Source organism: Panicum virgatum, chromosome 8K (genome assembly GCF_016808335.1).
Source record: "Panicum virgatum strain AP13 chromosome 8K, P.virgatum_v5, whole genome shotgun sequence".
Taxonomy (NCBI): Eukaryota; Viridiplantae; Streptophyta; class Magnoliopsida; order Poales; family Poaceae; genus Panicum; species Panicum virgatum.
The window spans coordinates 54,432,395-54,504,483 of NC_053143.1; the positions used below are offsets into that span (position 1 = coordinate 54,432,395).

Below are 72,089 nucleotides of genomic sequence, written 5' to 3' on the forward strand. Positions count from 1 at the left end.
CTCGCGCGCGTATCTACACACATCCGCACGCACGACACACACATGCACACACACTTCGGCGCTGCACCCAATCCAGCCCTTGCCGCACGGGATCCCACGGCCGCTGATGCCCGAGCCCCACTTGTCAGCACAGGGGCAGCGCCGCTGACCAGCGGACCCGGACTGTAAGAGAGAGTAGGGATAGAGAGAGAGAGACCAGAGTTGGGCCGAGCCCCGCCCAACGCATCGAGCAGGCCTATGAGCCGCCAAGCCAAGCCGACCTCTTTAGCTGCACTGCCGTACCGGCCTGTTGGGCCTTTTAGCTGCACCAGCCTGTTTAGCCGAGCCGCACGTGATAGGTTGGGCCGAGCCGACCTCATCGTTTTTGGCCCAATAACCCTTAACCCTCTTTCTTTTTTCATTTAAAACCTGACCGACACATGGGCCCCACTTTTCAGTCTCTCTAGTGCGACTAACATGTGGACCCCATTGACCAGTGCACCCCACCTCTGACCGTTGACTATCGTTGACCAAGTCAACGCTAATGTCAGCATTGACCATGCTGACCCCGTGCTAACATCATGCTGATGTCAGCATGACACATGGCGCGCTTAGAGGCTACCATGTGTCACGATGTGAGCTTTTCTTTTTCAAAAAATCATTTATTAATTTCAAAAATTATTTAGTCTAAAAAAATTCATAATAAATTAACCGGACCTCCGAAAAATATGAAACCAGTTTCATAATTTTTCTAAATCATAATCTACACGTTAGAATAGATTTTGTTATGATTTGAATCTTATTTGAGAGGATTTTTGGATTTTTGCACTTTGGCCCCTGTATTTATTAGTAATTACGAATAGGGCCCGACGCCGAGGAGTAGATCGGAGGCCAGGACTACCAGGATACTCAGGATTTCTACGAAGAGACGCCCGGTTCACGCCCATCTATGATTAATTACCTATTAGGCATAGCTTGCTAGATATGCTATAGCTTTACTTTCCTGTTATAATGAGATAAACCTGTATAGTCTATTTATTTACTGTATTCCTTGTACACCCATATTATCTTGATTGAATCTATGAGATGCTTTGGCTACCATATGTATGTGTTTGTGTGGGATACTGTGATGATAGTCTTGGCATGAGTGGAGATCCACCATTTGAGGAGTTGGTGATTAGGGCTTTTAGCGGGGATGAGCAATTGGCTGGGGGTATGTGTTGGGCACACCCTACGGAGCACCTGTGGCAGGTGCGATACTAGAGGAGTTTGGAGAGGTGATACCTGTAATGGGTGCCTTTAGCGGACCGTTGCGGTGGATACACACGCGAAGATGCTCGCCTGGGCATGTAAGGGAATGAGGTAACTATGATTTGTCGAACTATGTCAAACATACACGCCACTTAGCCTTTATGCGGAAGGACTTGGTCCGAGCTAGCTACGGCGGTGCTAGATCTGTTGGGGGATGGGATAGCAAACTGTGCAGGGGGAGGTTCGGTGTTGGGGAAGGAGTACTGGCCTCACGATACCCCCGAGACGCAAGGGAGGCTTCACAACCCCAGGGCGACCTCTTGCGGGAGGACGTACCCCAAACCTGGGGGAACAGGATGGTTGCCGTAGAGGTTAGTTTCGTTCTCAGTAGATCGGTGCCTCGGGGTCAGTCGGTCGATGGACTGGCTAGTGTCGTGGCGAGTGGGTACAGGTGTACAACCCCTGCAGGGTGAAAACTATATGTATAGCCGCGTACTCGGTCATGTACAACCCTACTATTCTGTTACTTCATCTAGTTTAGTGTTACTCGATTTCTACCCCCCTCTAGTCTACTTTCCTACACGGATTGCAGCTGAGGTGCACGAAAGGGAGTTCTCGCACCGACTTGGGTGGGTTTTCAGAGGTGTGTGTGATCGGGAGTCCGGGATGCCGGAATGACCCCTGTCGAGGTGTTTGGATGAAGTATATGTATATATACTTGCTTGCTGCTTGCATAGGAAACCCAGACTTGTCCATTGGCTATTATTTTGTACCCTTGCATCCAATCAAAGTTTGCATACGGATGGTGACGTGAACCTATCCCGTCCTTGAGGTACTCTGACAGATGCAGGATCCGACTTGAAGATCAAGCTCTATGATGATGAATGAAGCTAAGGACGGTTCGTGCTATGCTCAAGGTTGCCTGTGGAGATGAAGTCCAAGATGAAGAATGACCTGAGATCTAGCTACCACTTCTAAGTTCTATTTGCTCTGATTTAGCCCAATCGGCATGTAATGGAAAGATTCGTACTACAAATCCTCTGGATATTTGTCAGTGTTCCATATCACCAGCAAGTAAATTAGTGCTGCGCATCACTGGCTCAGTTGGTATGCAAGTATACGACACAGGATGTATATTGGTTTGGGCAGAATGTCCCTACGTCCAGTTCGAGCTCTCGTGTTCTTGTACTCAGTTTGCAGTGGGGTTACAAACGGACGAGAGAGGGAATGGCTCCAAAGTCTCTGGGTTGCGTGCGTGTGTGTGTGTGTGCGTGTGTGCATGTGTGTGTTCGGATGTCTGATGAGTTTGGTTGAGTCAGATCGGATACCCTGTCCATGGTGCCCCTCTTCCCTTTTATAGTCCAAGGGAGAGAGGGGTTCGGATACAAAATGATCAAAAGGCAAAAGAAAGAAACCGCGGGGGTCGGACATCCCCCGACCCCCTTTTCCTTCATCCATTTGTCATGGCGGGGCCCGCGGTCCTTGCTAACGGCGACGGTGGTCATTCGTCCCCCATTCTCGGTCCTGTAGAGGTTGATGACGTCACTGTTTGCAGGGGATGGCCATCCAGTCTTGTCCTCCGTCCGGACGGTTATCACATTCGTGGCGCTGACTTCTGGGGGAGTGGTTGAGTGGTGCTCTCCCCCAGAGTGGTCTTGTCACATCATCACTCTTCCTGCCCCGTACCGAGACATGGGCGAGAGGTCACAATCGCGCACATGGGTTTCCCTTTGACCTAGATGCAGTCCCCAGTGCTATGGCGTTGGTGGTCTGCCACATGGCGATACGAGGCCTGTCTCACGAGGGTCGGGCGAGATGGAGTCCTCTCGTGTGGATCAGGCGAGGCGGGGCCTTATGTGGGTTGTGGGCCACTTCCGGCTCGCTGGGCCGTCCTTGGGTCATTTAAGCCTTGGACCGGTACTCGCTGGTTGACGATGCCTTCACAGCTAATCCCTGGTGGCTTAGTTCCGACGGGCGATTAGAGGTACCTGTTACTTTTATCCCCATCAGTAGCCTCCGACCGCCCTCATGGTTTTTAATGGAAGGCGCGCGGGGTCTCAGCTTGCGATTGTCATTCTTTGAGCAGGCGAGCTGCCTTGATCCCTTGTCATAGTTTCTAGTGGGTGCGCGCGAGCGCACCCACTGGGTGTAGCCCCCGCGCGTGCTGCCAGAAATGTGCCTGAGCCCGCTGTCCTGATGGGCCACAACACTGCGATGCTATTCGGGCAGGCCTCGGTGGGTGCGCACGAGCGCACCCAGTGGGTGTAGCCCCCGAGCCTCTGAGCGAATTAAATATTGGCTCAGAGGGTTCAGCGAGCGCTCCCCCTTTGATCCGATGGCCGCTAGAGCGCGCGTGTCATCTTTATTCGGTCCTGTCAAAATAGGTGGCGGTTGAGCGTTGCTCCTGGCGAGGCCGACGTGGGGTCAGGCCTGGTTCCGCCTCAATTCGCTCTCACGTGCCAGGATTTGCTTTGAGTTGTCACGTCGTGCAGCCTCGTTCGGGGATTTCTTCTGTTTCCCTCGTGATGCGTCGTGCCCCTTGGCGATGAGGCTGCGCAGGCTTTGTTTAAGTCTGTCCCTTCTACAGGGTCCGACCATCTGGTTTAGGCATGCTGCCGCGTGATCGGCTGTTTTGCGATATCGACCCCTGAGCGCTCATTGTGGTGGTCCGATCAGTAGACCATTTTGACTTCTAATTGCACCCCTCGTGGGCTTCTTGGCGAAAAGGAGGGGCAGAGCCATTGTGGCAGAACCACCTGAATTATCCCGGCTCAAGTGCGCAGGCTATCACCATAAAGGCAACACCAGCTCATACACACTTCAAACGGAACAATTCTTGGTCTGTCGGGTAACATCCCGATACAACCACCGGTTCTCGGATCGAACAAGCATACCCCGCACGAAGGCGACAGAGATATTACAACCACAATTTTACAACACAGGCATAATAATGATTACAAACCAGTTCAAACCATTATTACAAAACCAACTTTAGTAAAACAGTTATACAAGCCATAAATTAAGTTTAGAGTTTAGACAGTGGAAGATAAAACACGACGGCTACAACACGTCGCAAAAGGATACCAGGCTAGCCCAAGCATGGTATCACTCGTCATGGTCATTGCCGGCCGAAGACGTATCCCACTCTACGGACCAGCCAGGAGGCAACGAGCAAGGATAGGTCAAGCTAGCGATCTGATCCTCAAAACTCATACCTGAAAAAGGGTTTCAACAGCAAGGCTGAGTATTCTAATACTCAGCAAGACTTAACCGTCAACGGGTATATGTAGCCCACTTTAGCTAGACTATGCAAGGTTCAGTGAGGCTCTGGTTTTCCTTTTTGCTGAAAAGTAATAAAGAGTAGGTCCTTACTTTCAAGTTTTAGCTTTCAATATTCTAGTTGATTAACCATTCTATGTAAGCAACTACTATCCAATCATTGTAGAACTCTAAGCAAACATCAAGATTGATCATAATATTGTTGCTCTTATTACTCTATGTGGCAAAGAGATCAAGCAGTCCCAAACTGTGAGAAGCAGACGATTCGAATCGAATTTCTTAACCTGGCCAGGCGAACCTAACACACACGTTTGGAACACCGTCGGGTCGTTCCCAAACAACTGTTGACCTTTCTTTCCGGCTTGTGGATAGTGCTACTCTCCCCGACTACAGGGCTCCAAGGCCGAACCTTGTCCCTTGAAGTCGTAGTGTTGCGCAACATAAAAACAAAACCTATCCCTAAGAGAGAGTGGGAGGTATATCCACTCCCCGGTCCAATCGGCTACTAGGCTTGCCGCGTACCATATTTACGGCATGTGGCTAGTACTTTCAAAAACTTAACCACCGCTACCACACACCGCGACCTTAGCAAGTTCATCAACACAGACGGGGTCTCACATAAGGTCATGATATCGAACACAACCCCGTCTGTCGTCCTCATATTGATAACAGAAAGGTAAACAATCAATTCCTATAAAACTCGCGAGTGACAGGCAATCACTCGACTTTTACCAGTCCTATAAGCTTAGCAAGTAGTCGAACTCAAGTCTAGTGTTCAGTACAAAGGTTCCTAGGATCATGCATCTAGGGTTTCAATTCAAATCCTAAGAACGGTAAATACATAAACAAGTAATAACAGTAAATGATAATAATTTGAAATATAGGTTATGTCCGGGGCTTGCCTTCTCGGTAGTCACTAACTATTTCAGCCCTAGGCTCTTCCGAACTTTGGTCCGGGGCTTCAGTTAGTACGGCAGTGTTCGCTTGAGCTTCGAGATCACCTCCTTCGGAATCCGGGATCAGCTCGTACGTCCCGTCCGACAAAGTAGTCGTATCTATATGTAATGCAAGAACAACATTATAAACACACATAGGCAATCGTTTATAGAGTAGTTAATTAACATTTCTAACTACACAAGGCATCATGATCAACAGCACAAGAAAGTTATACTAACTTCATAAAGTGAGTGGTGGTTGATTCCTATAGCAATTAATTCAAGGTTTGCTAATAAATAAACAACTCAAAGCACAAACAGTAATAAATTTAGCAAAAATTATCCTAAACAGAATATGAACAGATTAAGCTCTCCTGTAAAATTCATGCCAAAACATGTAGCCTTCTAATCACAACAATTCAATCATTCAGATCACACCTAGAACAAGTTTGAATTACACAGGCTAAACCATAGCAAAACAGAAGCTCAAAATTTAACACAAGGTCGACACAGAAATGACTAGCTACTGTAAATTTTTCATGATTTTGTCTACATAGAATTAATTCTGAAAAATAAACAAAACAGACATAAGTCTAGCAAAATTCATTTTTAGCTCCTGTTCTAGTCATGAACTGATGCTCCAACTTCATGGACAAGCTAAGATACTCTAGAAGAACACTCAGGAATATTTTCATGATTTATCATTAGCACAAACTATTTATCATAATTAAAGTTTACTAAACAAACATTAAATCAAATGAAAAGCTACACATGAGAACTGAGCACGAAATTTTTATAGTAACACTATATTCACATGAGTAACTCACCATAAAAATTTCACTACAAGACATGGCTTCACACAATAGTTAAGAAAAAAAATAAAATCAACTAGTATTTATGCACTTAGCAACACAAATTAACTTGTACAGCAAAAACTTTCAACAAAAGCCTAACATATTACGATTCTACTGCATAGAGCTTTACACAAGGATTCTAGAACATCAAGATTTGCTATTTTACGAATTTCCTACGAATTTCTACTGAATTTCAAAGTTCGCAGCTAGAAATTACAAAGAAGTCCTTAGAGCACTATTTAACTGAGTCTAGAGCTTCGCAGACAGCCCCCTGGAGTTGTTCAAATTCTGAACTCGAGGTCCTTGCCAAGGTCAGAGAAGAGCGCGGGGTTTGACCGGCCGATTCCGGCGTCTAGGCTCACCGGCGGTGAGGGGTAGGTTGGGGAAAACAGAGTAGAGGCCGAGGCGATTCTCTGGATGCTCTTGGGTCACGAAATGAGGGCTGGAGGAGGTCGGTCCACGGCGAGCGGCGGCCGTTGGAGCTCGGAGCATGGCGGCGGGGTGGTTCCCATGGGGTTTGGGCGAGGCGAAGGGGCTGGGAAGCTACGCTAGGACGAGGCGGAGCGGATGGTGGGGTTGGCTTGGGTGGAGCGGGTCTGTGGTGGCGGGTCGACTGTGGGGTTGAGCTCGTCGGAGTTCAAGCGGGGCGGCGGCGGCGTTATGAGGTGTGGGAGCACGGAAAAGGCGAAAGGAGGAGAGGAATAGCTTGCGGGGATAGAAGTAGTGCTCGTGCGCGCGAGAGATGAGGCCCTGGGGTGCTGCAGCGGGCCCTCCATGGCGGCAGCGAGGTGGCGACCGCGAGGCGGTTCTGGGCGGCGTGGCAAAGGGAGGGGGCACCAGCACGAGGCCAAGGGCGGTGGAGAAGCTCCGGAGCGACGCGTGGATGCCAGCGCGAAGCAAAGGGGGCCGGGCTGGCTCTCCACGGCGGGCGGGCGGCGCTGCACAGCGGCGGCAGCAGCCGGCGCTGAAAAACAGAGCAGGCAGCCTAGCTGGAGGAAGGGGATAAGGACTATTTTGCAATTTCTGAAAATTCCAGGGACCAAACTGTAAAGCAGAGATAACTTTTAAAATAGGGCTCAAATGAAAAAGTGCCCAACATGAAAGTTGTTCAACTTTTCAAGATCTGCAACTTTGATGTTGTGCAAAAATTTATTTGATCAAAGATTCAAGAGATAATTTTGAAAACATAAGAGGGATTTTGAATTCTAGGAATTTTATCTTTTTCAATGCAATTTCACTTCAAATTTAGGCTGAATTGAAAAGATGCCTGCCATGTAATGATTACACCACATTTTGCAAAAACACCCTCCACAAAAGCTATAATTTCACAACCTATTCAAATATAACTGCAGAAAAGACCTTGCATAAAATCATAATTACACATATAACCTTTATAATTACAAAAAGATCCTTTTTCAAGCAATTCAAGCATATGATGCACACAACAGATACACAACTACTGTGCAGACACCTAGAGTGTCACAGCCATGCCACAATTTACCTCGCTGGCCGAATATGCAGGGCTCAATGAGCTGCTAGCGGGCGAGCCAAATCATAATTCGAGTGGGGTCCGGTTCCCATTCGCAGGGTTCTGATGGACCAGCTGGTGGCCAACTCTAGATTCCCGATGGCCGGTTCATATAGTTCTTGGGCCCATTCGACCAGACCCGAGGGCTCGCTGCCTATCCTCCACGGTAAACCATGAACTGGGTCATCGCCAAGACTCGAACGTGGATCGGGGTGTCCTTGGCGCTCGGGTGCCTTGGTAAAGCCACTGGCTGGCCCATCCTTCCCCACCCCTCGCTCTTGTTTTATTCAGGAGCGGCCGTTGAACCCTTCGGGGTCCGGCCTTCGAACTCTTGGGTTGTAACGGGTCGTTGAGGCGTACGTGACCCCATATCTTACCTCAGTGGTTCCGACCCCTTGAGTCGCACGGATGGGCGAGATGCCGCCCGGGTGGCGTTCCTTCAAGTGGAAGACTTGGGCGCGTGCGCTCGGCGCCCGAGGGGTTAGGGAGGCAAGGCGTAATAGGTGCGCGAGTCGAGACTGCTATCTTCCTTTCTTCTCTGTCCGACCCATAGGTTGGGACTCTTCCCTCTTTGTGCATGCCTCAGCTGCAAAAATGGAGGATAAAGAATATCCTTCTAGCGAAAGATTAATTAGATTATCTCGATAGGTGAATCGGGTTTGTGAAAGCTCAAGAAAACATGCATATTGTAAGTACTGCATTTAAGCATTCGTCTCGGCCAAGGAGACTTGGCCTGCTTTGAGTTCGTGAAAAAACGCTGTGGTCCAACCCATCTTGCTCGTCAAAATCATAGGGTTCGAGTTGCCGACGGAGGGCTCTGATCACGCTAGTGGGCAAGAGGTGCCATAGCCGCGGTGGCGTTGGTCACCTACAGTCGACTAGTGTTACTCAGAGTTGGCTTCGTGCAACTATGGGCCCTCCGGCCGTAGCACAGAGGAGGAGTTGAACCCAAAAAAGCTTTTGCCTTGAGCAGTCGCACTACGCGATCCAACCTTTCCAAACACCGGGGTCGTAGAGCTCGGATTACAAATGAAAAGGGGTCTGATCATGCTAGTGAGCAAAAGGTGCCGTAGCCGCGATGGCGTTGGTCTCTTGCAGTCGACTAGCTTTACTCAGAGTCATCCCTCTCCGTAATCGTCACTATACGGCCCTAACACAAGAAAGGGGGTTGGATGTAAAAGAGATTTTTCCAAGTTGCGCACTCTAAGCAGCCCTCGAATGGGGCTCGACCCCGAGCAGTTGCTGGACTGAGCCCCACTAAAGAGCGAATAGGGGAGCGATAAGGAAGTATTTTTGCATTTTTAACCAAAATCGTTCTTAGCCATTACAAGTGCGTTCGATACTTGGAACGACTAAGGGAAGAAGCAACTTAGCTGTTTGATGTTCCAAGCGTTGGTGACAATCTGGTCATCGGTGGTGTGAAGCTTGCATGTGCCGAGCCGGAGCACCTTCGTGGCGGTGTAGTGCCCTGCAAGGTCAGATGGAGCCGATGGGGGATCAGCTCCCAAACCTGAGGTGAACGGACCCTAAGGTGGGCTAGCCCCCGAGCCAGAGGCGAACAGATCCTGAGGTCGGCCAGCTCCCTTCACAAGCTCGCGTCAATCTATACATATGCTGACACTGACGGAAATGCCGTTGGAGAAGGCCTAAGGAATTCGTCCCGTCGGCGGTAATGTGCGATGATGACTCTCCAGAGATGTTGCTGGCAAAGGTGTTAGAGATGACTGGCTCCTGCATCCTTTTAACTGCGACGGGTCAGCCGTTAGAGGCAAGCACGAGCCCTCCTAGGACGGTCGGGGTCCTAGGAAGGTGTTGTGCTGGTGCCCCAGCCGCGCGTTGTCGAAGCCGCAATGCTGGGAGCCCGGGAGGGTACTGCCCTCCCGGGCGCATAGCTGCAGGCACCGCAGAGCCTCGACGACGGCGTTGAGGCTAGCGGAGCGAGCTGAGGGATGGATCTGCTCCAATCCCCCCTCGATGGTGACGATGAAATCCAGGCTCCCGAAGCTCACCAGCATGCACGGGGCCTAAACTCTGGCGTGGTTGGCCATCCGCAGCCTGATGAAGTTGTGTGACGCACAGAGTCCCCTACCTGGCGCGCCAACTATCGGTGTTCCGTATCACCGGCGAGTAAATTAGTGTTGCGCGTCACGGGCTCGGATGGTATGCAAGTATATGACACAGGATGTATGCTAGTTCGGGCAGAATGTCCCTACGTCCAGTTCGAGCTTTCATGTTCTTGCACTCAGTTTGCAGTAGGGGTTACAAATGGGCGAGAGAGAGAATGGGCTCCCAAGTCTCTAGGTTGCGCGCGCGCGTGTGTGTGTGTTCAGATGTCTGGTGAGTTCGGGTGAGTCAGATCAGATCCCCTGTCTGTGGCGCCCCTCTTCCCTTTTATATTCCAAGGGAGAGAGGGGGTCGGATACAAAATGATCAAAAGGTAAAAAGGAAGAAACCGCGGGGGTCGGACATCCCCTGACCCCTTTTTCCTTCATCTGTGTCATGGCGGGGCACGTGGTCCTTGTAGACGGCAACGGCAGTCATTCGTCCCCCATTCCCAGTCCTGTGGAGGTCGTGGCGGATGGGAATGGGCATGGCGTACTGTGGATGACGCCCCATTGATGACATCACTGTTTGCAAGGGGTGGACGTCTAGTCTTGTCCTCCGTCCGGACAGTCGTCACATTCCTGGCGCTGACTTCCGGGGGAGTGGTTGAGCGGTGCTCTCCCCCGGAGTGGTCTTGTCACGTTGTCACTCTTCCAGCCCCGTACCAAGACATCGGCGAGCGGTCACAATCGCGCACGTGGGTTTCCCTTTGACCCGGATGCAGTCCCCCATGCTATGGCGTTGGTGGTCCACCATGTGGCGGTACGGGGCCTGCCCGCGAGGGTCGGGTGAGGCGGGGCCTTAAGTGGGCCGTGGACCTCTTCCGGCTCGCTGGGCCGTCCCTTCACGGCTAATCCCTGGTGGCTTAGTTCTGACGGGCGATTAGGGGTACCTGTTACTTTTACTCCCATTAATATTGTAATAACTAAATCCATGTTTGCATCCTTTAAGTAAGTATGAACTGATTTACTGCCTAAAATGAATTCTGTATGTGATAACTACTGATCCAGGGACTATCACGATGATATAGGGATTCAGGTTCTCTTTTCGAAAACCCGGGTCGTTTCAATCTTCATCCCCTCGAAGTTGAGCTTTTGTGAGTTTTGATTCCAGCACAAAGTCGGCAGTAGCTCACTACTACAGAAAAACTTTAACCGCGACCTTTAAAAATGGCCTCAGAGGCGGGCACGATTTTTAACAGCCTCGGTTAATGCATGCTGAGGCAGTCATTTTTTATTAACCGATGCGGTTAAAAAAGCCACCTCGCAAAACCTATTAACAAAGGCGGTTTCCCTTAAAATGCCCGCCTCGATTAATAAAGATTAACCGAGGCGGTCATCCTAACGTAACCGCCTCGGTAAATCGGGCCCAGCCCGCTAGCCCAAAAAGTCCAATTACGAGCGCATATATATATAACACTTAGGATTTCTCACACCCCCGTCTCATTCCTCACTCCTCTCCCTATCTCGCCTCATTAGCCCCCCTACCATACTCCTCCCCGGCTCTCCCTCCCTCACTCCTCGGCGGCCGAGCCGCGGTGAGCAAGCGGCGGCCGCGGCGGCGCTCGGGGCCAGCGCGAGGAGTCCCAAGGAGCGGCGACGGTGCAAGCGGGCACAAGGTGCAGCGACGGCGGCGAGGCCTACAGCAGGGTGGAGCGGGCGGCGGCGGCGCGGCCTGCAGCGCCGGCGGCGGGGCCGGATCCAGCAGGACGTGACCGGATCTGGTGAGGCTCAGCGGCGGCAGGCAACCTCCTCCCCGCAGTACATCGCCTCGGGATGCGGCGGGACACGGCAGCGGTGATGGGACGCGGCGCCGATGGCGGGATCCAGCAGTGGGACGCGGCGGCGGCGACAGCACGCGGCACCAGCGGCGGGATCCGGCATTGAGACTTGGTGCCGGCGGCGGATGAGCTTGGTGGGCCCTCGATGGGATCGGCGGGCTTTTGCTTTTTTTAATAAATTTTTTTATTCGATTAACCGAGGTGGTTGCATTATAAAAAACCACCTCGGTTAAACCATTAATCGAGGTGGTTGCAAAAACCGCCTCGGTTATTGCTTTTGGACCGCCTTGGTTAAAATTTCTGTAGTAGTGGCTTCATCCTCTTTTGAAAGCACCTTGAGAGGACGTATCAATTGGTTGTGTTGTTCTCCGAGCTTGGGAATTTGGTTGTACCGACGGTTACTCTTTTTCTGATAAGACTTTGTGATGGAGCGGTTGTAGTCCGACAGGGGTTCTTTCTCCCTTGGTTGGCACATGATGCCAAGAAAGAACTTCTTCCTGGCTGGATCCACTGGTTGCTTCGGCTCAAGCTTCCTTGGCGCGAAGTGATCAGTAACCTCCTTTCTCAGATGCGCTTTCAATTCCTTGTTAGTCATTTCGTATGCTAACTTCATAGGTGGAGCCTTCTCTTTCTTCTTAGCTTGATTCTTCTTCACCTTAGGAGGTGGTGGTGATGGGATCCAAGCCTTTGCTTTCTTCTTCTCCTTAGGAGGCGATGGACTAATGCTGGGATCCCTTGGAGTGGCCAGTGATAGCGGATCGCTACTAGGATCCCTTTGTGGGGCAGGTGACGGCGGTTCCATACTGGGGTCCCTTTGTGCGGCCGGTGACCTCTGAGCAAATGCTACGGAATATGTGGTTCCTTACGAAAATCTTATGTAGCGCTTGTTCCAACAGATTCAAGTGTGGAGGGCCTGTCCTAGTTCCTCTTCTCCGTCGCCTCCAGGGATCTCGAGGTTGAGGTCTTCCCCTCCTTTCTCGACTCGGTCAACCATGACTCTAGCATATCCTTCAGGAATTGGCATACCATGAATTGTTTCGCCTTGGACAGGTACTTCAGCAATACCGTGCGCGACTAAATTGAGCTTTTTCCTATGCTGATAAAGAAGCTCGCAGCGGGTCCTCACGGTAATGTCGTCCATGAGGTAACGTTGTGGGTCGTCCACAACCATTTCGGTTCATTCTCCGGCTGGGTGCTTCGTGGAATCGACGCTGCTACGACGTTGAGAGCCGGGGCTGCTCTCCAAATGAGCAGCTGATCTGGCTTATAGTTGTTGTTGTTGGCTAGCTACCATTGTACATTCAATCGAAGCTACCCGTTCTTCGAGGACACACATCTTCTCTTCTTGTTCAGCCTTCCTTCTGGATCGGCCTCAGACACATCCTGTGTGTTCCAGTGTCCCAAGAACGTACGTTAGCTCGTCTTTCTCTCTGTCAGGCTTGAAACTACCTTCGGACACGGCCTTCAGTGCCACATCGAGCCTGTCGGCCGCTTCTCTTATGGCGTCACTAGTCACAAACGAGCCATCATCTTCCATGTTCAATGTGCCTCCATGAGCATAGAAGAAATACTTTGCTAACAATGTCCAGCTGAAAGTTACCGGTACCATTCATCTTGCAATGAGGTCTTTTTCCATCTTCTGACATTTCGGAATCACCAACGAATAACCTCCTTGCCCAAGATGATGGAAGTGCTTCTTTTTGCTCGCATTCTCTTTGTTCTGTCTTGTTTGCTCTCCGCTATCCTCCGACAACTTGTACTGCACAAATGCATCCAAAAAAGACGTTTCTTCTTGAAGATTTGCTCAAAGTCTGCCGTGAGGCTCCTTTTGACGTAGTCTTTGTTCAAATTTTTCTTGAATGTCCGTAAAGAAATAGACATCTTCTTCGTGACCCAAGTCTTGAAGACTTCTTTATCCTATGGAAAACTGAGCTTCCTCTGGAAATCCAGGTCCTAGGATTTAATTTAGACACTAGCTAGCCCACATGGGGTTCGGAATATAACAACGAGATAGCAAATTTGTGCACAGATTCCGAGTGAAAAGGTCTAAACATACTGTTATGTCTCAGCTTAATGATCATCTGATACTCACCAAAACTACCAAGTCTTATTTCTCTTGCCGTATTTTGCGTCTAAAGAAGTTATGGGGTGGAGAAGATTTTATTTGGCACTTCATGGGTGATCCGGGCTAATTCTCCGTAGTGTTGACCTAACAGTATTTGATATAGGAGCCATCGATGAGGCGGACTTTTTTATGTTAAGATCAATATTTGTAATAAAAATAATGGGTTCAATGGTCGCTGTTTGTAGTATATGGTAATGTCAGATGCCAGCCATATGCACAGTTGAGTAATATTCCGCGTGATAGGGATCAATGTACCAACGGAAAAAAAAAGGGTAAAATCAGAACCTCGAGAAACGTGTATGCTTGACCTGGGGGAAAGCAAGCCCACGTGCACACATGACCCCATCATTCGCTCCCTCACGTATATTCATCCAACAATTAATTCTCTCACATATCTTTGAGATTATCTCTCAGTTATCTTTTTTTTTGCGAAGGATCTTTCAGTTATCCATTAGTTTCATTCATGAATTATACTAAGAAAACCAGCTTACGTGACTTGGTTGCAGTGGCATCGTATCAGTTGGCTTAGATGGTAAAGAAACTTTTTTATCTAGGTTTATGGGTGGCGGTCTAGTCTACGGATTGACAGTGTTATTGATAGCGTCTTGGTTCATCGCTACTTTGTTGTTTTTTTTATAAGATGTGTGCATCCTAGCAGTAATGTAGAGGTTGGGAATGTTCAAGGAGTTTGTATCAACTCAATGTAAAAACCTTGAATTAAATTAATTTTTCCTTATAAAAAAAGGATTCTTTCACCAATCCGCAGTACATCGAAACGCTGATTCCAAATTGAGTGGCCCTGAGAAGCCATGTGTGTGCCCGGACCTGCACGCAATTGCTGTGATCTGAGATTGTCATCGCTTCACTCTGTTCTGGCAGCCTCTAGTGTGACCTCAGCAACATTCCGTATGGAAGTTGTATTACGCGATCGTCTCTTGCTTCTGTGGTTGGCAATGGGGAAATTCGTGTGATCTCGCTCAGCTGGGGGGGGGGGGGGGGGGGGGGGTGCGGCGGCGGGGGCGCTGTCTGAGCAGCCGGTGCGGTGGGGAATGAAGCATTCAAGTGCTTCCTGCGTTGTACGCTTTGGTTAACCTCGCTCGTCAACAAAGGTGTTGTGTTCACCGTTCTTGATCTTAATTGCATTGAATTATTACCTCAGTTGTAGATCTAATGACTGCATATTTATACCTCAAGAGATCGGGGGCTAGTTCCGCACCCAACATGCATACACCAACTCTGTACGACACTAGAGCTTTGGATACCTTTTTTGTTTTTTTTTTTGCCAAACTGTCGTGCGTGCATAAGTGGTTATTAGAGCAGGAGTGCACGAGGTCTGCGTTGTTTGTTTATATTTTCTTTTTGTTGCCCATTGGACTCTCTTCTGCATTTTAATATAATAGTCAACTCTGTTATTACATGCAGTTTGTTTCAAGAAAGTTATTAGATAGAACCATAGTCCGCTCCGCCCTCGTCGACATCGAAGAGCTCGAAGAGATTTATTTGCCAGCACAAAAGTAGCGCCGGAAACAGCACCACCCTCCAGACAGCAGCACACGCATCCACGCCAAAGCAGCGGAGGAGAGAACTCCTCGTCGCTGGCCAGACCGCCACCGCCGCCGAGGAGCAAAAGATCACATGCTGCGAGGTTCGTGGTCTATCTTCTTGTGATGGGGATGGATCTGTGCTCCCCTGGGGCTGCTTGTTCCTCGTCGGTGACTCCGTCGCCGCCGGCGGATCTCTTTCTAGGCTGCCGTCTCTGCCTGGGAGCGGCAGCGCTAGCTTCCCCTCTAGCTGCCTGGCTTTGCCGGGACTGGAGGGCTCTGCTTTGTTTTCTCCGACGGGTGGATTGCCGATTTTCGTTCAGTGCTTTAAATCCGTCTTGGTTGGAGCTCTGAGACGGTGGCTCTTGCGGCTTCTTCAAGAGTTGAGGTCTTCCGACGGAGGAGAGGAAGCTCCAGGCTTTGGGTCCGCTCGTGCTTCACGGTCGGGCGGAACGAACGCGAGGTGGAAGATGAACAGGGCTCCGAGGGACCTTCTTGTAATTTTTTTTATTGCCGGGGTCTTGTTTGTAAGAGGGGGAGGTACTGTGCTCCTTTTTAATATACGTCTTCTCTTTCGCAAAAAAAAAAGAGATAGAACCATATACTTGTTTCTTTCAAAAAAAATAAAAGATACAACTATACATTGTTAGTATCTCGAGGAACAATACTGAGGCACGTGACCAACCTGGACATTACTGCACTTGAGTGGTTAATATATGGAACTGCACATGGTTCTTTCAAAAAAGTAAGATGGAGATGTACATGCATGGTTGTTTTTTTTCTCAAGGAACACTGCCATAGGCACATGCCCCACCTCAACATTGTCATTGAAAAGTATGAAGGTTTTGTTGGATCCCAGATTTGCGAATTGCATGGGGCGAGAGGCAAGAAAATTTGTACATGCATGGGATTATAGCAGCATTCTAGAATTCAAGGTCTCCTTCCATGCTTTGATTGTACTACGCCAAAATCATCAGGTAGTGTATCTTTAGAGTTTAGTGAGGTTATCTGCAGCTTACAAATTTAAGCTAGCATAGGGATAAAAGACCGTTCAATTGCTATAAAATGCTACCGAAAATTCTCAGGACCTCATCAGCTGTCTCTTACACAGGCCCTGTTTGGTTCTCTGCACTAGTGAGTACTAGCAAACTTTGACCGCTAATTACGGTATTAAATAAAGTCAGTTTACAAAACTAACTCCAGAACCCTTGCGCTAGAAATCCTGAAGAATCTAATGAGGCCTTTGACCGTGTGATTAGAGGATGGTTTATGTAGCATCACTGTAGCCAATCATCAATTAATTACCATTATTAGATTCGTCTCGAAAAGTTATACCCATCCCTAAAAAGGTTTTGCAAATAGACTTCATTTAGCACTTCATGCATGCGAGATTTTTTTTTTCGGCTTATGTGCACTAGGAAAACCAAAAAGGCCACAGACTCCCGTCACTCTGGTCTAAGAAACAAACGCCAAAATAATGATACCCACATGACAACTTGGGAGTGAATAGAGAGAAAATGTCTTGAACATGATCAGTTAGTCTTTGCATGTTCTATAAGAGAGGAGCATCAACAAGGAAGGTCGTGCTTCTTCTGCTTCGCTGTAAGTAGTCTTCCTTTTCTCAATCTTCTCTTCTCTCTTCGGTTTCTTCCGCGAACCATTGGTTAATTTGTGTCTTTCTCTCATCCAGTAAGTCTTGATACATATATGCTACCTCTAGTAGTTTCTTTGTGATCTGTTTCTAGCTCTCCTTTTCCACTCTATCTTGAAGTATTGCTCATTTTTCGCAGAAAATAATTTAAGATGGCCAATTATTGGAGCACAGAACCAGCTGCATCATGGGCACCTTGTGACTTGGAGGTGGCTGATTGGACCGTGAGAGGAGAACCAGTTGCTGGAGTTTGGGCTCCTCCTGGCCTCCCTGTGGAGTATGTCTCCACCCACATGTTTGGTACCGGCCTCCAAGCATACGTGCCTGAATCTGGGGGAGGGCAGCAGCAGCTGGTTGAGCACTATGCAGCAGCCACACAGCATGATCCAATTGAAAAGGAAGCACGAGAATCGTTTGAGGTTGTTTTGCACAGTATGGAAATGGAGATCAACAACAATCCTATTCATGTGTTCGAGGACGTAGCAAGCGAGTTTGAGGCTGACATCGACATGATGAAAGTGAAGATTCATAGGTACCCTCCAAGCATCCGAGATCTCGGAGACTCGTATACCATGCCGAGGATTGTGGCCATCGGCCCTTACCACCATGGCCAAGAGCAGCTCAAGAAAGCGGAGCAGGCTAAGCATGTGGCTGCGTACCACTGTATCAGAGAATCCGGCTGCTCAGTGCGGGAAATGTATGATGCGGTCGTCACCGTCGCGGATGATGCCCGCCGCCTCTACGACAAGGATGTGATGGCCGGTATTGGCTATGACGACTTCCGACACATGATGTTCTTTGATGCTTGCTTCTTGGTGCAGTACATGGTCTGGTATGCGGATGACTCCGGGGAGATGGTAGATCCGTCATTGAACAGTTTCTTTTACTCTAACAGCAAAGGCATCAGTCACGACGTCTTGCTGCTTCAGAACCAGCTCCCATGGCGGGTAGTAGAAACCATCATGAAGTTCAAGCCGCTGGACTTAAAGGAGTTTGTTGCTCCTTGGAGAGACATTCTGCAAGACCGTGTTGCTGTCCAAGAAAAGTCTTTCGACTTGGATGATAGTTACGAACCACCACATCTCCTTGGCCTCCTCCGTCGCTACATTGTAGGAAGTACAGACATCACTGATCTGCCCACTGTAGGTAAGATCGAGTCGGTATCATATTCTGTTAGTGCCATCAAGCTTGCCGAAATCGGCATAACGCTCACTGCCAACAAAGCAACAGAGCTCATTAACATGGGCCTACACAAGAAAGGGATCTTCTTCGCCGAGCTCTCACTAGTGCCGCTGTCTCTGGACAGTGCGCGTGCAAACTGGCTCGTCAACATGGCCGCCCTAGAGCTATGCATGACCCCAAGTTTTCTAGATGCCAAAGATGAAGACTCCGTTGTCTGCTCATACCTCCTTCTGCTCTCCATGTTGGTGCATAGGGTGGAGGACGTGCACGAGCTGCGAACAAAGGGTATCCTGCAAGGAGGAACAGGGCTGACCGACAAGGAGGCACTCGAGTTCTTCAAGAGCCTTCATGGCCTGCCCCTTGGATCCTACTATGCGTTCATCATGGTAGAGATTGAGAGTTACAGGGTTAGCAGGCGGATCCGGACTAAGGTGCATTCATTTATTCACAAGAAGAAGAATACCATCTTTAGGATCTTATCCATCATTGTTGCAATTGTCGGTATCTTTGGTACACTTGTTGGTATCTTAGTAAAACTCAAGTCTCTTAAGGCCAGCCGTTGATAAATATACCCATGATGTGAGATGTTCTGTATCTGTGCTTTAAGGTTGCCTGGATGTATGATGTATCTGAATGCTGTTTTGCAGTAAAATGTTGGCTCCATCATCCTAATCTTCTCCTTCTCGAGCTAGTGCGTTGTATCAGTATCTATTGTCTACTTATCTGTCGGATGCCGTGGAATCTGCAGGCTGCATGCTAGCTGTCTGCCAAGATTAAAGAAAATTGGCAATTAATTATTAGTGTGGGTGGTACATTAGTTGTACCCTGACCCACGTTTACTGATTCAGATGGAACTCTGTGTCTTTGAGTGGTTGGTTGTGGCTGGTTACACCCCCAGTTTAGATGCACATGGGGGGTAAGAATCGGGATGATCCATGATTGTCTGCTCCTTGACCTCAAGAACTGGAGAGAACCTAGGAGGGGCACAAGCTGTCGTTGAGCAAGAAGGCCAACCTTCAGTTAATTACTTGTCTAAATTCAAATACTCCCTCCAGTGAACAAAACATGGTGGTTTGAACAAAGCTTCCGATTCAGTTCTTGGACAGAAGCTTATTGTCTTGGATGAGAGCTATACATGCCACCGCATCTCCTTGTTGGCCTTCTCCGGTTCTACATCTTAGCAAAAAGGAACACCAAGCAGCTGCACACTGGAATCAAACTCGACTCGATATCAGTTTCTGTAAGTGCCATCGAGCTTGCCGAGATTGGCATCACACTCACTGCAGCCAAGCAGGGCTGTCCCGGTAGAAACCGGGGCATCTAAAGTGGGCCCTACTTGATTAGCAAAATAAAATATAAAATTAACAAATGCAGTATAACATATTACATAGCAACGGAAAACATCAGGAGTCATATCTATTTAATCTTGATTGCATAATCTTATTTGAATAACATAATTCTTTTCATGTTTCTTGAAACAAAATTTTCAATGATAGACTCTTAATCAATCTTTTCCGGCATGTCACTCTCAAGTGCTATCATAGCTCCTTTATGCGATTGAGTTAAATCTTCTATTATATTCTTTGGTTTTTTCTACGCTTTTGACAACCCGAATTATATTTTCTAGATTGATTTGTAGAATACATGGTTTTGATCTTGAACAATAAACGCCTAGATCAACTGGTGCACACATATACAAAACATCAATCAATTATGATATCATCAATTATCAATCGATCATCATTGGTCAAGTAAATAAAAAGAATTACCTTGACTTGTAGCAGTAACTAGCGGAAATATTAAGGGTCACACGTGTGGCTAGCAGTCAAATCATCACACACAGCGGAACAATTTTTTTGTTCCGAAACATTTTTGTTTTTGTTGTTGGAACAACTGAAAATTGTTCTGGAACAAATTTTACCGGATTACACATGTGAACCTGTTTGTTGGGCCGATTTAGACCCAAAACAGAGAATCTGGAGGGGGCGCGCTTCTACAATATCTTGGATGGCAGTCACGCGCGTGGTACCTAACAGCGCGCAAATATTAGGAATCACACAAAGCTCAATATCTATTTTTTTGTTCCGGAATAATTTTTTTGTTGTTGTTGGAATCGTGCAACAAATAAAAATTGTTTCGGAACAGACTGAATTACATATGTGAACTTGTTTGTTGGACCCAAAACATAGAATCCGATGTGGGGAAGAGCTTGTGCGACTGATTGGCAGGTGGTAACCCGCGTTACCCCCGACGCCCCCCTAACAGCGCCCGTAAGTAGCACTTACTTATCTTGAAGACGAGGCGTCATCGCGCTGCGGTATCTTGAAGACGAGGCGTCATCGCGCTGCGGCCACGGGAGACAAACTGAGTTCTCGTAGCCCAACCTGCAACCAGGAAATAACAGCGGCTTTTTTATTTTTATATTTTTTAAAAACGTTTTTTTATAGAAATATATTTTTGGTTTCACAATTTACAGTTTTATACCCCTACCGCCCGGCAGGGGGCGGCACGGACCTATATATAAATAAATATAATTTTTTTTGCGCGGAGGCCCCTAGCGGGAGCCTGCCGCCCGGCAGCCGGGCGGCAGGTACCCGCCGCTCGGTGGCGGGGCGTTAGGGCAGCAGCCGCCCGGCAGGGGGGCGGCAGGCTCCCCCCCCAAATATAAAAGGCTGAGCCCTTTCTCTCGCACCCTCATTTCCTGTCCACGAGATCCAGAGAGCGAAGAGGGAGAGAGGAGGGGTGAGGGAGGTAATTCCACCGGTGAAGCCCTACCGGATTTTGAATCCGAACCGCAGGTAACTAATATTTCTCAACTATTATAGACTTGTTTCTAAAATAATTATGAATTAGAATAGATTTAGTTTTTGGATAGTGAAATATAGAATAGTAAACTTAGAATGACACTACCTTATTGCTATTGCAGCATAAGGCAATGGCTGCCTCCAATTCTGTTGGATTTTCATGGACCGAAGAAAAATCTAGTATAATTCTTGAGATCATGACACATCTTGTAATCAGTAAGAAGTTGGATCCATTAGCGGATGGTACGATAGAGATGGTGTTGTCCAAATTAGTAGAGTTTAAAGATTTCACATTGTTTCGAGATATTACAACGCAAGATGTAAAGGGATACCTGCTAGAATGCCGTAAGATGTATATGAGGGTATGTGAACTAGCTAATCATCCTAATGTTATTGGTTTCGTACAAAGTACTTCTACGATATGGATGCGGTCAGAGGTGTTTGAGATGCACATTAATGTAACTACCATTCGGATCTAATATCTATAGTCAATTGTAATCCATATTCCGTAAATTTTAAAATTATTGTGTAATTATATGCAAGGATTACCCCAAGGACACGGAGGTGATTAACAAATCAATACCAAATTTTTGTAAAATGGTATGTATCTTCGGTGGACTCATGCCGCAAACAAGACGAAGGAGGCGTGTAATATCTTCGGGTGATAGTACTTGGCCTCCGCAATCACATAGAACCGGAGGTTCTTCAAGTCAAACTGCACCACCTCCAGCACCAAGTTCTGTTAACTGGCATGACGACCTAGATGACTTCATGCCCCCCAAACCATGACCTCCAAGACCTGATATTCCTCCCCCTGTACATGAAAGTAGAACCATAAAAGAGAGAAAGAGAAAGTCAAGAGGTTCACCAAGTCAAACTGCACCACCTCCAGCACCAAGTTCTATTAACTGGGATGACGACCTAGATGACTTTATGCCCCCCCGAACTATGGCCTCCAAGAAATGACATGATGTGTATCATATGGTGTTATGATGTTGATCGGTCTAGATTGTGAAGTAAATTGTGACGGGGCGGCAGGCCTCCTCTACCTTTAATTGCAATATTTATATGTTTGCTATGTTTGATTGCAATGATTATATTTTTTTGTGAACCTTGAACCTCGTGTGGCTCTATGACTCGGTCAAGTAGAGCTGGCGTTCAGAATTGTTTGATTTATTTAATTGATGCTTGTGCTAAATGTGGTCACAAACCATGTGTCCAAGCATTTGGGGCTGACCAATTTGATACAATAAACGAAATTTAAATTGAACATTAAACAAGATACCACATAAGATATTACATTTAAGGTTTCATTCATTACAACCAAATTCTATAGAAATACGCACTGCCAACTAATTAAACAAGATATTTAGGCATACTACATATACAATATACTTAATTTCGTACAAACAAATACATTGGAAGGTGTGTCGTGCACAACTACATGCGGCGAATTCTTGTAGGTGGAGCCGACCCATCCGTTGGATTCCTGGAAGGTCCAGCCTTGGCAGCAGCAGTGGGTACTGAAAGCTGTGGGCACTTCTTGTAAGTGTGACCGTCCGCTCCACACAAGTTGCAACGTTTTTTCTTCATTCCAGCCTCGGACTCGTCCATTCCGTTCCGGATACGACGTGTCTGCCGTCGGGCTATGCCCCTCTTCGTAGCTAGATCAGGGATGAGCATTGGATGGGGATTTTTTTGAGTGAATGGGTCTAGAATACCGATGCCGTATATCTCATGACACCAAGTCTGTGCTGCGGCTTCTTTTGTGAAATATTGAGAAACATATGACGCAGCATCTAACCTAGATACAGAACAAGCCGCGATGACATGGGAGCATGGTAAGTGATGCACCTTTGGGTTCTGGCATCGGCAGAACACCCTCCCGTTAATGGTTATCAAGACTGAGTGAAATCGAGCCTTTTCAATTTTTTTCTCCATGTACTCATTGACCCTTCTGCAAAAACGCACTTCTGGATCATGAAATAAGGAAGCGGCTGATGCGTACCGCTCCCTAAAATACCTTATACATCCATACATGATGAACTCAAAAATGCCAACAACAGGAAATCCACGAACACGACACATTACCATATTGTAACACTCAGCATGGTTGGTCGTCTCGATTCCGTAACGCCTCCCATCTGTGTCATACAGAAGTGACCACTTCTCTTTAGGCGCACCATCAATCCACTGTGAAAATGGCTTAGCATGTCCAACTACTGAATCTGTAGAACGTCTCCTGCTGGATGATGAGGCCTGGCTCTTAAGCAATTCGGCGCTCATATCATCAATTATACCCCACAAAGCATCGAACTTCCTCTACTGATTCTGAGCGCACAATCGCTTGAACAAATTAATCAGATCATTGTTCCTGAACCGCTCATAAAAATTAGCAGCCATATGCCTCACACACCACCTACTGACAACAGCTGGCCATATAGGAGGTGAAAATGGACTACCTTCTTGTAGTACCTTATAGCTGCAAGGAGACCTGCATGTCTATCACTGATAAGGCAAACATTAGGCCTTCCAACAACAACATGATTCTTCAGACGTTCAAGAAACAAGTACCAGCTTTCTGTATTCTCATTCTCAACAAAGGCAAAGGCGATGGGAACTATCTGCTTGTTGCAATCAATTTCGATTGCCGTCAATATTGTTCCCTTATATTTCCCTGTCAGGAAAGTGCCGTCAATACACAGAACAGGAAGGCAGTAAATGAATGCCCTCACACTTGCTCCAATGCAGAAGAAAACTCGCAGCAGAATGCTTGGCCCCCCTGACAAGCTCGGTACACTGTATGCATCAAAAACACTTCTAGGATTTCTGTGCACAATTGCTTCAAGCATACGAGGTAGGTTGTCATATGATGTTTTATAAGTGCCAAACCTCATCTCAAATACTTTTTTTGTTTAGCACGCCAAGCCTTTGCATAGCTGATCACATACTGGAAATTATGTTCAATGTCCATAATTATCAATGCAGGCTCGTAATCCATTTTGTCAAGAATCACCTCATACATCTTCTTAGCAACGAAAGTTGATGTGATATTACGATAATGTCCCACAACACATGTCAATCTACAAGTATGTGGTGTAACAATTGAACATTCCCAGTGTGTCTTGAACTTTCCCTTGTAGGCATGCACTCGCCATGTACAGTCTCTATCTGCACACCTCACCTCGTATTCTTTGCTGCTAGACTTCAGTACTCTGAATTCCTTCCTCAGAGATACAACCCAGAGCTTCACAGCATCCTTCACATCCTCAATGGTACGATACTTTTCCCCTTGTACAACCTCATTCACTCTGTATTCAAACTCCGAACTCCTAATATCTTGTACCACTGGATTCCCAAAACCCTCTTCACGCCATTCACCTAGCACTGGGAAGCGCTCATCGTCCTCATCGTCCGATGAGTCCCCACATTGCTCCATTATTCGCGCATCCTGGTCTTCTTTCTCCATGTCCTCCACAATTCCAGGTATTCGCTCGCCTTCATCTGCTAAACCTTGTGGTTCTGGTTCTGCTTCTGGAGCTTGCACATTCTCTTCTTCTTTATCCTCTTCCATCTCTTCATTCCAGTCAGATGTTGTGTGTGTTGACCCTTCACCAAAATCACCGCCCTTCTGGTGAATTTGAATTACCATTACGAGAGGCCACCCACTTTCAAGAGCTGCGTGCATATAATGTTCCCATTCTTCCGTACTACTTATAGGCGTCAACTCCCAGAAATCCCCATTAGTTTCCCAGGAAGTCAAGGTATGAACCATAAGCAAATGGGTCTTTGGATTCACATTGAACTTCCTATGAAGACATTTTCGTATGAACTCAAAACTCCTCTCTAGGGTTTATCTAGACTGCACTGTCTTCTTTCCAATGCTGATAGATTTACTTCATAGGAATCATGAGTAATTCTATAGAAGTCACAGTAATGAACTTGAAACGCCACCTTGCTCGACATATCAGACCATCCAAAGACTTTATTTTAATTAATCCAATATCTAGAAACATGATATGGCTTCAATTATAACCACTAATCCGAACCCTAAGTGCTTGCAATAATAAAAAATACTAATCATAGAATTAAACATACAAAAAAATTTCAATGAGAAAGTTGAGAAATATTGGTTACCTGCGGTTCGGATCCAAAATCCGGCAGGACTTCGCCGATGGAATTACCTCCCTCACCCCTCCTCTCTTCCTCTCCCCTCTCTGGATCTCGTGGGCAGGAAATGAGAGTGCGAGGGAAGGGGCTCAGCTTTTATATTTGGGGGAAGCCTGCCGCCCCTCCACCGGGCGGCAGGTGATTGCCGCCCGGCAGGGGGGCGGCAGGCTCCCGACATTGGCCTCAGCGCAAAAAAAATTTATATTTATTTACATGTAGGTCTCTGCCGCCCCCTGCCGGACGATAGGGTATAAAACTGTAAAATATGAAACCGAAAATATATTTCTGTAAAAAAAACATTTTAAAAAAATATAAAAATAAAAAAGCCGCGGAAATAACATGGGCCAATTTCAATAGGCCTAATGGGTGTTGATCTGGAATTTGGGGCCCCTGGAAATTGTTAGCCTGTTCAGCCGAACCGGCCGCACGCCGACGGGCCTCAGCCAAGGACACCATAGAGCTCATTCACATGGGCATCAGGATGTAACTTTTGACCGTTTGATTGTATCTTCTACCTTTTGGGCCCGGCTCACACTACGTGAAAAAATGCCAATAGTGACATGCAACAACTGTCAATATACAATAGTGACAGGCATCACGCCCACAACTGGGAGGCATCAGTAATAACTTGTGAAAGGTGACGGGTCAATACCCATCACAAATGACTAATTAATAGTAGTGATGTGCAACACTTACCATCCATCACCACAGTTTGTCACTAATACTAGTAGTGACAGGCACTCATATAGTCAATAGTGATATATAGGTTTTATTCTTATCCCGGCACTAACCAAGCCTCTCTAAATTTCTATATATTAAAGCCCCAGGCGAGGGGCAAGGCCATGCAGGCTATGACATCAAAATGTGACCGTTCGATGATCATCTTGTGGTCTGAGGTGCTCTGTCTTTCCTCCGCAGTGCAAAGCAACACGTGTTTGATTTTGTTTGGTCAGAAGGTTCCAGGGCCTCATGTCATGCCTGTGTCGGTGGCTTTTGCCCTTCCGCAGGTGGATAAGACTCGATTTTCATCTGCCATTCGATAGCGACTTGTTGGTTGTGTCAGCTTAAATCAATTTTAAGAATAATTCTTTGTTTTTAGATTACACAGTGTAACTCAGACACTTAGAAATGTACACGGGTTTCTACCAAAATATCAGCTCACTTATTTTAACAATAATTCTCACTCAGTATTTTCAAACAAGGTCTTAGTTCTGCCCGCTTAATGTACTCATACTTCAAGTATTCTTTCTTCACCACACCCTAGGAAATCTGTAACACCTCTAGTGTTTAGATGATTTTTAAATCCCTCAACAAGTTTAGCAAACTCAAAGTGAATCAAATTCAGTCAAATTTTGGTTTAGCTCAGTCTGACCGGTCCGACCGGTCAGACCGGTTGAGCGGCCCAACGTGCAGTGCACGGATCGCGGCCTGCCATGCGTCATCGGCGAGCATGCCCACGTGTCGGCCATCCTCGGCGTCAATGCCGCCGTCGCCTCGCTGTACTCCACGGCCTTATCCTCTTATGGTATCCCAATCCATTTTGGTTTCCTCACCTTGCTTCTTCTTTCTTCTTTCTCAAGCAGAGCAGAACGAGCTCAAGCTCGAGCTCGCCCCCCCCCCCCCCCGCCTCCTTCTCCAATATTCCTCACCCAAGCCACCAGGTTCAATTCCTCGCACAGGTAACAGCCCCACGAGCTCCTCTATCGAACCCCCAACCTAGCCGGCTGAGTCCTTCCCCGGAGTAGCTTTTCCGGCGACCCAGAACCGTCTGTGAACAGTAACTCCGCCCCTCACCATCAAACTACTACCTCCGGCCCTTCTCCATCCAACTTAGGTATAAAAATCGATTCCCCCAAACTCACTGATGCTTGTGCTCTCCACATTCCATCGTGTTCCACGAGTTTCCATGCTCGTTCGTGGCACCGTCGCCGTCGTCGTAGCCATGCTGCTGCTCACTGCGGGCAGTGCCCGCGCAGCCCTGTGCCACATTTCCGAGCGCGCCGGCACCTCCCGGCTGCGCTAGTCGCTGCGCCACTCTGCCCCGCCGCCGGCCGGCCTTGCCGCCGGCGAGAGCTGCACGCCGCGCCGCCGGTCATGGCCCTGTTGTCCATGGTTGCAGTTAGGACCGATCTGACTGGTTTTAACAACCCGTCTGACTGGTGGGGACCTTTTTTTTATTTGACAAAATTTGTAGGTTGCTTAACAAATTAAAGAAAAATCTTAAAAATACAAAATCAGTTTTGTTTGAATGCTTAGATCTAGATCTATAGAGGAAAAATAATTATTCCTGTGAAATACCCTTTTTGCCCCTGCTAAAATTTAAGTTGTGTTTAGACTTAATTAATTAGTGTATGCAAATCTGATAGTCCAAAAGTATTGCAATTTATGCAGTAGCTCATTTTCGGAATGTGTAGTTTACTGTAAAATCTACATGTTCTGAGAACATCATTTAGTGTGTTAGTCCATTAATCCATGCACCAGTGTATTTCGTAGTTAGTAAATAATTGTGGATTAGAGATATGCTTTTGCATTGACCGGCATTTCATTCACATACATGTAGAATCCGTAGCCGGAGACGTCACTCATACATTGGTAGTGAAGCTAGGAGCTAGCGGAGCAGGCCCAGGAAGGAATTCGTGAAGACCCGGCCCAAGGCCGAAAATAATACTAACCCTACTCAGCAAAAAGACAAGCCCCGAAGCATAACCCGGTATTTTAAATTATAAATTATTATTTATCTACATATTTGTGCATTAAGTTCCTAGGCGTTGAATGAAACTTTAGTTGCATGATCCCTAGGTTTCCTCATTCTTATACTAGTATGTGTAAATCGTTAGTACTGCCATGCTTAATAGGACTCGGTAGAAAACGAGTGATTTTCTGTCACTCGCGAGACATAAGATGTCTTATATCTTGATACATGAGTTATTGGAATAAAGATGTGATGAATGAAAAATTGGAGACCGGGTGGAGATGAGTTTGATTGAGGATATGAAAAGAATGGGAAGTAAGCCTCCGCCTGGATCGATTAATGCCCGTTCATTGTTGGTAGTGCTGATCGATGATTGAATAGTACTAACCACATGCTGGAAGTAGGAGGTAGTCGAAACCGGTAAGCTCAGTACCATATGTGCACCGGTAGACGGACTTGATACTGTCTTCACCAGTGGAGCTAGTATAGAAACTCATGGCTGGCCCTTCGTTGGTATCGGTGGGGCTAGCAGTCCCGGGTCGCAGGGCAGTTCGGCTATTCGGTGTGCATATGTGAAGGGTTGGCGTGTATAGTCCGATGGGGCATATACATGCCGTGTTGGTTAGGTTCACCTTGCAATGTTAAATCGGATCGAGTCGCGGTGACTCGCAGTTATGAGAGCCTTGATCTCTTTGTCACATCGTAGTAAGAACTTGGACTGAGAATGGAATGGCGAGGTTGGATTGTGATATTACCAAAGGATTACTCTAATCTACCATGTGTGCTCCAGACATTCAGGCAAAACTAGTTGGTACAGTTTATACTAAACCTGAGCTAAATATTGAAAGTAAGGATCCACTATTATTAGTAGCTTTTTCAGCAAAATAAACTCCAGAGCCAAAAAGCTTTGTATGTCTAGCTAGTGGGCTAAGTATATCCCTAGTCGGGTAAGTCTTGCTGAGTATAAGTATACTCAGAGTTTGTTGTTATATTGTTTTCAGGTAGCTGCTGCTGGTTGAGGCTAACTAGGATTCTTATCTGTAGGCTAGATGTGAAGTCCTCACGTCTCCGTAGTTACTGCCTTATTGTATTTGTTTTTCTCTTAAAACTGTCCTCATGTTAGATTTCCTTCCGCTGCTATCAACTCTTTTGTAATTTCTAATTTTTAAAGATGTTTTGTAAATATTTCATGTTGTACTTTATTTTTGTAAAAGTGTATAATGCTGGTACTATCTGCGCTCGTTGTTATGTGAGACTACTGGTGATGTTTCGATCGGACCGTGGGTTGGAAACAGGCTATCAAGTTATGTTTAATTAAACTATTGTGCCTGATGTGTTCAAATGACGGCCATTACGCTTAATTAGCCGATTTAACTTGACGGTTCTGTCACAAAATCAGACCAAAAGAAAAGGTAAGCTCAAATCTCATGGTCATCCTACGCCTGATTGATAGCCCAAATGCAGCGCAGCTGCACATCATATATGAGTTATGTGGACTCTATAAACCTGTCCAAATGTTACCATGTGCCGAATATGCCAGAATCCAATAATATGTTAATCACTTATCTATTGGATCACTTTCAATTTACATATCTTGCTGTGGCCTTAAGTCGTAATGTTATATTTCTAACACTTGAACCACCAAAGGATAGTTCCTTGGAATTCAACCAAATGGAACATGCCAAAGGCAAATTCAATTAAGCTATTCATCGTATCAAAAGAGTTAAGTAGGTATATATATATATATCACTACAATAGAAATATGAATTCTTATTTGCAAATTCAAAATTAAGCTATTCATCATATAAAAAGAAAAATACTTATTAAACTGGACTTCAGTTTCAGCTGAAACCAAAAAACCAAGGCCCATCACACACGACCAAGGCCTACCACGCTCGGCTACGATGGGCTGAAGCCGAACCCAGCTAGCTAGCATAGCCGTCACTCTCCTCCGCAGCCTCCCTCTCTCCTCGGTTTTATTCATTTTTCTAGTAGCCTTTGTAGGACGAACCACATCACAACATGTTGGACCTGATAAGGATAAAATTTAGTTTCCTCTTAGGTTTTGATCATAATTTCTCCTTGTGATTTGATTATATTGTTCTATTGAAATACATCTTTGTCTTCAGGCACCTGATATAATCCTCTAAAAAAATGCTATTGAGGAATTGAAACAAGAGTTTACTCCTCACATAATGTAGGTCAGTTTCTTTACCGAAAACTGAGAATGAGCTGGAATTGTAAGAGCTAGAATTATCAAGCTCACTAGATTAGAGTAGATTAGCCGACAATGCTCATACATAGTTGATTGCAATTGAACATGTGAGACCAGCAGTCCAGTTGACATACCTAAATGACAGTGCAGTTTTTTTTTTATAACAAATGACAGTGCAGTTGGCATAACTAAATGACGGAGCAGCACGCAATGCGCATGACCTAAATGACGGAGCACTACCATGCTCATACATGCAGTTTCCTCATGGTAAACACTTTCGTCTAATTAAGCTGGATCACACAGTAATAATTGAGTATTTTCCAACAAAGTTGAGCTGATATGGACTTGGATATTAGTTACAAGAAAGCCATGTGCTGTGCCTAGCCTTTTCAGTGTAATATAATTAAGAAACTTTGCATCTTTAATTCTTTATACATGTTGTGCCTCTACACCTTTACATCGTATCGTGGAATTTAATAATAATGCATCCACGCTTTTGCCCATGGCACCACGCTAGCTTTCTAGATTGTATCTGAAATATCAAATTTAAATTCATGTGCATGCAGACGTGCTGGCCGCTGGACCATCTAGCTAGAAATCAGTTCAGTGTGACGTTGGGGCAAATATAGGAGAAATTTACATGCATGCGCCCCTTTGGATCGGAAGTGATATAATTTCTCTTGCGTCTGGCCAATTAACACCTGTAAAGAATTTTATTGTTTTCAAAATTACACACCAAATTTCTATACCTACATACAATGCATTGGTCAGGAACCGGAAGCTAAGATTCAAAGAAGCAGTTTCCTCAAGCTAAGACAACTGTGAATTTGAGTAAGGGTGACTCCAGGGGACGGTGAAGATGTAATTCAAACTTTCTCGTATCAGACGATCGATGTGGGTGAAGATATGTTGGTTTCAGTTAACTTCCTAAGCTAGTATCTGAGACGTGCGCCATGCACTTTCATGAAGATCTGGAAATGATCACTAGTAGCTTTTAAAAAAAAGAAACGCAATGATCACTAGTTGTGAGTGAGAGCCTGATTTCACAGCTTATTTTACGAATGGCTGATGTAATAATTTTTTCATTGTTTAGGATCTTCTCAGATAGCCAAATGCTTTACATTATGAATTAGACAATTCCAATTGTTATTTGCTAAGTGGTTATTGTTGTTAATTTTGATGCTGGAGGAGTAATAATTGGTCAGTTTTTTTGTTGTTAATTTGTTTCACAATCTGAAACCACCCAACTTATAGGTAAATAAAACCCTTGCACTTCAAAAGTTTGTGACGAAGAAGAATATCCAGTTATTAGCCACCGGAGAAAATAAAATGAGTCCTGAGATCAACCATGTGGTATGTGCATGCATTAAGATCAAAGTACATATAACATGTTAAGATCGATCGGTCTTCTATGTACCTGAATGACAGAACAACAAGTTTTCATCTAATTAAGCTGGTATTTTCACAGCAAAAGATTGACACATAAGTGGGTACTGTGTAGTTATATTTTTTACTTTCCAGCAAAGCTGAGGCACAATATGGCCTTCGATATTATTAATTACAAAAAGGCGAATGATGCTTTGTCATGTAAATGCCTTAGCCTTGCTTTTCAGTGTGCATTCACATCTTTATATATCGTAATGAATTCATAATGCATCCACACTTGAGCATTATATGTCTTGTTTATTTGGATATATGTTGGTGAGATGAGGCACTGAGCTGGCCGTGCAAGGCAGTTGCTCGTCTGCATTTTAGATTATGGAAAGTCTCATGCATCTTAGCTGTAGGGAATATGCCTGTAAGTACTATATATCCAAGTAAAAAGATGAGGCAACTCATACTTCGACCCTATCAGGATCACTTAGGGTGAAAGTGGTGTTCTATCAAGTCACTGGTGGTGCTCACAAGGAGAGGATGTTGGGTACACATAACTTTAACAAGTGAGCTGTTCACTCGTATGCAGATCTGGAAAAAGGCTACAAGGCTTTATGTTCAAGATTGGCGTGCGATGGTGTTCAACAGTAAACTCTAAAAGTTAGGAGAGACTAATTAAATCCAACAAGGGTTTGAAAAAAGAATCTAAATTCACTGGAGCATTATTGGGCCCGAGAAAATGAGATCGCTTGGCCGGTCAAATCATACCGTCTAGTGAATGGTCAGAATGGAGGGTTGTGCGCAAGTAGTCAGAGCTGCAGTTTCCGTGGGAGATCTCAAATGTGGTAAGACTGGGGGCTTTGTCCTATTATGTAATTGTAAATGACATATATGTGAGACAGAATATATAACCATGAGGGACGACGGTGATGTATAGTCTTTGGCTGAACTATGGCAACAAGTAGCATAATGTTGTCACTGTTTCTTATTTTGTAATATGGTTTATTTGTACATGTAAACACACACCAACATCACATGGCACTAGAGCCTGCGTTTTTTTTTTGCTAAACCAGGATAAAGGTCCATCCTGTAGTAGTATGTGCGTGTACCACTGATTAGCATGGAGCAAATTATTAAGAACAACAGAATCATCATCTACCAGCAAAACTGTTATAGCATGCTTATAGCACACATGCCTACATATATATGACCACTTGCAGTGAATAGAGAAAAAAATGTCATGGACTTGTCGGTTAGTCTATGTCTGTGAGTCTGTCCTATATAAGAGGAGCCTAGAGGCTGTGCTTCTTCTTCCTGATTGTGAGTCTTGATATGCATGATTTATACATAGCAATTTCACTGTAACCCTGTTTTCACTCTTCATTTCTTCAATTCTAGTTTTTCGTACAGTACTTCTTGCAGCAAATACTTTCAGCTGGTCTGCTGGAGCATGGAACCAGCTGCAGCATGGGTACCATGGGACCTTCAGACGGCCAATTGGACTATGGAACCAACTGCAGTATGGGCTCCTGGCATCCCTGTGGAGTATGCGTCCACTGAGATATTTGGCAGCTGCCACCAAGCATCAGTCCCTGCTAGCTCTAAAGCAGAGCAGGTGGTTGAGTATGGAGCAGCTGCACAGAAGGATCAGATTGAGAAACCAGCACAAGAGTTTGCGGTTGATTTCAACAGTATGGAAATGAAGATACAAGATCCGATTCATGCATTCCTGGAAGCAGCGCACGAGTTTGAAGAAGAAGTCAATATGGTGGAAATGAAGATCCATAGGTACCCTGCAATCATTCGAGCTCTTGGTGATCAGTACACAGTCCCAACAATTGTGGCCATCGGTCCTTACCACCACTACCAAGAGCATCTCAAGCAGGCAGAGAAGGTGAAGCATGTGGCTGCCTACCACTGCATCAGGGAGTCTGGCTGCTCAGTACAGGAGATGTACGATGCAGTCGTCTCGGTCGCGGACGATGCCCGCCGCCTCTACGACAACGGCGTGATGGCAGGTATCAGCGACGACGACTTCCTACCTATGATATTCTATGATGCTTGCTTCTTGGTGCAGTACATGCTTTCTTGTATTCCCAGTCACATCTCCGAGATGGATCCGTCATTGAGTGGTTTCTATGGATCCAACGAGAACGACATCGACCATGATGTCATGCTGCTTGACAACCAGCTGCCCTGGCTGGTGGTGAAGGCCATCCTGAGGTTCAGGCCCGTTCCCTTGGAGGTTCTGCATAATAGTTTGAAAGGCTGTCTTCAAGACCGCAAGGTTAACAAAGAAGATCATTTTGTGGTCATGGATGATGGCTATGAACTACCACATCTTCTTGGCCTCCTTCGGCTATACGTTGTGGGCAGAAGCAAAGCCAACCTGAAACCCCCAAAGGAAACCGAGTCGATATCGGTTTCGGTTAGTGCCATCGAGCTTGCCGAAATCGGCATTACGCTCAAAGCCAACGAAACTACTGAGCTCGTTGACATGGGCGTCAAGAAGAAAGGGACCCTGTTCTCCGAGCTCTACCTTCCACCACTGTCCCTGAACCGTTCACGTGCAAGCTGGCTCATCAACATGGCGGCTCTGGAGCTATGCACGATCTCATATCGCGATGACGATGACATCAAGGATGAAGATTCGGCAGTCTTGTCCCACCTCCTCCTCCTCGCCATGTTCGTCGACAGGGAGGAGGACGTGCATGAGCTGCGAACAAAGCATCTCCTGGAAGGAGGAGGAGGGCTCACCAACAAGGAGGCGCTTGAGTTCTTCACCAGCCTTCAGGACCTGCCCCTTGGGTCCTGCTACGTCCGCATCATGAAGAGATTGAGAACTACAAGGTGAACAGGCGAGTGCGGACCAAGGTGCACGCGTTTGTTTACAAGAACAAGAAAACCATTGTAATGTTCTTCTCTGGCATTGGTGCACTTGTCAGCATCATAGGGACACTCAAGTCTCTTAAGGTCGCTTAACCTATGGTGGTTCTGTTTATATCCATTCTGCTTCTAGTTAAAGTTTCATGTATCGGAATGGGAATGTCATTGCAGCAAAATGTTTGCTCCATCTTTATAATCTTCTAATTCTCCAGTATGGTGTGCATTATTATCCATTTTGCTGTTGGCAATGAAACTTGCAGACCCATTATCAAAAAAAAAATGCAGACTACGCTGTAACGAGACCATCAAGATTAACACAGTGCTGCTGCCTGCCAGTGCATTATTGTCTTCAAGCCCTCTCCACTTTTTCCTAATCTAATATTCAAGCTAGGTGGCACCATCAACCATGTGGCGCGTGCATTTGTTAAGAACAAAGTATGTGTAAAAGATGTCATAAAGATAAAGAAGCATGGCAACTATCCACTTCAATTTCCAGATTGCCTTTTTCCCCCTCTGCCAAAAGGTAAAATTATCCCTGCGGTTCTTTGTTGATAAAGGAAGCATTCAATTTAAATTGTTTCTACTACATGGCATGCACTCTTCTTATATACATGAGAAGTACTAAAGAAATTAAAGGTAAGTCTTTGGTTGAGGCACTCAATTTTTCATATATACTAGAAAGGCGCGTGGCTTTGCCGCGCAAGACATATAACTCAGACATATAACTCGTATCGTAGTATTGTAATTGATACAGACTTTAGTTCATGCATATAGCAATTATTATATTTAGGCAAATGCATATTTTTCTTCAAGGAAGTAGTTGTTATATTAAAATATGATGCGTTACCATGGAGATAGCACGAGAAGCCATAGAAAAATACTGGTACAATATTATATTTGTTGCAAAATAGAATCTTATATTGCTGACATACTTTGTGTATGAAAATAGTATCAGTATTAGAAACGACGTATTCCTATAGGGTTCGTACATTTTTTTTCTTTACAAGAATAAGATCTTAGATTGTGGCGGGTTAGTTGTGTAAGATATCGGGTTGACTTTCAGTAAATAGAAGGGAGCATTTGTGGAAACGAACAAAAGTGTTTTGAATTTTAAAATTTGCGCTACAATAAAGGTGTAGTTTCTAAAATTTTGAGCAAATTTTTTATTGAAAAACTTTTCATTTCAACTCGTTTTGGTGTTTAAAAATCCTGAGAGGACTAGGACGCTGGGTTAATTTTGTGAAAACTTAAGGTTTTCTTTGTAAATTTTCTTGAACCCGGAAGGTTGTACTGCGGGTTGATTTTTAGAAAAATTATGAGTTTTTTTGTGAAATTACATGAGAGAGGAGGCCTTACCATGGGTTGATTTCGTTAAAGGTTAGGAACTTTTTTGCAAAAATGATCAGAACTCGCACGTTTTGAGCCATCCGCTAGCTCGGCCGATCCGACGGCCTGGAACAGCAGGTGACATGGCCACGCTGGCTGGCCTTGTTTTGGTGCAGCTTCGCATGGTCTGGGCTGTGACAGTCATGGGTGGCATAGCAAAAGGTGACAGCTCGGTGAGTACTTGCTGGGTTTGTGATAGCCGGGCTGGTCTTCCTCTCGGCCTACTTGGTTGGGCTTGCTTCTCATGCCGGCTGAGCCATCCGATTCAACGGTCCCGCCGCGGCGAAGCCCAGCTACGAAACAAAAAAAAAACTTCTCCGATTTCGAAACAAAGGAAACGGGATCCGCAATCAAAACGAACACGGTGGGGAGGCTCGCCATCAGTAGAAAGATCACGACGAACGAAGTCGAACGAATCCCCCCCAAAACCTCCAACCCCAGGCAGGCCACGAGCACGAGCGACGAGCAGGCGAGAGAACGATGGGCGGCGGCGATGTGGACCACGGCGTCGAGGGCATCCGCCGCGAGGTGTCAGTAATCCCTAGCTAGCGCCTTGTTCCTCTATGCTTGCTCTCTTTTGGTGTTGGCCTGCTGGCCGGAGGGGATCCATGATTGCTTCCGTAAAAATTACTCACTGCGACGGGAAATATTCAGAGGAAACCTTTTTAAAAAATTAATCGACCCACGAACCCAGATTCTAGGAAAGCTTATCGAAACTAATTTGGGGTTTCAGCAATGCGTCCCTGAATACACGTACACAAAAAGTCAGCTGGCCGCCTGCCGGCATCTGCTAGCTAGGGTTCCAACTGTGATTGATTTTGGGGAGAAATCAATCACCAGTGGTTGTCAAGGTTCGCAAAACAAGCTGAAGGCTAGCTATAATAGAGATGTTTTTTTAGTTGAGTGTTCGTTGAAAGGAAGCTTTAGCTGTCGACGTGGACTCCTTATTTCTTTTAGTGCGTTCCTTGTTAGCTTTTGCCTTCATCAAAGTTCTGTTGCTATTTGTCTGGATCAACTGCATGCATTACTTGTTGTAATTTAACCATAAAACTTTTTCTTGAACCAGTTCAATCGCCTTAGCATCCAGCCACAAGCGACGACTGATGAAGAGCAGGTGTGTATGTGTTTTTTTTAATATTTTAGTGTTTGAGAACAACTATTGCAAACAATAAATGATTAAAGTGGTTCTGTATCACTGAAAAGTTTGTAACGTTACAATATGGTTGATGGAACATTAATTAGCATTTACAGCAAGTTCTTTTTGTAATTTACATATGGACTAGATTATTTAAATATTATACTGATTGTGCTGTAACCACATATTCATTTTTTTTTCTGAATCAGTTCGATTATCCCTTCTTCATCGAGGAACAAACTATGACTCAACTGGTATGGGTTCCTTTTCTAAATAGTTTGGTGCCTGTGAACCATGTAAATTCGGTTCAACACCATTGACAGATTTGTAACCTGCAAATCTATAGTTTTCGCTGTTGTCTGTGATATTGAAGTCGAGCCTTGCTTCGCCTTTCGCAAGTTTTTTTTTGTGTGTTTATCATGCATGCACTCAATTGCTTTATTATTTGCCTTCTAACCATATTCATTTGTCTGAAACAGTTCGATCCTTTTGTTAACAATTCACTCGCAAGGTATCTAGAGGTATGGATTCGTTTTGTAAATATTTTGATGCTGCACTCTCTACAAGTATTTTTTTTAAATCCTATATGCCGGCTGACATCTTTTTACCTCTCAGGGTACTCGTTATGCTCGGCGTGTTAGTGTTGGTGGCCTTCCCCCCTCTGCTAATGAACAGGTTCGTACTCTTAAACCAGTTATTCAACTGTCCATCGTACACTTCACACACCCTCAAAAGAAAACCACACGTGTATCTATAAACTGGCATTACACACACTTATTATACACATGAGTAATTTGGTACTGTTGGTTAAATTATTGGTTTTGTTACCTGCAGACAGTTGCAATTTTCTTTAATCAAGCCATGGCTGCTATTGGAGGAAACACAGCTGGTCCTGGAGATGCTGTCGTTGACGTCGACATGATCCATGACCGCGGATTTGCTCTTGTGGAAATGAGACTGACTGAGGAAGCAAGCAATGCCATGGCTCTGGATGGCATTTTGTTTGAAGGGGTGCCACTGAAGATTAGAAGGCCACCAGGCTACAAGCCTTCCGAGGCAGCTGCCCTGGGCCCAAGCATGCCGAGCCGCTATCTGAATCTTGCTGCAGTTGGCTTGACACCAGGATCTGTAGAAGGTTTGAAAGGGCCTGACCGCATTTGTGTGTCTGGCCTTCCCAAATATCTCACAGAAGCTCAAGTCAGGGAGTTGCTTGAATCTTTTGGACCTCTTCGTGGGTTTGATCTTGTCAAGGATTGGGGAACTGGTGACTCGATGGGCCATGCGTATTGCGTGTACCAGAACAGCAGTGTCACTGACATTGCCTGTGCTTCTCTAAATGGAATGAGGCTACATGACAATACCCTTACCGTCGGCAGAGCAAAACAGAGAGCATCTCAGCACCAACCCGAGGTGGAAACCATCCTGTTGGGTTTGATGGCAGAGCAACAGGCGCAGCTACAGCAAGTTATGTTTGGATTGGTCCCTACTCCTACAAAGGTCGTGTGCCTCCTCCAGGTGCTTACTGCAGATGAGTTGAAACATGATAAAGACTATGAGGAGATTATGGAACACATGAGGCTAGAAGCGTGCAGATATGGTATATAAACTTCTCACCATTAGTTATGTCCTTTCTTCAAATGCTTTTGATAACATGCTGAATTAGGTCCTATAGTTTTATCTACTACTTTTTATTTGATTTTCCTGGACATTTTTACTCATTTACTGTGTTATCTATTAATTAATCACAAAGAGTATAATCTTCCTTTTGTCAGGTAATCTGGTAAAAGTTGTCATCCCACGTCCTGACTCGAGTGGACAGCTGGTCGCTGGAGTTGGAAAGGTGAGCTAGCCTTGTGTTGCACGGACAGTTGAACACTTGTTGATTTGCATGATGGCGAATGATTTTCTGATGAATAAGTTTTCTGTCATAGGTGTTCTTTGAATATGCAGATATCGACAGTGCCATCAAAGCAAAGACGGCGTTTTGCGAATGGAAATTTGATGGGAACCCAGTGTTTTCAGTCTACTACCCAGAGATTAAGTTTGCCAATTTGGAATTCGATGGATAATTATCGTTATCTTGTGCTATGTATAACATGGTTGTTTTTATATTAATCACATTAAAAGCAATGGTTCGGTAACTCTGCACCTTTAGGTGTCCGTACAACTGATTCCCAAGGGCTTAATTATTGATGTGATTGTTCCATTTTGTGTCTGGTGAAATTCTATGGGACACACTTCTTGGTAACACAGAACAATAACTTGATTATATGAAACCAAGATGCATTCACAATTGAATTAAAATGACTCACCAAACATGTCTGCGCAGTTGAAGGAGAACGCGATCTAATTCGACATTAGGATAGGCATGACGTGCATTATAAATTGGTAACAATACATTGAGGGTGACACACACTACTATTTTTTTTTTGAAAGATAGGAGGAGCACTACTCTGTCATTTAAGAATAAAGTAATTGTACATCACACGCTGAAGTGAACACCGCCACCACACAAACAACGCACACAACTCACACAACAAAATGCTACACCGCCACAACCAGGGAGAGGAGTCGAAAATAAGCCACCGCAAACTGCACCATCGTCTCCAACACTGTGCCACGCCGAAGTTGCGGGTCGTAGCAAGCCAGAGCAGCAACTCGAACTCCTCCACCAAGGAACTATCACCCTCAAGCCGCGCACACACGATCGTCGATCCCCCTGCTCTAGTGGTGCTTCAGCAGAACACTCCCATCGCAGTGCCGATGAAAAACACTGAGCCTGGCCACTCGGCGTGGGGGCCTCGCCTCTCCCACCACCTCACACTCCTTTGCCAAGGAATCAGATATCTGAAACCGCTCTAAAAGCAACAACATCCGCCCAGCAGTCACCGGGAACACCACTGTACCATGAGCGCCAGCTCAAGACCTCCAGGACCCTTGGCTCCTCTGCACCTTCCTGTCAACACGGACCATGCGCACCTCCTCTGTTGCTACGCGCGGGCAACACCACCAACCAACCAACCAACACGGATCACGCATAGATATGAGTATCCGTGCCGACGAATATTAAGGTAGAAGTCACATTGCCATGTGAAATATGGGCGAAAGAGATATTTTATATCTAGTCTTCGAACTCATATATACCTGCTACCTCTGTCCCTCGCACGATCCCTCGCTACAAAGTTGTGGATCACGCCAAAACCTACAAGTATGCACGTGAAATCTGCATGCGTGTTGCTTGGGTTGTTTTAAGTGCGAGTAATCTGTAGAGGGGTGTTGTTTGCTTTTTAGCACTAGATTAGTGCCTATTGTGTTCCGTGATCGCTTTGTGGACACCATGCATATGTGAGCAATGCGGAAGCCGAAACATGTTCTTCTATATTGGGAAGAGGTTTCGCCAAAACAGAGGGATGCACGGCAACAACCCCTGCAAGGGATGCACATCGCCAACGTCGATTGCCGACGGACACTGGCGACCGGCCACCGACTGGCCACTGCAGCGCCGCCCTCATCGTCAGTGTTCCTTGCGGCTGCGTACGTCTTGCCGTCTTCAACACATACAGGGCGGCGACGCGCGGTCAGCAGGTCCCTGGTGGCTGCGCACGCGCGCGAGGCCGCCGGCGCGCGGCGAGAACGGCGACAGGATGCAGAACACGGGCCAGACTACCGCCAGAGTTGTTCAGACTTGGGCGGCAACTAGAGGCGCGCGGCGCATCTCCCGCCGGGTCTCATGGGATGGAGTGACGAAGAGGAGCTCGCGTCTTGAAAGAGCTTCGTGCGCGCGCCACGCCTGCCATGCCGGCCGTCGCGTCGCCGCGCCCAGCACACGGTCGCGGAGCGGGGGGGGGCCCGGCTACTCCGCCTCCGGCGGCCAGGCTGCCACACCACACGGCACACGCCAGGCGCAGGAGCTGAGGAGCGTAGCGGCCGGTAGCTCGATGCAAGAGGACGAGGCTCCGAGGTGCGGAGGATGGAGACGGAAGCTAGGGACGCCATGGGTATATGCGGCGGCGCTCCGGCGAGCCGCGCTCCAAAGGGCGGACGGTGTTTGATTGAGACACCGACCGACCGGGTGGACGGTATATACCGTCCACCCCTGGGCTCGTATGGTCCGTCCGATGCGACTTGTGCGGCTGAGATTTGGAGCGTGGCAGCGTCCGGCTTCCTTGTCAGGCGCAGAGCAGCCGGTCCCTTTGCCAGCGACGGTCTCCGTCCCCGATCCGCGGCGCCCTTCAGCATCAGCCATCAGCAGGCGGGCCGGGGGGCGAGGCTCCGTCGCCGTCGCCGTCGCCGGTGGCTACGGTGGGCTGCCGTCTCAGAACGTCAGACGAGGGTGAGGGTGAGGCTCCGGCCGTGGCGGACTTGGACGGCCGGAACTAGAGGCGCGCGGCGGCGCATCTCCCGCCGGGTCTCATGGGATGGAGTGAAGAAGAGGAGATGGCGTCTTGCTTGTGAGAGCTTCGTGCGCGGCGCGCGCCAGGCCTGCCATGCCGGTCGCCGTCGGCCCCGGCCCCTCCGCCGACTGGCGACCGCCTACTGGCCACTGCAGCCGCCCTCGTCAGCGCCGCCGTCGCCGCGCTGTTCGCCATGCGACCCTTCGGGGAGACCACGCGTGGCCTCTGGTGGCTGCGCACGCGCGCGAGGCCTGCGCGCGGCGAGAACGCCGAGATCGAGGATAGATGAGCATCACGGGCCAGATTGTTCAGACTTCAGAGTTGAGACAGACGGCTGACGGCGGGGAGGGACTATAGCGAGGCGGCGCATCTCCAGCAGGGCATGGGATGGATGGCGACCCAAGAGGAGCTCGCATCTTGAGAGAGCTTCGTGCGCGCGCCACGCCTTCCACGCCGGCCGTCGTGTCGCCGCGCCCAGCACCCTGTCGCAGTCGGCCCCGGTCCCTCCGCCTCCAGCTGCCAGCTTGCCTCCGGTCGCGCAGGAGCTGAGGTGCGTAGCGGTGGCTCGAAGATGCAAGAGGATGGACGAGACTCCGAGGTGCTCAAGAGGAAGGAGACGGAAGCTAGGGACGCCATGAGTATATGCGGCGGCGCTCCGGCGAGGCGAGCCGCGCGCCCGATGCGACCGACCGGGGGGACGGTATTTCAAATACCGTCCACCCCTGGGCTCGTATCGTCCGTCCGATGCGACTTGTGCGGCTGAGATTCGGAGCGTCGCAGCGTCCGTCTTCCTCATCAGGCGCAGAGCAGCCGGACCCTTTGCCAGCGGTGGTGCTCGTCGCCGCCGGCAACCTAGCGCTGTACGATCGACATGCCATGAACGGCGACCGCACGTTCCTCCCAGCCGCGCGCGGCCTTCCAGGCGAGACTTCTACATACGTCTTGTACCACTGGCTTGGCGTGCCGCGTGTGCCTGTACCCTCGACTCGCTCAATCTGTTCGTCCACAAGACCGTCAATGCAACCCGGTGTACACGCTCGCCGTCGGCGTGCGCACCGGCCGGACATGGGCGACAAGGCTGCCGGACGAGTGCCGCCGGCTAGGCATACGTACGAATCGATCATATATAGGCGAACAATTAAGAAAGAATCTCATCATAGCTATTATTATTCGCTAGCTAGATTCATCTCAGGCCGCAGCTTGCGGAGGTCGTAGTCTAGAACCGCAGCAGCAGACGTTGTTGGCATAGCTTCTCTCAGAGTAGCCGAGGTTGCGGCACCAGTCGCCGCAGGTCTCTCCTTCTCCAAGGCTCTTGGTGCACGGCGGCGGCGCGTCGAAGCCATTGTCCGCCGGCCGCGTTGCCTCTGCTGCGTAGCCTGCATACATGCATGCATCATCAGTACCCACAGTGTTCTTCGTTGGATACTAAATCCGAAGACAGATCGTCGATCAGGGGGGGAGATCGCTCGAGAAGCTAGGGGAGAATATTGATCACCGGTGGAGGCAAACAGGAGCGCGGCGATGGCGAGGACGACGACCGCCTTGAAGGTGGTGGTGGAATGGAACTTATGGGCGGCCATCGTCGTCGATCTACACCTACCTCCGATCCCTACTAGTTACTACGGTGGCTTTGTTTGTTCCAATCGTGTCTCGGGCGGCACATTGCAGCAGTCGTACGTCTCTGTTTATATGGAGAGAGGGATGGTGGCTTTAGCACTGATGATGATGCCTTGTACAGTATGTCTTTAATTTGGATGCCGCCGGCCGGCGTGATCAAATCATGCTGCTTCATGCTGATCTGTTGGAGAGAGAGATGCTGATCGATATCATCCAAAGATAGAATCAACTACTGATCCTAGGATTTTAATTATTTCCTGCCAATGACTCAAAGATATCCTAGCTGGTGAGATGCATGGTGAAACTGTTGGAGATATATATGCCTGATCCTTAAGATATCATCGATCCTATATGTGGTGAGATGGTGCCAGCAGGCATGCAGGATTTTCTTGCAAGCAAATCTTTAATTTCTTTATTTTCAGTCTCCACCCTTGCTACCCGCATACTTAGTCTGCAAGTTAACAGAAAATCGAGGCATGCAGCGTCCACCACACACAAGTCTCCTCTTAGAGAGTAATTCCCGGGTTTGCAGTACGGTCCTCACCTGTATCCTTTGGAATATTTGGAAATATTGTAGAAATACAAAGATTTTATTTCCGGCATGAGGATGAAACCAATCTGACGATCTCTAGGCGTTGCAGTGAAGATCTCTCACTATAGTCAAATAGATGCACATCCCCGGTGGACCGGTTAAAGCTGGAAACTTGGTGTAGTTTTTTCCCTATTTAAATGTAATTTTATCTTAGCTTTTGGGTAGATAGTTAGATCACCTTCTTCCCGTTATCCCCTTTCTGTAGGGCCTTTTGTGCCCCCAGTAAATCACCTTGTAAATTTGTCTTCTAAATGCAATAAAGTTCAGGCAACCCCAGAGTTGCCCTACATTTCTCAAACATGTATGCTTAGTTCCAATTTCCATATGCTGTATTTTTTTTCAGAGCGCTGCTCACATTGGAAATTACCTTGAATATCAAAACTTTCAGTATGATCAGTGGAGATACATACTGAAGGTTCTGTACAAGAAAGTTGGGCTTTTCAAAGAGGCGATGGACCTGCAAATCAAAGAGGTCTGTGTTTTTTAATATTTCTTCTGAATTTGTCTTTTGAACTTTTGATGCTTTGATTGCAAACTTTAAGTTAGATCTGGAGCCTGAGTACGTAAATGGTTCAGACTAGAGTTGCTGCATGGCTCCAATTAGAACTGGATAAAGAAACTCGTGGCACGCTAGCTTGCCCGACACGGCACGACTCATTATTGACTCAGCTGGGATCGTTAGAAAATCTTACCATTCATTAACATTTGGACGGGCTCGTCCGCCTTATCGCTGGCTGTGGCCTGCCTCCTGTCCTCTACGAGTTGAGCCGAGCCAGCTCGAGCTGGGCCGAGCCGAGCCAACTGGCTCGATATCCAGCCCTGCTCCAACCCACGTAACGAGATCTTCAGCAATTTCAGAGAAAATGTGCTGACTGGTTTTGCATCTTGGAATATTGATTTATTGGTTCTGCCCATGTTTTGTTTGGATGAACAAGCGCCGTGGTTGCATTTTTTTAAATTTATTCAGTGTGTATTTGAACTGTTGCAGGTTTGCAGCGAATTAAAATGTTTAGGAGATACGTTGATGCCATATATACATATTCTAGCTATGGTCTCTGGTTTATTTCTCGAGACAATCTGTTGATCTCTTGCTTCTTGTCCAAGTGCTGCAGGTAACTCATCGATGAAGCGGAAGATCAGAGTGACAGCCACTGATCTGTGTTCAGGAGCTGGCGAAGCCAGCAGCATGCAGTTGAGCCTCGATCACTAAATGTCCTTAACACTTGTAGACAAACAAACCCCCATGGAATTTGGCATTGCTGTGGTTATATTTTGGAGATGATCTGCCATTTTCGAGGTCTCTTAAGCAGATGTGGTACCCTCGTATGGCATGTGCTGGAGGTAGAGCTTAAAGTATCTGAGTTTCATATAGCAGCTCAGCTAGATCATTTGTTGCTCCATCATTCCTTTGGCGCCTTTCTTTTTCTGGCTGTGCGTCGAGATGATATACGTAGTTCTCCAACCGGCGGCCAGGACGCGCTGACGACTCGATCCGATCGGATACCTAAAGACGACGTTATCCGACCCCGACCCCGACCCCAACCCCGTCACCACTCCAATCAAGTTTGATCGGTCGTGCTCCTATTTATGCACGAGATGGCTGGCCCCCTAGCTACATTATCTGGCAGGGCAGCAGTAAGCATGGCGGCAGCGGCGGTGCTCCGCCGGTTGGCCGGCAGCGTGCTCCGGCGACCTTCCTCGTCGTTCCCGCACGAGCTCCTCGGGAAGCAGCAGCCCCAGTTGATGCGCCGGTTGCCGCCGGTGGAGAACATTACCCCGCGCTGGCTCTACAGCTCCGACGGCGTCGTCATCACTCATCAAGGCCGAGCTGAACAAGGTACATACGTAGCCGATGGATTTCTTCCTCTTCGATGCTTTGTTGTGTCGCGCTCGTTCATGCGCCCGGGCTCTTCTACTGATGCTTGATCTTTAGAATGCTTGCTTGAATTTCCCAACAGAGGACCGTTTAGCCATCTACCACAAAAAATAAACGATGTACTTGAAACATATATACTACTCTCCACGTTTCGAATTATAAGTTGTTCCGATTTTTCTAGATTAATAGTTTTTACAATACATATACTAGATAAATAATGCTACGTCTGGATACATAATTAAAATTATATATATGAAAAAAAATCAAAATAACCTATAATTTAGAACGAAGAGATCGATAATCCGGAATGGAGGGAGCACCCATTTACATGGTGTTTTCCTCATTTTATGAAACTACGTATATGATGATTAGTAGAACCTTAATTAATAGCTAGATTGCAAACTTAGCGTTTCTCCCCTGACGGTAGTATGCATACCCATGATACATACGGCTTCCATCTCAATTAATGGAGATTGTTTTATTTTTTATTAAGTCAAACTTATCAATCTGTTGACCAATTTTATAGAAAATTGTGCCAACACCTATAGATGAATTAAAGAGTATCATTTTTGTTAATTAAATCCACTACTGAATGTGTATTATTAGTGGGTTTGGTTGGTATTACAAATGTTAATATATTTGGTAAAGATTTAAAATATTTGGCTCAGATAGAACTAAAATGACCTGTATTTTGGAATAAAGAGTAGCAGCTACTAAATTTGAAAAGTAACAAACACATGCGTTGGGGTAAGCCTTAATATGTACCTACATACCATGCACAACAATCTACCTCGACGCGAATCTCCGGGGCGGCTCAAGCACGACGAGGACGCGATGGAACGGCGGCGCAGAGCTCCGAGTTCGCAACAAAAGCGGCGGCGGAAGCTAGGGTTTCGCGAGGCGAGACGGCTGTGGCTCGGTTCGATGGGTTCACGGGGTGCGGGACGGCGCCTTAAATAGGGCGGACAAGGCCCCTAGGCGGCACCTAGGATGGAAGGCGGAGACGGCGGCTTCGGGTCGGACTCCAGAGTCCAGCGCGAGCACAGGGAAGAGGAAGGCCCCGACAGGTGGGGCCCGCCTGTCGGTGGCAGGAAGGAAAACGAAAGGGGGGCGCCGGGTTGGGCCAGAAGAGAGGAGATTGGGCCGGCGGCGGAGGTTTCTGGGCTGCGAGAAGAAAAGGAAAAAGAGATGGGCGTTGAGCTGGCTGGGCTGAAATGGTTTAGGGGAAAAAGAAATGTTTTACATTTTCTGAAAACAATTCAAACATATTCAATTTAAATTCAAACTTAAGGATTTGAATTCAAACTGAACCACAAGCAATAAAAGATGCAAACCAGCATGAAATAATCAAACCTATTTTCCTTATATTTATTTTATGGCTAAATAATTTATTTAATTCCCGACAAATGCTCTAAATTCAAGATAAATTAAATAAAACCTTATCAAACCTACAATAAATCTAATTAAATTTATTTGGGTTCCTGATTTGAATTTACGGGTGTTACATAAAATGACCTGTATTTTGGAATAAATAGTAGCAGCTACTAAATTTGAAAAGTAACAAACACATGCGTTGGGGTAAGCCTTAATATGTACCTACATACCATGCACAACAATCTGCACTAACGGTACTAAAATGGCGCGACCATTTAGTACCGGCCCAAGACACCGGTCAGTACTAAAAGACGACATTTAGTACCGGCCGGTGTCTTGGGCCGGTACTAAATGGCTCTCTATGGGTTACTTCAAATGGAATGCATCTTCTACCCAATCACATCTGGTGCATAGGTGGGATGGTAAAGAAGCTACGCGCGAGGCTGGAGGTCATGGGTTCGAATCCTCGCGACCGCACACGCGCATTTACGCGTGAAAAAATCGTGTGACTTGTGACTGCAAATGCAGGTGTGGGGGGACCTCGGCTTTTATATTGGGGGGAGCCTGCCGCCCCCTGCCGGACGGTAGGGGCCTCCATGCGATAAAACATAAATTTTAATTACAAATAGACCCCTACTGCCCGGCAGGGTGGCGGCAGGGGGCCGGCCACTCCGCAGACGGAGCGGCCGGCCCCCTGCCGTGCGGTAGCGGTATAAACCTATAAATTGTGAAACCGAAAATATATTTCTGTAAAAAATGATCGTAAAAAATATATTAAAAAAACGCCTTCTTTTCTTGCTCGGCCTACTTGGTTGGGCTTGCTTCTCATGCCGGCTGGGCCATCCGATTCAACGTTCCTGCCGTTCCTGCCGCGGCGAAGCCCAGCTACGGAAAAAACAAACTTCTCCGGCCGATTTCGAAATAAAGGAAAAGGGATCCGCAACCGAAACGAACACGGAGGCTGCTGTGCGGTAGCGGTATAAACCTGTAAATTGTGAAACCGAAAATATATTTCTGTAAAAAATGATCGTAAAAAATATATTAAAAAAACGCCTTCTTTTCTTGCTCGGCCTACTTGGTTGGGCTTGCTTCTCATGCCGGCTGGGCCATCCGATTCAACGTTCCTGCCGCGGCGAAGCCCAGCTACGGAAAAAACAAACTTCTCCGGCCGATTTCGAAATAAAGGAAAAGGGATCCGCAACCGAAACGAACACGGAGGGGAGGCTTCGCCATCAGTAGAAAGATCACGACGAGTCGAACGAATCCCCCCCAAAACCTCCAACCCCAGGCAGGGCACGAGAGCACGAGCGACGATCAGGTTGCGAGAACGATGGGCGGCGGCGATGTGGACCACGGCGTCGAGGGCATCCGCCGCGAGGTATCAGTAGTAATCCCTAGCTAGCGCCTTGTTCCTCTATGCTTGCTCTCTTTTGGTGTTGGTCCGCTGGCCGGAGGGGACTGTTCTGTTGCTATTCGTCTGGATCGACTGCATGCATTACTTGTTGTATTTTAACCATAATCTTTTTCTTGAACCAGCTCAATCGCCTTAGCATCCAGCCACAAGCGACGACTGATGAAGAACAGGTGTGTTTTTTTATAGTGTTTGAGAACAATTATTGCAAACAATAAATTAATGTGGTTCTGTATCACTGAAAAGTTTGTAACGTTACAATATGGTTGATGGATGGAACATTAGCATTCACGTTACAATATTCATTTTTTTTCTGAATCAGTTCGATTATCCCTTCTTCATCCAGGAACAAGCTATGACTCAACTGGTATGGGTTCCTTTTCTAAATAGTTTGGTGCATGTGAACCATTGATAGATTTGTAACCTGCAAATGTATAGTTTTCGCTGTTGTCTGTGATATTGAAGGAGCCTTGCTTCGCCTTTCGCAAGTTTTTTTTTGTGTGTTTATCATGCCTGCACTCAATTGCTTTATTATTTGCCTTCTAACCATATTCATTTGTCTGAAACAGTTCGATCCTTTTGTTAACAATTCACTCGCAAGGCATCTAGAGGTATGGATTCGTTTTGTAAATAGTTTGATGCTGCACTCTACAAGTATTTTTTTTAAATCCTATATGCCGGCCAACATCTTTTTACCTCTCAGGATACTCGTTATGCTCGGCGTGTTAGTGTTGGTGGCCTCCCCCCCTCTGCTAATGAACAGGTTCGTACTCTTAAATCAGTTATTCAACTGCCTATCCTACACTTCACACAACCTCAAAAGAAAACCACACGTGTATCTATAAACTGGCATTACACGCACTTATGATACACATGAGTAGTTTGGTACTGTTGGTTAAATTATTGGTTTTGTTACCTGCAGACAGTTGCAATTTTCTTTAATCAAGCCATGGCTGCTATTGGAGGAAACACAGCTGGTCCTGGAGATGCTGTCGTTGACGTCGACATGAACCATGACCGCGGATTTGCTCTTGTGGAAATGAGACTGACTGAGGAAGCAAGCAATGCCATGGCTCTGGATGGCATTTTGTTTGAAGGGGTGCCACTGAAGATTAGAAGGCCACCAGGCTACAAGCCTTCCGAGGCAGCTGCCCTGGGCCCAAGCATGCCGAGCCGCTGTCTGAATCTTGCTGCGGTTGGCTGGACACCAGGATCTGCAGAAGGTTTGAAAGGGCCTGACCGCATTTGTGTGTCTGATCACAAAGAGTATAATCTTCCTTTTGTCAGGTAATCTGGTAAAAGTTGTCATCCCACGTCCTGACTCGAGTGGACAGCTGGTTGCTGGAGTTGGAAAGGTGAGCTAGCCTTGTGTTGCACGGACAGTTGAACACTTGTTGATTTGCATGATGGCGAATGATTTTCTGATGAATGAGTTTTCTGTCATAGGTGTTCTTTGAATATGCAGATATCGATAGTGCCATCAAAGCAAAGACGGCGTTTCGCGAATGGAAATTTGATGGGAACCCAGTGTTTTCAGTCTACTACCCAGAGATTAAGTTTGCCAATTTGGAATTCGATGGATAATTATCGTTATCTTGTGCTATGTATAACATTGTTGTTTTTATACTAATCACATTAAAAGCAATGGTTCGGTAACTCTGCACCTTTAGGTGCCCGTACAACTGATTCCCAAGGGCTTAATTATTGATGTGATTGTTCCATTTTGTGTCTGGTGAAATTCTATGGGACACACTTCTTGATAACACAGAACAATAACTTGATTATATGAAACCAAGATGCATTCACAATTGAATTAAAATGACTCACCAAACATGTCTGCGCAGTTGAAGGAGAACACGATCTAATTCGACATTAGGATAGGCATGACGTGCATTATAAATTGGTAACAATACATTGAGGGTGACACACACTATTTTTTTTTGAAAGATAGGAGGAGCACTACTCTGTCATTTAAGAAGAAAGTAATTGTACATTCCACGCCGAAGTGAACACCGCCACCACACAAACAACGCACACAACTCACACAATAAAATGCTACACCGCCACAACCAGGGAGAGGAGTCGAAAGTAAGCCACCGCAAACTGTGCCGTCGTCTCCAACACTGTGCCACGCCGAAGTTGCGGGTCGTAGCAAGCCAGAGCGACAACTCGAACTCCTCCACCAAGGAACTATCACCCTCAAGCCGCGCACACACGATCGCCGATCCCCCTGCTCTAGTGGTGCTTCAGCAGAACACTCCCATCGCAGTGCCGATGAAAAACACTGATCCTGGATACTCGGCGTGGGGGCCTCGCCTCTGCCACTACCTCACACTCCTTTGCCAAGGACTCAGATATCTGAAACCGCTCTAAAAGCAACAACATCCGCCCAGCCGTCACCGGGAACACCACTGTACCATGAGCGCCAGCTCAAGACCTCCAGGACCCTTGGCTCCTCTGCACCTTCCTGTCAACACGGACCATGCGCACCTCCTCTGCTGCTGCGTGCGGGTAACACCACCAACCAACCAACACGGATCACGCATAGATATGAGTATCCCTGCCGACGAATATTAAGGTAGAAGTCACATTGCCATGTGAAATATGGGCGAATGAGATATTTTATATCTAGTCTTCGAACTCATATATACCTGCTACCTCTGTCCCTCGCACGATCCCTCGCTACAAAGTTGTAGATCACGCCAAAACCTACAAGTATGCACGTGAAATCTGCATGCGTGTTGCTTGGGTTGTTTTAAGTGCGAGTAATCTGTAGAGGGGTGTTGTTTGCTTTTTAGCACTAGATTAGTGCCTATTGTGTTCCGTGATCTCTTTGTCTTGCGGGGTTGTAAACAAATTTTTATTCTCTTCTTAATATAATGATGCGCGACTCCGTATTCGACAGAGAAACAAATCCTGATACTTAGTAAGAATAATTCTGTGGCTAGGAATGAAGAAATCAAACAAAATGCTATGGTAACCTTTCAAGGTGCGACTGATGGAAAATTATTGGAAAGATGGCACAGGCAGTGCGTGGACACCATGCATATGTGAGCAATGCGGAAGCAAGTCCAGCAGGTCCACCGTTCCGCCGAAACATGTTCTTCTATATTGGGAAGAGGTTTCGCCAAAACAGAGGGATGCACGGCAACAACCCCTGCAAGGGATGCACATCGCCAACGTCGATTGCCGACGGACACTGGCGACCGGCCACCGACTGGCCACTGCAGCGCCGCCCTCATCGTCAGTGTTCCTTGCGGCTGCGTACGTCTTGCCGTCTTCAACACATACAGGGCGGCGACGCGCGGTCAGCAGGTCCCTGGTGGCTGCGCACGCGCGCGGCGAGAACGGCGACAGGATGCAGAACACGGGCCAGACTACCGCCAGAGTTGTTCAGACTTGGACGGCAACTAGAGGCGCGCGGCGCATCTCCCGCCGGGTCTCATGGGATGGAGTGAAGAAGAGGAGCTCGCGTCTTGAAAGAGCTTCGTGCGCGCGCCACGCCTGCCATGCCGGCCGTCGCGTCGCCGCGCCCAGCACACGGTCGCGGAGCGGGGGGGGGGGGGGGGGGGGGGGGGGTGCGGCTACTCCGCCTCCGGCGGCCAGGCTGCCACACCACACGGCACACGCCAGGCGCAGGAGCTGAGGAGCGTAGCGGCCGGTAGCTCGATGCAAGAGGACGAGGCTCCGAGGTGCGGAGGATGGAGACGGAAGCTAGGGACGCCATGGGTATATGCGGCGGCGCTCCGGCGAGCCGCGCTCCAAAGGGCGGACGGTGTTTGATTGAGATACCGACCGACCGGGTGGACGGTATTTCATATACCGTCCGCCCCTGGGCTCGTATCGTCCATCCGATGCGACTTGTGCGGTTGATGATTTGGAGCGTGGCAGCGTCCGTCTTCCTCGTCAGGCGCAGAGCAGCCGATCCCTTTGCCAGCGACGGTCTCCGTCCCCGATCCGCGGCGCCCTTCAGCATCAGCCATCAGCAGGCGGGCCGGGGGGCGAGGCTCCGTCGCCGTCGCCGGTGGCTACGGTGGGCTGCCGTCTCAGAACGTCAGACGAGGGTGAGGGTGAGGCTCCGGCCGTGGCGGACTTGGACGGCCGGAACTAGAGGCGCGCGGCGGCGCATCTCCCGCCGGGTCTCATGGGATGGAGTGAAGAAGAGGAGATGGCGTCTTGCTTGTGAGAGCTTCGTGCGCGGCGCGCGCCAGGCCTGCCATGCCGGCCGTCGCGTTGCTGCGCCCAGCACCCAGTCGCCGTCGGCCCCGGCCCCTCCGCCGACTGGCGACCGCCTACTGGCCACTGCAGCCGCCCTCGTCAGCGCCGCCGTCGCCGCGCTGTTCGCCATGCGACCCTTCGGGGAGACCACGTGTGGCCTCTGGTGGCTGCGCACGCGCGCGAGGCCTGCGCGCGGCGAGAACGCCGAGAGCGAGGATAGATGAGCATCACGGGCCAGATTGTTCAGACTTCAGAGTTGAGACAGACGGCTGACGGCGGGGAGGGACTATAGCGAGGCGGCGCATCTCCGGCAGGGCATGGGATGGATGGCGACCCAAGAGGAGCTCGCATCTTGAGAGAGCTTCGTGCGCGCGCCACGCCTTCCACGCCGGCCGTCGTGTCGCCGCGCCCAGCACCCTGTCGCGGTCGGCCCCGGTCCCTCCGCCTCCATCTGCCAGCTTGCCTCCGGTCGCGCAGGAGCTGAGGTGCGTAGCGGTGGCTCGATGATGCAAGAGGATGGACGAGACTCCGAGGTGCTCAAGAGGAAGGAGACGGAAGCTAGGGACGCCATGAGAATATGCGGACGGTGTTGATTGAGATACCGACCGACCGGGTGGACGGTATTTCAAATACCGTCCACCCCTGGGCTCGAATCGTCCGTCCGATGCGACTTGTGCGGCTGAGATTCGGAGCGTCGCAGCGTCCGTCTTCCTCGTCAGGCGCAGAGCAGCCGGTCCCTTTGCCAGCGGCGGTCTCCGTCCCCGATCCGCGGCGCCCTTCAGCATCAGCAGGGGGGGGGGGGCGTGGGCTGCCATCTCAAAACGTCAGACGAGGGTGAGGCTCCGGCCGTGGCGCCAAGGCGACGAAGCAGGCGTGTGGCTGCAGCGCACACGTGGGCCGCCGGATCCCATGGTCGTCCCGGTGGTGCCCGTCGCCGCCGGCAAACTAGCGCTGTACGATCGACATGCCATAACGGCGACCGCACGTTCCTCACTGCCGCGCGCGGCCTTCCAGGCGAGACTTCTACATACGTCTTTGTTCCACTGGCTTGGCGTGCCGCGTGTGCCTGTACCCTCGACTCGCTCAATCTGTTCGTCCACAAGACCGTCAATGCAACCCGGTGTACACGCTCGCCGTCGGCGTGCGCACCGGCGGGACATGGGCGACAAGGCTGCCGGACGAGTGCCGCCGGCTAGGCATACGTACGAATCGATCATGTATAGGCGAAAAATTAAGAAAGAATCTCATCACAGCTATTATTATTCGCTAGCTAGATTCGTCTCAGGCCGCAGCTTGCGGAGGTCGTAGTCTAGAACCGCAGCAGCAGACGTTGTTGGCGTAGCTTCTCTCAGAGTAGCCGAGGTTGCGGCACCAGTCGCCGCAGGTCTCTCCTTCTCCAAGGCTCTTGGTGCACGTACGGCGGCGGCGCGTCGAAGCCATTGTCCGCCGGCCGCGTTGCCTCTGCTGCGTAGCCTGCATACATGCATGCATCATCAGTACCCACAGTGTTCTTCGTTGGATACTAAATCCGAAGACAGATCGTCGATCAGGGGGGGAGATCGCTCGAGAAGCTAGGGGAGAATATTGATCACCGGTGGAGGCAAACAGGAGCGCGGCGATGGCGAGGACGACGACCGCCTTGAAGGTGGTGGTGGAATGGAACTTATGGGCGGCCATCGTCGTCGATCTACACCTACGGTGGCTTTGTTTGTTCCAATCGTGTCTCGGGCGGCACATTGCAGCAGTCGTACGTCTCTGTTTATATAGAGAGAAGGATGGTGGCTTCATGCTGATCTGTTGGAGAGAGAGATGCTGATCGATATCATCCAAAGATAGAATCAACTACTGATCCAAGGATTTTAATTATTTCCTGCCAATGACTCAAAGATATCCTAGCTGGTGAGATGCATGGTGAAACTGTTGGAGATATATATGCCTGATCCTTAAGATATCATCGATCCTATATGTGGTGAGATGGTGCCAGCAGGCATGCAGGATTTTCTTGCAAGCAAATCTTTAATTTCTTTATTTTCAGTCTCCACCCTTGCTACCCGCATACTTAGTCTGCAAGTTAACAGAAAATCGAGGCATGCAGCGTCCACCACACACAAGTCTCCTCTTAGAGAGTAATTCCCGGGTTTGCAGTACGGTCCTCACCTGTATCCTTTGGAATATTGTAGAAATACAAAGATTTTATTTCCGGCATGAGGATGAAACCAATCTGACGATCTCTAGGCGTTGCAGTGAATATCTCTTGCTATAGTCAAATAGATGCACATCCCCGGTGGACCGGTTAAAGCTGGAAACTTGGTGTAATTTTTTCCCTGTTTAAATGTAATTTTATCTTAGCTTTTAGGTAGATAGTTAGATCACGTTCTTCCCGTTATCCCCTTTCTGTAGGGCCTTTTGTGCCCCCCTGTAAATCACCTTGTAAATTTGTCTTCTAAATGCAATAAAGTTCAGGAAACCCCAGAGCTGCCGTAGATTTCCTAAAAAAAAAGAAGATAAGGGGAAATTGAGCGGTTGATAATTCTCTGGCCGGTTCGGAAAAATTTCAAGTCCTTCAAAAAGGCAAATTGCATGCCTTTTCTTCATGGAAATAATGATTATTATGGCATGTACAGCATTTGTGTACGTCTTGCAGGGAAAATATTAGATTCATATGATTCTTCACACAAATATGTACGTACACTACTAGAAAATGGGCCAAAGGTCCTGGCCAAAGGTACCAGCTGTTGTTGCAACCGGTACTAATGCCACGCATCAGTACCGGCTGTAAAAGCAGCTGGTACCTTTGGCCAGCGGCGATCAAAGGTAAAAGATTTGGTACCGGGTTATACCAAAACCCCAGTATAGGCACCGGTTGGTGGCACCAACCGGTGCCTAAAGAGCGGACAATGGCACCGGGTTTTGCCATGACCCGGTGCCGCCACGTGTCCACCACAAAGGCAGCGGTTGGTAACTTCAACCGGTGCCTAAGCTTATTGTTTGGCACCAGTTGTTGAGCACCAATCGGTGCCTTTGGCCCACGCCTATAAATACCCCAACCCCTCCCCCCTCCAAGCTGCCGTAAACTCACTGTTCATGGCAGCTGAGTGAGTGGAGGGGGGCGATTTTTTGTTTTTTTTCAAAAAAAGTTAGTTATTTTTCTCCATAACTTAGCAATTGGTTTTTAGAAGCAGTTATCATTTAATTTAATTTATACATGTGATAATTATTTTTATTTATAGCATCTTATTGTAGTTATATGCGTTATCAATTTATTTGATATGTGAATACTATCAAATTATTATATTTATATGTTTTATCAATTTATTTGATAAGTGAATAGTATCTATTTATTATAGTTATATGTATTATCAATTATATATTTGAATTCAAATTTTGTATAGAAATATTATCAATTACATATGCAGGGGGGCTTTATTTAGTTCCCTTCAAAATTCCAAAACTTTACAAGATTCCACATTCGAGATGCATGCTGTGCCAATTCGAGACCCGCAGCTCAGCTAGTCCTACCGCTGCTGCACTGCAGCGTGCGCATCTACAAGAAAAAAACATTATCGTGCCACTGCCATTAATACAGTCAGAATTACTGTGCCAAAGAGAATCATTGCACAGACGATGATCCCAAATCCTCAAGGCTCTAGGCAAACAAACCACGGTCCATATATAGAAATAAAGTTTTTTACCCAGTCATGCAGCCAGAAGGCCACATGTGTCGTTTCTTGTAAAAAATATAAAGTTCCATATAGAGAAATAAAGTTTTTACACGGTCATGGAGTCAGAAGGCCATATGCATCGTTATAATTTTGTAGTTAAGTTTTATTAATAGCGTATTCAATGTTAGTTATAAATTGGTAGTATGAATGAACTATTTGTACACTACAATGATGTATATAAATGTATTGTGGACCCAGATGAGTTAGCAATGGATGTACATGACCGACCAGCGTTCAAAGGAGTTCATTGATGGCGTGCATGAATTCATAGAAGCGGCCGAGAAACACAAATATGGCGGTTTCGTTCGTTGTCCATGCAAATTCTGTAAGAATGAGAAGGATTACTCATCATCAAGAACCATCCACAGTCACTTGTTCAATAGTGGTTTCATGCCGAACTACTATGTTTGGACCAAGCATGGAGAAAGAGGAGAACAGGATTCCTAACTTTGCAGCCAATTATAATGTCTTTTTCAATGACACTGCAATGGGTGAGCCTGAAGAAGATACTGAAGGATACGTTGTAGAAGATGATCTTGGTCAGATGCTGCATGAAGCTAAGGAAGTTTGCCAAACATAAAAGGAATCGAGAGATCTGAAGCGTATGTTGGAGGACTACAGAATATTGTTGTACCCAGATTGCAAACAAGGCCAAAAGAAGTTGGGTACCACATTGGAATTGTTGCAATAGAAGGAATCAAATGGTTTTTCTGAAAGGGATTCGAGGAACTTACTCCCTGAGGGTAACACCTTGCCGGAGACAACATACGAGGCAAAAAAAGTTGGTTGTCCTTTAGGATTAGAGGCACAGAAGATACATGCTTGTCTTAATGACTGCATCCTATATCGAGGTGAATATGAAAATTTAGATTCATGCCCTGTATGCAACGCATGCCGGTATAAGATCACTCGAGATTATCCAGTCGGTGTTGAGGGGATGCGTGTCAAGAAGAGGGTGCCTGCCAAGGTGATGTGGTATTTCCCTCTAATACCACGTCTGAAACGTTTGTTCATGAACAAAACGAATGCTAAATTGATGCGATGGCACAAAGAAGAATGTAAGCAAGACAATATGTTGAGACACCCCGCTGATGGGTCGCAGTGGAGAAAAGTGGACAGAATATTCCCAACATTTGCAAATGATGCGAGGAATATAAGGTTCAGCTTAAGTACGGATGGCATGAATCCTTTCGGTGGGCAGAGCAGTGGCCATAGTACCTGGCCTATGACACTCTATATATACAACCTTCCTCCCTGGTTGTGTATGAAGCGGAAATTCATTATGATGCCGGTGCTTATCCCTGGCCCGAAGCAACCCGGTAACGATATAGATGTGTATCTGAAACCACTGATTGAGGATCTTCTATTATTGTGGAAAGAGGAGGATGTTCGTATGTGAGATGCACACACAGAGGAACATTTTAACCTTTATGCATTGCTTTTCGTAACCACCAACGATTGGCCAGCAATAAGCAATCTCTCCGGACATTCCAATAAGGGTTATAGGGCATGCACCCATTATTTAGAAGAAACCGACAGCACGTACCTCAAACACTGTAGGAAGATCATGCATATGGGTCATCGTCGATTTCTTTCAATCAAGCACCCATTAAGGAGGAGGCATGCTCACTACGATGGAAAGGCAGATCATCGTACCAAGCCTAGGCACCATTGTGGGAAAATGGTGTTTGAAATGGTCAAAGATATAAAAGTAGTATTCGGAAAAGGACCAGGCAGCAGATCAGTGTAGAGTGATGACGGACGTGCACCTATGTGGAAGAAGAAGAGTATTTTTTGGGAGTTACCTTATAGGGAAGTTTTAGACGTCCGCCACGCAATTGATGTGATGCACCTAACAAAGAATCTTTGTGTAAACCTTCTAGGCTTCCTTGGTGTCTACGGTAAGCCAAAGGATACATTGGAAGCGCGGCAAGATCTTCAACGTATGAAACAACGGGCCGCCCTACATCCAAAAAAAGGGATAAAGGACGTCATTACCTAGGTCCTGCGTGCTACACTCTTAGTAAGGAAGAGAACCAAAGTATGTTCGACTGTTTGAACAGTATCAAGGTCCCATCAGGCTACTCTTCGAATATAAAGAGGCTACTAAACTTGGAAGAGAAGAAATTCGCACACATAAAGTCCCATGACTGTCACGTTGTAAGGATCACCGGGGTGTCCGACCCTAGAGGGAGAGGGGGTGAATAGGGCCGCTAATTGCTTTTTAACCTAGGGCTCAAACTACTTGCATAAGATAAACCTAACACGTCCTATACATGCTAGTTATGACTAAGGTTTATCTTTACTATTCTCTACTTAGCCCAAAATACTTGCAACCTATAGCCAATCCTAAACAAACTAACTAGGAAAGTAAAGGTATGCAAGATAAAGAAAATACAGAAACGTAATATGGTAAGTAAAGAGGTAAGTGCAAGAGGGATGCAAACTCCCGAGTAGACACGGTCATGTAACGTGGTTCGGCACAAACGCCTACGTCCACGGGACACCGAGGCTCTTCCGATCACCGTCTTGCACTACGCCACCAAGGCGATGCCGGCAAGCAAAGGCAAGTGCCCACAAGACACCGAGTCTCGTGCACCGCCACCGTCTCTCTCGGTCACCCGGCCGAAATCCACTACGGAGCTTCTCCACCAAGGAGGGGGTCTCCTCTTCCCCCGCACAAAGTGTCGTTGCCTATCCACACCAAGTCGGAGGGTCACACGACGGATCACAAGATGCTTGCCGCAGCAAGGCTTTCACTCAAGCTAGTTCTCTCAAGAACTAAGCCTAAACAAGCACTAAGCACTCTTGTATGCTTCCTTAGTCTCCAGCAACCTCAAATGACCCGGCCTTGGGGGTATATATAGCCACACATCCAAAACTAGCCGTTGGGAAAAGGCTAATGAAATCCCTTAACACCGGTTAAACCGATGCTCAATTCTTGTCATCATCGGTTTAACCGGTGAGTGTATTTTCCCAGCAACTTAGCCGTTACTGCTCCAACGGCTACTTGATCAATCGACCGACGCTCTCAAAACTAACGTTGGTTTAACCGGTGAGTGCAAGCTCAGAAACCCCTCGAAAAATGGAGTCTCTGGACAACTGCACCGACGCTCACTTTTTCTTTATCGTCAGTTTAACCGTGCCTCTGGGTCAGTCTTCACTTCAAGTCATTGCACCGACGAGTTGTCTTCAGGCATCGTCGGTTCATCCGGCACAAAACCTTAGTCTCAGCTTTCTAGTTCCATTGCACTGATGAGTACAATTTGTCTAACGTCGGTTTAACCGGTGATAGCAAATTGTCTCTGTCTTGTTCGTTTTGACTTGATTTCTTCACGGTCTCTTCAATTCTTGTCCCTTGGACCGAAGAGGTTTCAGGGCACTGCCCTGAGACCCGCGAGGGGCGGCTCCCCCTCGACCCCCATAGGGGCGGCCCGTCGGGCCAAGCTACGCCTATCTTCTCTTTGTCATCACTTGAACCTAAAAGCCTGAGAATAGTCATCTTAACAATCATATTAGTCCAAGTGTTGTGTTGTCTATATCAATCACCAAAACATTATATTGAAATATGGCATGAGAGGCCATTTTCGCTACACACGTGTTGATGACACAATTGATTCCAGTTGCACTTAGAGGTATTCTACCAGCTAATGTTCGAGCAACAATCATAAAGCTATGCGTCTTTGTCAACACAATTTCTTAGAAGGCAATCGATCCATCGAGTTTAAGCAGGCAACAAGAGGATGTTGTCCAAAGTTTAGTCAGTCTTGAAATGATATTTCCTCCATCATTCTTCAATATTATGATGCATCTTCTAGTTCACCGGGTCAAAGAGATTGGTATTCTCGGTCCTATTTTCCTTAATAATATGTTCCCTCTTGAACAATACTTTGCAGTCCAAAAGAAATACGTTCATAATCGGGCTCATCCAGAAGGAAGCATTGAGAAGGGTTACGTCACAGAGGAGGTCATTGAGTTTTATGTTGACTATGTGGAAGAACTCTGCCCAATTGGGATTCCAGTATCACGTCATGAGGGGGCGGCTAATGGAAAGGGCACACTTGGAAGAAAATCAATAAATGCCACAGATCATGCCACGTTGAGCAAAGCACATCTCACAGTTCTGTAACAATCAACCTTGGTGGCTCCATACATGGAGGAGCACATGCAAATTGTGTGAAGCATGCACCCTTTGAAGTCTGAGACATGGATTACAAAACATCATAACGATACATTCGCCACCTAGTTGCAGAAGGAAGTCATGGCCAACGATCAAATTCATGAGCAGCTAACTTGGCTGGCCAGGGGTCCGGCAAATTCAATCCTGATGTACCAAGGATATGAAATTAATGATTATACATTTCATATAAGAGCCCAAGATAACAAGAGCACCAATCAAAATAGTGGTGTCCGTATAGATGCCACTGACTCTAGTGGCCAAACGAACTCATATTTTGGTTACATTGAAGAGATCTGGGAACTCGACTATGGGCCGTTGAAGATCCCTTTATTTTGTTACCAATGGGTTAAACTCACAGGAAAAGGTGTCGATATCGATTAGTACGGAATGACAACGGTAGACCTCAAAGAGCTTGGCTATCGAGACGAACCATTCGTCCTAGCTAAGGATATCACCCAAGTTTTCTATGTGCAGGACATGTCTAGCAAACCGAAAAAGGATAAGTCTAGAAATAAATCAAGTTTTGTAGTTGCGGAAGATGAGCCAAAGCGCCACATAGTTCTGGTAGGCAAAAGAAAAATTGTAGGAGTCGATGATGTCACAAATGAAGAAGAATACAACAAGGTCGAAGACATGACTCCGTTCACAGTGGATGTTGACACAAGTATTCTTTTAGCCCAAGAGGAGGCTCCCTACGCACGTCATGATCACAATGAAGGGACGATTATAAAGCGAACCATCGTTAATATTCCATTAGCTGAATGATTAACTCTTGTAATATTTCCTTTGAACATTATCATATTTATTGGGCAATTAACTGATTTACTAGGCATTTATCAGATTTATTATTCAATTAACTAATTTATTAGACGATTAAATGATTTATTAGGCTATTAATATAATTATTAGGCAAATAACTTATTTACTAGGCATTATATGATTTATTATTCAATTAACTAATTTATTAGATGATTAAATGATTTATTAGGCTATTAATATAATTATTGGACCATTAATTGATTTACTAAGCATTTATTAGATTTATTAGTCAATTAACTAATTTATTGGGCTATTAATAAGTCAATTAACTAATTTGTTGGGCCATTAACTCATTCATACACACAATATATGATTTATTAGGTACAATATTTTTTCGAATATCATGAAGCAATATTTGATTTATTGGGCAATTAACAGATTTATTAGGCAACTAACATATTTATTAGAGAACCAGAAAAGGGAAAAGAAAAGAAACAGAAAAGCCCTAGGTACCGGGTCGAAATATGAACTCGTACCTAAGGCTGTCTAGCCCAAAAAAAGGGGGTTGAGGAGTTTCGAACCATGGCCGCGGCGAACAAAATACCCAGAGTTACCATTGCGCTATCGAGTAATTTCAGTTAGATTGTCGCCAACAAGCGGGAAAAGCAAATGTCGTGGAAGCCTTAGGCACCGGTTTTCGTTCCCCACCCGGTCCCAAAGGGAAATTTCAGTTCCCGCCCGTTGGGCACCTAAGGCACCGGGTGGGAGGTCACCCGGTACCTAAGGCATTCCTTAGGCACCGGTTGGATACCCAACTGGTACCTAAGGCTGCCTTAGGTACCGGGTGATTTTATCACCCGGTGCCAAAGGCTTCCATCATATAAGCACCGGCCCTCTCCATCTTCCTCAACTCCCTACCCCTGCTCGATCGATCGCCGCCGCAGCCTCGCCTGCCGACCCCGTCGTCCCTGCACTGCCCTCTGCTCCGGCCTTCTCCACCCCGTCGTCCCTGCGCCGCCCTCTGCACCAGCCCGGCACCTCGTCCTCCGTGCGCCGGCCGGTGCTCTGCCTCCCCCGCGGTAGCGCGGCCGCCCGCCGCCGGCCTCGACGCCCTCCGCGCCGTGTCCTGACCTCCTCGACGCCCCACGCCGCATCCCTGACGTCCTCCACGCCGTACGCGCCGCGTCCCTGACCTCCTCGATGTACGCTGACGCCGACGCCACCCCGGCTCCTCCGCCCGCCGCGCCTTCGCCGCCGGAGCCACGTGTGCCGCCGTCCTACCACCTCGATCGACCTCCGCACACGCGTACCCTCCGGCCCGCTCCCTCGAACTTCGCGGCCGCCATCAGCTCCGCCTCGCCCCGGTGCGGCGTAACCGGCCGGCGCCACCTCCCCCGCCGGCCGGCCCTTGTCTTTTTTTTAATTGTTACATTAGAATTTTTTTTCCTTACCTTTAGCTAAAACAATTACTGTCATTTTTAAGTTTTTTAGCTTATATATATACACTAGAATTTAGTTTTATTGTTAAGTAGATAGTTTAGTTTTATTTAGTTTAAAATTTAATTGTTTTAGTGATAACTAGATAGTATATTTTTATTTAGTTTAAAATTTAATTGTTTTGGTGATAACTAGATAGTATATAATTTATGTATATTAGTTTCATGTATAATTAGTATAATTAGTTTGTTATGTATATGTATATGTATATACTATATAATGTATAATTAGATAGAATTTAATTAATTTCTGTATAATTAGTTTGTATTATATATGTATATATGTATATAGTATATAATTTTAGAGAATTTATGAGAATTTCATGTATAATTTTAGAGAATTTCATGTATAATTTTAGAGAATTTTCATGTATAATTTTTTTACAATGTATAATGTATAATGACGGATAGTAATGACGACGACGATGAGTAATGACGACGCATGTCAATTTTATTACTTTTTTTTACATGTGTAATTTAGATGTACTTGTATTGCATATGTAATTTAGATTGAGTCAAATTAATTCTCGAGTTCGAACCCGTTCGTATTCGCTCTCTAACTCACTAACGCATTCGCCGTCCCTCGACCCTCGACCCCGTTCGTACCACAATTGTATAAACTATCGACCGTCGACCCTCGACTCTCGACCCTCGAATACACACACACTCACACTAACACATACACACACTCACTCACACACACTCACTAACGCAATTCTCCTGCTTCATTTAAGGATGGACACATACTCTAACACATTTTTACGGTTTCAGTTAAGGATGGTCCCCTTCGGTGATGACGAGGCCACCGGGCAATACATGTTGGACGCAATAAATGAAGATACGAGGGCCAACACCACCCAGTCAATCGCTGAAGAAGATGCTCGGACAGCTGATTCGTTCCTGAATATGTCTGGAGATGCCGATGAAGAAGATGATGACTTTGCGCCGCCACCCAATGAACAGTACCATGTTCCAGTATGAATCTTAAAACTATATGCATGATGACTTCGGTAGATTAGTTTTGCGATTAACATATCTTTTCTGTAATTTAGTCGACCTCCGCATCGACTTCATTGAGCCAGTCAAAAGGGAGACGCTGGCCAACCAAGAAAATGGAGGGAAGACAGGTCATCACAGAAGTGGACGCAGAGGACTGTCCAAGTGCTCCAGAGGCTGCTAGCACAAAATTTGTCAACCAATGTGGGGTTATTGTTCGGGCAAGAATTCCGATCACCACAAGACTATGGAAAACGAGCAAACCCGAAGAACAGCAACACGCTATGCCTGCACATCAGAAGGAAATGCTATGGGCAGAACTCAAGGATATGTTCACTCTTCCTAAAGGAGTTGACCGAGAACTTGTGAAGAAATGTGCCTTGAAAAAGATGGCCCTTGCCTTTGCAACTTTCAAGAAGATGGGGCAGGACCTTATGGATAGAGGCATCAGGCCGATGACTTGAGATTGGCCGGATAGATCCAAGTGGTGGTTATTTGCTAATGGCGTGACACTAAACCAGTTGGATGGAAGTTTGGTCGTGCCCGAGCATATGCAAGAAGTGTCCCGCGATCTAGTCGCTGCAATAGATGAGACCCAACAAGGAACATTCCAGCCTCAAAGGGAGAATGATGAGCTGATAAGGGCATTAAAGAATCTGGAACACCCTGGACGAGCCCGCGGCATCGGCGTGGTCCAATGGAAAGTTGCTTGGGCCGGAGATTTCTCTTACAAGACTCACCGAAAGAGCAAAGCCGAACAGGAAGAGAAACTCCGTGCCATACAAGAAGAGATGAACAGGAAGGTTGCGTCCTTGGAATCTCAGGTGGACTCCAGGGTCAATGAGGTAGTGCAGCTAGCTCTGAGCCAAAGGGGCACTGCTGGGTCGCACCCGGATGTTGTGATAAGCCCGGCCTCTCAGCGACGCAACAGCTGTGCATCCACGGCGGCGCCCGACGTACAAGCTGAATAGCAACCCCAGATTGAGCCAACGGTGGTAGATGACCAGAGGTATCCAGTGGATGATGTCACCATGCCGACACCATGCGAGCTTCATGTGCGAGCAAGGAATATATCCATTCATGTCGCATACGGGTCAGCCATGCCCCTGAATTCTTCTACTACAATTCATGGAAGGCCGATACCCCCTGGCTACACCTCCCTCACATGTCGCATAGTTGGAAACAATGAGGATCTTGAGCTCGACTTCGTTGGAGGGGATGGAGAGAAGACATTGGGAGACGCACTGCACGGGGTCGTTCTATGGCGCAAGGCCGACATCAAACTTACTGCAAGCACAACGGCTCCCGTGCAGACCGATCGCCCGTCTCCGCGGCCTCCCTCATCGCCGTCCCCACAACCAACTCCTTCACCACCGTCTCCGCCGGCGCAAAGGGCCACGAGTACTCCAACTCCTCCTGCACCAGAAAAAGGAAAGAAAAAGATAGCATCCCTCCCAGCGACTGGACTTTCAAAGAAGAAGCAGAAAACGGTCGAAAGAAAATTGACCTACGAGAAGACCGCTGAGGAGTTGGAAGAGGACACTGCTCGATATATAAAAGAATAGTTGAAGCCTAAAGTCCCCCCGTCGAGGGAAAAGGTACCTCTAGAATTAGGGAAAAAGCTTCTCGCGAGCCTAGACAACCCACCACAACCGAAAAGCTTACACTCGGACTATGAACGTACTCTAATAAAGGCACACAAGGTGAGAAATGTGAAGAAAAAATGTGGCAAGAACATTCCTCAGCTTGGCACACAACAAAAAAAACTCGAGCCCCTCCGGGTGTCAGGGTTGCCACTCCTACACCCGACGGACGTACAACTCCAGGCGGACCTACAGGCCGCGATATTTCTTTCTGAAACTGGATTAATGCTAGAGGAGGCAATGGGGCAAGTGGAGGCGGAAATCCCTGTCGCTCCCGTTCTTACTCCATTCTAGCATGGAAAACCTTTTGTCACTGAGGAAGAGGAGAAAAGTCTAGACACGCAGATGTTCAATTTGCATAGATGGTACCTGCGAATGTCGAATGACGAAGGGAAAATATTTGGAGACAAGTATTGTGACCATGATTTCTTCCGCGGGGAGGATGACTTCTAGGTGCACTTCGAAAATTTATATCACATTTACCATCGACAAGCCCAAAACGGCTCTATCATCACCATTTGGGTTTTGTAAGTATCACTTACCTCTACATTAAAACTTTTTGTTAACAAGAACATAATTATATATGTGCATTATAAAATTTCTATTGTATCATTTAGACAGGAGACCCAAAAAAGCCAAAAACATGGATGGCGCCATCAGATCGGCTTCATGTCTCCTTTGCTAGTCAACCAGAAAGTGCTCAACGAAAATTACAAGGAAACGTGCTAAAACATGTACGATTCGTTGACTAGGCAAAATTATAAATCCTATATATTCATACCATACAACTTTGGGTAAGCCTTGGTCGACTCAATCCTCTGTTATATTACTAAATAAATACTAAGTCGTCTAATGCATGTATGTATATATCCTATCTATATCTGCAGTTATCATTGGATTTTACTCATACTTTCCGTAGAGACCGGCAATTTTATAGTCTTTGACTCAATGAGAAATCCAAAGTCTGCAATCCAACATATCATAGACCCCTTGAACAGGTAAGTTTAGTTTGCACAATCAAATCATTTTTCTGTTAATAACAATTCCTGAATATCAAACTTAACTTTGAGCGCAGAGTTTGGAAAATTTTTGTGAAAAATAACAAACGACATGGTCAATGGAGGCCCGAACTGAACGTTAAAATGGATTATCCGGTATGTTGATTTATAAAGATTTGTCTAGTTAAGTATATAATCCCAAATTGTTCTAAATTGAGTAATTTATTTGTTTCTCCTTAAGTGTGCGAGACAACAACAAGAAACTAATTGGTGCGGGTACTACTTATGCGACTACTTGCACATCATGACTCCATGTGGGAAGACTACTGATGAGGACATGAGAGTACGTCCAAACCGTTCACTAGTACATTTTCATAATTGTACTAACGCACATGATGTTAATCTTTTTTTCCTAAATGATAGATGTATCAAATGGGGGACAAATGTTACTCTACTGATCGGATCAACACCGTGTGCGAGCAGCTCGCCAGATTCATTTTGAACGAGATCTTGGATCTTAGAGGCGAGTTCTACCATGACGGTTACATCCATAGAGGACTTCCATCGAGCTCCTGAGGGGACCAGTAGTTGGACTACAAACATGACTTGTACATTTGTAAATATTTCTAAATGTGATGCCTTGATGTTTGTATATTTGTAAATATATTAGTTCATCTAATTAGCTTAATTATATGCTCACATTTCACTTTTAGTTAGTTTCAAATATTCTCTAAAAACGAACACAAACAACCAATGAACGTATAGTACTGTAGAGCTCGAGTGCGTTTAGCAATTATAAAAGAATAAACAGTAATAAATATAACAAACAAAACTGGATTTGGGAAAAAAAGGAAAAAGTCATTGGTATTGGTTGGAAAGACCAACCGGTACCAAAGGGGCTGCCACCTTGTGTCAGCGTGGCAGCCTCTTTGGTACCGGTTGGTCTTTCCAACCGGTACCAATGGAAGCCTAAGGCACCGGTTGAAAAATCCGGTGTCTTAAGGCGATGCCATTGGTCTCGGTTTACGGGAACCGGTTGGAAAACCGGTGCCTAAGGCCTTTTCCAACCAGTTCCCATAGCATGTTTTCCAGTAGTGGTACTTGGGCCAGGCAAATTTATATTGCTGTTTATATTGCTGGGCTTTTATTCCACGGAAAAGAAAAAGGGTTCAATTATTCATTGCAGCTAGCGCTTCATTTTACAGACAGCAGCAGACATCGTTGTGGTAGGTAGCAACAATGTGGCCGAGCCTGCGGCACCACTCTTGGCACTGCTCAAGCGTGCTTCCCGGTCCCAGGGGGTTGCCCGGCCACTCGTATCCATGGGACGACGACGACCAAGAATGTGGAACCGGCGCCTTCACTGCGTAGCCTGCAGCATATGTAGATGTAGATTCAGTACTCACTACTAATAAGTACCCATGGTTGGCCGCATCGATCCATCGAGAGCAATGGACACAGGAGTTGAGTATGCAATGTACCGGTGGAGACGAGGAGCGGCGCGACGGCGGCGATGGTGAGGACGATGGCGGCGGCGGCGATCTTGCAGCTGGTGGTGGAACGGAAATTGGCCTTGGCCCCCATCGTCGTCATATATCCCAGCCGGCGAAGGCGGACGAGTTGCAATGCTAACTAGCTGTATTGGCAAAAAACAGGGATGCATGCACGGCAATAAGGCACGGAATCCCCTCACATCGCCGGATGCACATCGCCCTCGTCTGTATTCCTTGCGGCTGCGTACGTCTTGCCGTCTTCAACACATACAGGGGCGCGGCGACGCGTGGTCAGGTGTCCCTGGTGGCTGCGCACGCGCGCGAGGCCGCCGGCGCGCGGCGAGAACGGCGACAGGATGCAGAACACGGGCCAGACTACCGCCAGAGTTGTTCAGACTTGGACGGCAACTAGAGGCGCGCGGCGCATCTCCCGCCGGGTCTCATGGGATGGAGTGACGAAGAGGAGCTCGCGTCTTGAAAGAGCTTCGTGCGCGCGCCACGCCTGCCATGCCGGCCGTCGCGTCGCCGCGCCCAGCACACGGTCGCGGAGCGGGGGGGCCCGGCTACTCCGCCTCCGGCGGCCAGGCTGCCACACCACACGGCACACGCCAGGCGCAGGAGCTGAGGAGCGTAGCGGCCGGTAGCTCGATGCAAGAGGACGAGGCTCCGAGGTGCGGAAGATGGAGACGGAAGCTAGGGACGCCATGGGTATATGCGGCGGTGCTCCGGCGAGCCGCGCTCCAAAGGGCGGACGGTGTTTGATTGAGACACCGACCGACCGGGTGGACGGTCTTTAATATACCGTCCACCCCTGGGCTCGTATCGTCCGTCCGATGCGACTTGTGCGGCTGAGATTTGGAGCGTGGCTGCGTCCGGCTTCCTTGTCAGGCGCAGAGCAGCCGGTCCCTTTGCCAGCGACGGTCTCCGTCCCCGATCCGCGGCGCCCTTCAGCATCAGCCATCAGCAGGCGGGCCGGGGGGCGAGGCTCCGTCGCCGTCGCCGGTGGCTACGGTGGGCTGCCGTCTCAGAACGTCAGACGAGGGTGAGGGTGAGGCTCCGGCCGTGGCGGACTTGGACGGCCGGAACTAGAGGCGCGCGGCGGCGCATCTCCCGCCGGGTCTCATGGGATGGAGTGAAGAAGAGGAGATGGCGTCTTGCTTGTGAGACCTTCGTGCGCGGCGCGCGCCAGGCCTGCCATGCCGGCCGTCGCGTTGCTGCGCCCAGCACCCAGTCGCCGTCGGCCCCGGCCCCTCCGCCGACTGGCGACCGCCTACTGGCCACTGCAGCTGCCCTCGTCAGCGCCGCCGTCGCCGCGCTGTTCGCCATGCGACCCTTCGGTGAGACCACGCGTGGCCTCTGGTGGCTGCGCACGCGCGCGAGGCCTGCGCGCGGCGAGAACGCCGAGATCGAGGATAGATGAGCATCACGGGCTAGATTGTTCAGACTTCAGAGTTGAGACAGACGGCTGACGGCGGGGAGGGACTATAGCGAGGCGGCGCATCTCCGGCAGGGCATGGGATGGATGGCGACCCAAGAGGAGCTCGCATCTTGAGAGAACTTCGTGCGCGCGCCACGCCTTCCACGCCGGCCGTCGTGTCGCCGCGCCCAGCACCCTGTCGCGGTCGGCCCCGGTCCCTCCGCCTCCAGCTGCCATCTTGCCTCCGGTCGCGCAGGAGCTGAGGTGCGTAGCGGTGGCTCGATGATGCAAGAGGATGGACGAGACTCCGAGGTGCTCAAGAGGAAGGAGACGGAAGCTAGGGACACCATGAGTATATGCGGCGGCGCTCCGGCGAGGCGAGCCGCGCGCCCGCGCCCCAAAGGGCGGACGGTGTTGATTGAGATACCGACCGACCGGGTGGACGGTATTTCAAATACCGTCCACCCCTGGGCTCGTATCGTCCGTCCGATGCGACTTGTGCGGCTGAGATTCGGAGCGTCGCAGCGTCCGTCTTCCTCGTCAGGCGCAGAGCAGCAGAGCGTCCGTCTTCCTCCCTGCCGCGCGCGTCCTTCCAGGCGAGACTTCTACATACGTCTTGTTCCACTTGCTTGGCGCGCCGCGTGTGCCTGTACCCTCGACTCGCTCAATCTGTTCGTCCACAAACCGTCAATGCAACCCGGTGTACACGCTCGCCGTCGGCGTGCGCACCGGCCGGACATGGGCGACAAGGCTGCCGGACGAGTGCCGCCGGCTAGGCATACGTACGAATCGATCATATATAGGCGAACAATTAAGAAAGAATCTCATCATAGCTATTATTATTCGCTAGCTAGATTCGTCTCAGGCCGCAGCTTGCGGAGGTCGTAGTCTAGAACCGCAGCAGCAGACGTTGTTGGCGTAGCTTCTCTCAGAGTAGCCGAGGTTGCGGCACCAGTCGCCGCAGGTCTCTCCTTCTCCAACGCTCTTGGTCCGCCGACCTTGTTGCCTCTGCTGCGTAGCCTGCATACATGCATGCATCATCAGTACCCACAGTGTTCTTCGTTGGATACTAAATCCGAAGACAGATCGTCGATCAGGGGGGGAGATCGCGCGAGAAGCTAGGGGAGAAGATTGATCACCGGTGGAGGCAAGCAGGAGCGGGGCGATGGCGAGGACGACGACCGCCTTGAAGGTGGTGGTGGAATGGAACTTATATAGAGAGAGGGATGGTGGCTTTAGCACTGATGATGATGCCTTGTACAGTATGTCTTTAATTTGGTGAAACTGTTGGAGATATATATGCCTGATCCTTAAGATATCATCGATCCTATATGTGGTGAGATGGTGCCAGCAGGCATGCAGGATTTTCTTGCAAGCAAATCTTTAATTTCTTTAATTTCTTGCAAGCAAATCTTCTAAATGCAATAAAGTTCAGGAAACCCCAGAGCTGCCGTAGATTTCCTAAAAAAAAAGAAGATAAGGGGAAATTGAGCGGTTGATAATTCTCTGGCCGGTTCGGAAAAATTTCAAGTCCTTCAAAAAGGCAAATTGCATGCCTTTTCTTCATGGAAATAATGATTATTATGGCATGTACAGCATTTGTGTACGTCTTGCAGGGAAAATATTAGATTCATATGATTCTTCACACAAATATGTACGTACACTACTAGAAAATGGGCCAAAGGTCCTGGCCAAAGGTACCAGCTGTTGTTGCAACCGGTACTAATGCCACGCATCAGTACCGGCTGTAAAAGCAGCTGGTACCTTTGGCCAGCGGCGATCAAAGGTAAAAGATTTGGTACCGGGTTATACCAAAACCCCAGTATAGGCACCGGTTGGTGGCACCAACCGGTGCCTAAAGAGCGGACAATGGCACCAGGTTTTGCCATGACCCGGTGCCGCCACGTGTCCACCACAAAGGCAGCGGTTGGTAACTTCAACCGGTGCCTAAGCTTATTGTTTGGCACCAGTTGTTGAGCACCAATCGGTGTCTTTGGCCCACGCCTATAAATACCCCAACCCCTCCCCCCTCCAAGCTGCCGTGAACTCACTGTTCATGGCAACTGAGTGAGGGGAGGGGGGGCGATTTTTTGTTTTTTTTTCAAAAAAAAGTTAGTTATTTTTCTCCATAACTTAGCAATTGGTTTTTAGAAGCAGTTATCATTTAATTTAATTTATACATGTGATAATTATTTTTATTTATAGCATCTTATTGTAGTTATATGCGTTATCAATTTATTTGATATGTGAATACTATCAAATTATTATATTTATATGTTTTATCAATTTATTTGATAAGTGAATAGTATCTATTTATTATAGTTATATGTATTATCAATTATATATTTGAATTCAAATTTTGTATAGAAATATTATCAATTACATATGCAAGGGGGCTTTATTTAGTTCCCTTCAAAATTCCAAAACTTTACAAGATTCCACATTCGAGATGCATGCTGTGCCAATTCGAGACCCGCAGCTCATCTAGGCCTACCGCTGCTGCACTGCAGCGTGCGCATCTACAAGAAAAAAACATTATCGTGCCACTGCCATTAATACAGTCAGAATTACTGTGCCAAAGAGAATCATTGCACAGACGATGATCCCAAATCCTCAAGGCTCTAGGCAAACAAACCACGGTCCATATATAGAAATAAAGTTTTTTACCCAGTCATGCAGCCAGAAGGCCACATGTGTCGTTTCTTGTAAAAAATATAAAGTTCCATATAGAGAAATAAAGTTTTTACACAGTCATGCAGCCAGAAGGCTATATGCATCGTTATAATTTTGTAGTTAAATTTTATTAATAGCGTATTCAATGTTAGTTATAAATTGGTAGTATGAATGAACTATTTGTACACTACAATGATGTATATAAATGTACTGTGGACCCAGATGAGTCGGCAATGGATGTACATGGCCGACCGACGTTCAAAGGAGTTCATTGATGGCGTGCATGAATTCATAGATGCGGCCGAGAAACACAAATATGGCGGTTTCGTTCGTTGTCCATGCAAATTCTGTAAGAATGAG

At 47.3% G+C, this 72,089-nt stretch overlaps 2 protein-coding genes, 1 long non-coding RNA gene and 1 pseudogene across 3 annotated transcripts; all 4 read left to right on the plus strand.

The window, feature by feature from the left end:
- The first annotated feature begins 17,178 nt into the window (after nucleotides 1–17,178).
- LOC120645981 (UPF0481 protein At3g47200-like) lies at nucleotides 17,179–18,771 on the plus strand. Its single transcript, XM_039922682.1, has one exon. It carries the CDS (start codon nucleotides 17,179–17,181, stop codon nucleotides 18,769–18,771), a length of 1,593 nt encoding a protein of 530 aa, XP_039778616.1.
- Nucleotides 18,772–32,818: 14,047 nt separating this feature from the next.
- LOC120646413 lies at nucleotides 32,819–34,619 on the plus strand (annotated as a pseudogene).
- A 1,428-nt stretch (nucleotides 34,620–36,047) lies between these two features.
- On the plus strand, nucleotides 36,048–38,991 carry LOC120646414 (splicing factor U2af large subunit B-like). Its single transcript, XM_039922990.1, has 8 exons — nucleotides 36,048–36,263; nucleotides 36,802–36,849; nucleotides 37,080–37,124; nucleotides 37,350–37,391; nucleotides 37,486–37,545; nucleotides 37,705–38,467; nucleotides 38,643–38,710; nucleotides 38,802–38,991. The coding sequence occupies exons 1-8, from the start codon at nucleotides 36,216–36,218 to the stop codon at nucleotides 38,937–38,939; spliced, it is 1,212 nt and encodes a 403-aa protein (XP_039778924.1). The 5' UTR covers nucleotides 36,048–36,215; the 3' UTR covers nucleotides 38,940–38,991.
- Nucleotides 38,992–43,793: 4,802 nt separating this feature from the next.
- Nucleotides 43,794–44,755, plus strand: LOC120646415. The gene is made up of 2 exons (XR_005664422.1): nucleotides 43,794–43,945; nucleotides 44,586–44,755. It is a non-coding gene; the product is annotated as an uncharacterized LOC120646415 (long non-coding RNA).
- The last annotated feature ends 27,334 nt before the right edge of the window (nucleotides 44,756–72,089 follow it).

Excerpts from the sequence above, each read along its gene's own strand:
- LOC120645981 (XM_039922682.1), top strand. The coding sequence starts at position 17,179 with ATGGCCAATTATTGGAGCACAGAACCAGCTGCATCATGGGCACCTTGT.
- LOC120646414 (XM_039922990.1), top strand. The coding sequence starts at position 36,216 with ATGGGCGGCGGCGATGTGGACCACGGCGTCGAGGGCATCCGCCGCGAG. Across the intron at positions 37,125-37,349 it reads AACAAACTATGACTCAACTG|TTCGATCCTTTTGTTAACAA; the intron begins GTATGGGTTCCT and ends TGTCTGAAACAG. Across the intron at positions 37,546-37,704 it reads CCCCCTCTGCTAATGAACAG|ACAGTTGCAATTTTCTTTAA; the intron begins GTTCGTACTCTT and ends TGTTACCTGCAG.